The sequence below is a fragment of the Lygodium microphyllum genome, chromosome 9 (assembly GCF_053477565.2).
Source record: "Lygodium microphyllum isolate KBCC chromosome 9, Lygodium_microphyllum_v1.1.10, whole genome shotgun sequence".
Taxonomy (NCBI): Eukaryota; Viridiplantae; Streptophyta; class Polypodiopsida; order Schizaeales; family Lygodiaceae; genus Lygodium; species Lygodium microphyllum.
In genome coordinates this window covers 125211612-125283700 of record NC_141143.1, presented here as the reverse complement: position 1 = coordinate 125283700, position 72089 = coordinate 125211612, and the positions used below count along the sequence as shown (strand labels likewise).

Below are 72089 nucleotides of genomic sequence, written 5' to 3'. Positions count from 1 at the left end.
ATATTATGTTTTGAGAGGTGTAGGAAGTTTGACATGTCCTTAAATCTATTCAAGTATGTATTTGAAATTGAGAGGGGAGTATTGTCGGGCCATAAATTGTCCTTAAATCTATTCAAGTATGTCCTTAAATTGAGAGGGGAGTATTGTCAGGCCATAAATCTATTCAAGTTTGGACCTATATACTATGCTAGTAGAAGACTCAGCATTGCTCAAATGAATTATTTGGTTATGGAGAGAGAAGCATTGAGAATGATGTACTCCTTGCAAAAGTTCAAGCATTATCTGTTGGGAAATCAAGTTATCTCTCATGTTGATTATCAAGCCTTACTATTCTTGATTAACAAACCTCGGTTTGATAGGAAGACTTACAAGACAGATGCTATTGCTATAAGAATTTGATTACAAGGTGGTTCATACTCTTGTCTTGGCAAAGAGCATGTAGTCTCACAGATTACTTGACCATATTGGAGAATGATGACATTGAGGCTAGCATACTGGATTAATTGCTTGATGTTGAGTTATTTGAGGTGCAAATTGTAGATCCAAACTCCTATTATGATCAATTACTTCATTTCTTGGTGGAGGGAGTTATGCATGTACATTGATCAAAGGAGAATGTTGGCATTAAAGAGTAGATTTTATTAGGTTATCTTGAATACATTGTATCGATAAGGAGTGGATAATATCATCAAGAGATGTGTGACTGAGCATGAACAACCAGCAATACTTTATGAAGCTCATGTTGGTCTTTCAGGTGATCATTTTTCAAGAGAGATTACAGGAAGAGAAATATTGTAGCCTGGATTATGGTGACCAATTATCTTGAAAAATGCTCGCTGATATGCAAAGGAATGCTTGGAGTGTTTGAAGGAGGATCAGCCTTTCGATAGAGGTAGAATGCAAGATCACCCAATGTTGCCATTGGAACCCTTTAAAAAATGGATTATAGATTTGGTTGGACAAATAAAACCTATAGCTCAAAGAACATGGAATAGATATATATCTTGGTGTGCACAAACTACTATACAAAATGGGTGGAAGCATAGGCTCTAATAGATAATAAGGCAATTAGTTTTGCTAAGTTCATGTATTTAAACATCATTACTAGATTTGGATGTCCAATAGAGCTCCTTAGCAATAGGGGAAACATTTCTTGAATTGGGTTATTCAAGAACTAACTATCAAGCATATGATCTTGCATAAGAAGTCAACTCCATACCATCTGTAGGAAAATGGACAAGTTGAAAGCTCTAATAAGATTCTACTCTATATATTGAAGAAGATAGTAGAAGACAATAGGAAGGATTGGGATATGAAATTAGAGTTAGCACTTTGGGCATTTAGGACAACATTTAAGGTTACTACAAGACTTACTGCTTTCAGGTTAGTCTTTGGGTTAGAAGTTGTTGTACCAATGGAATTTATGGTCATTGGCCTTAGGATTGTAGTGAACATAAGTTGGATCCTAAAAAATCAGTTTAACATCGGCTAGAACAATTCCTGAAGTTGGAAGAGGAGTGGGTCTTGCCTACTTATATCTTAGGAGTGACACACTCAAGATGACAAGCATGGGTAAATAGGCATGTCAAAAGGAAGATCTTTCAAGAAGGAGACGGATGGTTGTTTATAACTTAAGACTCGGTAAATTTCCCAAAAAGATGAAATTGTGGTATGCTAGACCATTTATTATTTTCACGGATCTTGGTCAAGGTGCTTTTTTGTCTTTACAAGACCTGAAAGGGAATATTTTGAAGCTTGTAGTAAATGGGTTTAGACTTCAAAGAATGGTGCAACCTTATTGTAGTCCAATTAATTTGATAATGCCTAACTGGGGGATATATTTTGCAAAGGAACAACTTATGGTGTGAAATGTCACAAAGGTATGAGTTTGATATGACATATGGCACAAATGAGTTGAATAAAGAGTTCAGCTTTGACTTTCAAAAGGCAATGGAGCAAACAAGCTTGCATTCTTCTTCTTCACCATCACTATCACAAGTTTTGGTTGCAATAGGTGCCATGATGCATACACGAAGAACTTTAGCCCAAAATCTTGCAATGATAAAGCACTCAAGGAGTGAGTGCTTTGTCATCAGCCCAAAAGCTTGCAATGACAAAGCACTCAAGGAGTGAGGTTGATGATGATGAATGTGTTGAATGTCAAGCTAATTATTGGCTCAGAACAGAGTCAAAAGAGGGGGAGACAACACTAGGAAATGCAAAAATTTTACAGAGTGCCACAAATATGGTAACACCGTTTGTAGATTCTACACTTGTGCTTGATATTCTTGAGCCTATAAACTATGAATGGTTGAGAAATTTTAGATTTTTGGCATATACTTAGTTACCATGGGATAAAGTGGGTAGCTAATGTGCATGCTTCTATTGACTTATATGTCATGAGGTAGACGAATGGAAGATTGTAGGTAAAATCGAGCTGACAATAGCTATTGTGGGTCGTGTATTTTCTCTTTCTCTTAATTCCAACCCAATAAGTTGGAAGTGCTCGGATGATCAAATGCATTAGGCCTTTGGAGATCCAACCAGTCTAAGGAATGTCTATGTGCTAAAACTATTGGATGCCATGAGGAAAATGCAGGTTAGATGGTTTGTGGAGAAATTTATGTTGTTCATTAAAACTAACTGTATCACCAAGAGACATACGTGATTATTTGGTATGTGGAACATGTTGCTATGCCTAATTGGGCCATACTGCTATGAGTATGCACGGTCCATGTATCCTCACTTGACACATGAGTATTCATTGATGGCTAATTATCATGGTTTGTAGGATGATGCAATTGGTAAGGATACCAAGTATGATGGCCAAGAGCAAGTTCAACATATTGATGCAAAGGGTGTTATGTTTGATGGTGATCATGAGAAGCAGGCTATTTATAGAGATCTACTATAGGTCACCTATGATGAGCTGCATGCTAGGAAGGTTGCTTGTGAATGTGGAAAGAATGTAGCTATGGATATTATGAAAGATTGCAAGTTGCATGCTGGTAAACGAGTTGGGAAACTTCATGTTAAAAAGAAGGGCAAAATTGGAAAGATCACATTGGGTAATATGCATGGATAGGACAGGATACCATACAAAAGGGTAGTTCCCACGAGACTAAACTTCATGCCAAATGCCATGCTAGGGATGTTCATATGGGTTCTCATGTGGATCATGTACCTTCTACTTCTATGTCTTTTATGGTTGATGGTTTGATACTTAATAGCATGACATATGTGCTTGACATTATGTAGAAGGTTATGAGTAATCTTTGGTAGTGTGACTAAGAAGGTACTACGAGAATGACATTGGTAAAAAATCTATAAGATCAACTTGTTGAGTAGTAGTAGAAACCAGATACTTTGTCACTACAATTAAAGTTGAAACTGAAAGGTGAGAAGGATCGAGGCTTGCACTCGAGAGCTATGGCGGGAGAGCAAGAGCAAGAAAGAGAGAGGCAAGAAATGGGAACTCCAACAGTCATAATGTGTGATTGGGCCTTCCTTTATTCAAACTGTCACTAAAAGAATAAAGAATAAAGTGATGGTGACAAGCGCTCACCACCTGCAATGTGCAGTGGCGGTGACTGTCAGTGTAGTAATACACGGGTGGCTAGGCGGAGGCGCCTTTACCCCCAACAACCTCCCACTTAAAGGCGAATCTGCCCTAGTTGAGGAGTGAAAAGAAAAAGAAAAAAGACAGTACAACATGTACACATGTACAACAGGATGAGGAAAGTTGTCATCTCATCCCACGCCCATCAACCTCCTGAGGAAGGCAAAGCGCTCTGTAGAGAGGCTTTTTTTTAGTAGATCTACAGGATTTTGGTCAGTTGAGATCTTGACAAGATCAACAGACTTGTCCTCAACAACCCCACGTATGAAGTGATACCTCATCTCAATGTGTTTCGTCTTCGCATGGAAGACTGGATTCTTGGCGATTCTTAGCTAACTGAATAGCACTCATAGAATCCGAATGCAGTGTAGGGATAGCATCAATACCAAGGTCAGCAACCAAATGACCCAACCAAATGGCCTCCTTGCAAGCCTCAGTGGCTGCAACATACTCGGCCTCTATAGTAGAAAGGGCCATGCATTTCTGCACCCTGGACATCCAAGAAACATCACCTCCAACATATGTGAATACACAGGCGGAAGTGGACTTCCTACTATCTGCATGTCCTGCGTAATCAGAGTCAGTGTACCCCACAACTCCTGTATCCTGGCGCAGATCATAGGGAATCTTGGCCATCTCGGCCCTCTGCTCATCTATCTGCGGACAATCAACCTGTGATACCTTCATATAAGAAGGCAATGGACAGCCAATAGGCTTTATGTCTTGCATGTGGAAGCGCTCAAGGACTTTATGAATGTACTCCCTCTATGACAAGTAGAGGAGTCCCTGATGCCTGTCGCATCTAATGCGCATACCAAGTATGTGAGCGACTTGTCCCAAATCTTTCATCTCAAAGCTCTTCTTGAGCTGAGCCTTAAGAGCATCTAGCTCATCATGAGCTTTCCCTGCTATCAGCATATCATCCACATAGAGTACCAAAATCAATAAAGAACCATCACGGGCTTTCTTCGTGTAAAGACACGAATCCATAGCACTCCTTCTATAGCCCTGTGACTGCATAAAGGCACCAAACTTATGATACCACTCTCTAGGTGCCTGCTTCAAGCCATAAAGACTTTTCTTCAATTTGCACACTAGGTGCTCCTTGCCAGGTTCTGCAAAGCCCTTAGGCTGCTCCATATAAATCTCATCATGCAAGTCCCCATGTAAGAAAGCCGTCTTAACATCCATCTGGTATACATCCAAGTCAAGTTGAGCAATCAAAGCCAAGACTAAGTGCAGGGTGGTCATCTTAACCACATGAGAAAAGACCTCATCAAAGTCCACACCATGCTCCTGCTTAAAACCCTTTGCTACCAATCTAGCCTTGTATGCCGGCTTAGGGTGTCCAGGGGTACTTTTCAGCTTGTACACCCACTTGCATGGCAAAGCCTTCTTGCCCTTAGGCAAGGAAACCAAATCCCAAGTCTCATTCTTATGCAAGGAGTCTATCTCAGACTTCATAGCCCTCTCCTAGGAATGACTATCACCCCTGCGCATAGCCTCATCATAAGTGAAAGGCTCTCTTGCATCTGTAACCAAGACATAATGCATCGAGGACTAAAATCTATCAGGTGGACGTTTGTCTCTAGTAGACCGTCTCACGGCAGGCTCTGCTGCCTGCCCAGTTGCCTGTCCAACACCCTGACCATGAGCATCTGCTACGCAGCTATAGGCTGTCCAATTGGCTGTGTGGGAGCTCTCGGCTCCTCCTGAAATATGACCCTGCGGATCTCAACAACTCTCTCAGGCTACCTATGCATCTTGTCTTCATGGAAGACTACATCATGACTGCGGATGACTTTCTGCTCCTGCGAATCCCAGAGACAGTAACCCATCTCGCCTGCATCCCCTTAACCAAGGAAAATGCATTTGACACTCTTAAGATCCAGCTTACTTCTCTTGTCCCTGAGCACATGGCAAAATGCCTCACATCCAAAGACACGAATATGCGCATAAGAGGGAGGTTTTCTAGTCCATACCTCCTCAGCAACCTAGAAATCCAAACCACTAGAAGGTGATCTGTTTATGATATGCACAACTGTACTAACTGCCTCAGCCCAAAGCTCTATGGTAAGCCTGCATGGCTAAGCATACTACGTACACGCTCTTGTTGGATGGTTCTATTCATCCGCTCAGCCAAACCATTCAGGGGGGGTGTAGGGGGCAGTCAACTGACACTTAATACCCCTCTCATCACATAACTGCTCAAAAGCACGTGAGACATACTCACCCCCATTATCTGTCCTTAGGCATTTTAGCCTATACCCAGACTAGTTCTCAACCAATGCAAGCCATCTCTGAAACACATCCAAGACATCGGATTTCAGCTTAATGGGATAAGCCCAAACTTTCTGTGAAAAATCATCTATGAAAGTAATAAAATACTTGGCACCACCCATAGACTGACAAGGCATGGGCCCACAGACATCGGAATGTACCAATACCAAGGGCTCACTCATGCGTGGCCGGCATCATGCAGGCATAACATAGGCATATGACAGTCGATAAGCATGAATCCAATACCCAAACATGTCATACAAGTGAGTAGGCACACCCCCAGTCAACGGGGCAAAGTGTTCCTGCCACTACCAAGACTTGACACAAGGAGGTGTCATCTCACAAAGAGAGGGACCCAAAACAAAGAGTCAACTCATAAGCATCAGAGGAACCAAGACATATGAACCATGCATCATCCTGAAGGGTAAAATATCCCAAATAGTCTCAAAAGCTCAAAGAGCATAGACCGCCTGCTCAATGGCTGTCAAGCATCCAAAGACGCTCCCATTGGCACAAAAGCCATAAATATCAAGCAACAAAGCTTGAACAAAGCATGTACAAGCACCAGTGACAAGTGTCCAAGATCAAGCATCAATGGTACATCCCGGACATGTAGGCGGTAGAGCATCCGTATGTAGCATCCATAAGCATGTAAGACATCGAGTACATCCCAAGATACAACTCTAGCAAGCCAATAAATAGCTCAAGTAAGCTCTGGGAATCCAAGGTCAAGCCAAGATCGAGATCCAGTAGCAATAGGCTCCAAACAATGTAACTAGCATGTAGTAATGGCATAGGCTAAGCATGTCAAGACCGGTCAGACATAAGCAACATACATGCCATAAGTACATCCAAGACGGAGCATCCTAATGCTTTGCAAATCAAGCTCAAGCTCAACCAACGATCCCAAATCAAAACCAAGCTCTATGTCGAGCCCCAAGTGTCAATACATCACCATATATGCCCAAAACATAGCCTGAAAAGCATAGACATACGCATACACAAGTAAAATGACTTCAGTCCAACTGTGTATAGCAGTGATTTATTGTTCAAAATTGAGAATTTCAGCACCAAAATCAGCTCCAAATGGTTGCCAAACAATAGGCATACATTCCCCTAACATCCGGGCATCAAACGGGACCAACCGGGCATCAAATGACAATGCCAAACAAGCTGTAGCATCAAATGTTAGTGTCACTGATGCCAGGAGGCATATTCCACGGTGGATTCCGTGAGGTTTTACGGTGGATTCCGTAAACTTAGATGACCGGGGCTCATACGCAAAGAGGATTCTTTGTGCGAGAAGTTGATGGGGACGCCTGTCCTTTTCGGGCGTTTCATTAATTTAGTGTGTACATGGGTGATTCCATAGCGGGTGATTCTGCAAAATGCATATTAAATTAATAAACGTTTATGAGTTTAGAGTGCGCACTCGTAATAAATTAAGGTTAGGATTTATTTCTAACCAGTTGATTTATTTATGTAGCTGAAGACTGCTAGGTATTCACTTTTGTCGGTTTAATTGTGTTATTTTACTAACGATTGTGAATGCTTCAGTTGATGTGTAGAGATAGCAGCAGTGGCGGAGGAAAGCATTGGAGTCTAGCGGGTTTTCGATCTTTGGACTATATTTTGATAGGCGCCACGCCTATATTTTGTTATGTCTATAGAGACATCGATTATTTATTTTGTATGCGCTTATGCGCCTGGATATGTTATTTCTATTTGGACATTGAGATTGAGCGTGCCAGACTCTTTGGGCACCGTCCATTAGCTTTATTTTCCTATTTTTGGTAGAAAGCAAACTCAAAAGCTAAAAGCTTGTCATATTTTTGTAATTGGGCTATTTTTGAGCAAAAAGATTGGAAATATATATTAAATACATGCTTTGTGAAGCGCTCACACAAGGCATGGGGGAGATTCAACCCAATTTGTCTCTTGTCTCATGTCGTGCTTGTTTTTACATTGGTTTTTGTGCTAAAAAGTAGAGTGCTTTGTTCTTGGGGACCTTTGGGAATTCACTACGTGAGCTACCTGCGTCCGATCTGCGCACCAGTGGTATCAGAGCGGAGCAGAGATCAAGGGCTTCCAATCGCTACCAATCTCAGGCGAAGGCGGAGCTCCAGGAACAAACGGCCTCTACAGTCAATCTCGTCGCGAACCGTCGATACAGGCAGACTTCTGGCGATCAAGAACCCCTGTTTCCACTCTCAGATCGCGAAGGACCACTCTCTGTCGGCGGAGGACCACTCCCTCAACTCCATCATCAAGTCGTGATAAAACAGTGAGAAAGCTCTAATCTTCTTCATTAAAAAGCTTAATTACAAAGCTTAAGAACTTAAGAGAAGCTTGATAAGCTTCAAAACGACAAATCGATCAGCAAGGGACACCTCCGAAAATTGCGCGCAGTGAAAACGGCCCCCCCCCCCACGATCAGAAAAAACGGCGGCCTTCTTCTTATTATTAAGCTTAAGCTTAATAAATTAAGCTTAAGTCATCAAGCTATTCTCAAGTCAGACAAGGCAGAGAAGTCTGTAAACTCCGGGTCCTGCGCATCAGAAGTCAAGTTTCGCAAGTCGACACTAATCAAGTCCTGCAAGTTCTGCAAGTCGGCTAAGTTCAGCAAGTTCACAACCCTGCAAGTCTGTTAAGTCTACAACTCTGCAAGTCAGACTAAATCAGAACTGATTAACGCTCGAAACTCCTAGAAGACTTGTTCGTTTGCAAAAACTCAGAACTGGAAAGTTGTTCGCAGCAAGCTGTTTTACCTATCTACAAGTTCGTTGAAGTACTTTCAGCAAACGGAGACAGAAATATTTCAGAATTTCTGAAAATTGAAGAAGAAAATACCCAAAAATATATAGCCTTGTAACCCCAAATTTGAGCTACACTCATCCCGCTAACTGATTTTGAGTGAGAAAGGTTTGTTGAGTTTTACAGGATGACTACCCCACATATGGATGACCCTATGGCTGAAGACGACCTACCCGAGCCTACCATGGAACAAAAGCTGGATCTTATCATGTTACAATTGGACGAAGAGCGAAGAGCTAGGCAAGCCTTGCAAGCGCAATTGACAAAGCTACAAGGAGCGTCCACTGATAAAGAAGAACCACAAGCTGAAGATTTGATTCGCCGTACCATCGACGCCACTCTTGAAGCACAAACCATTCGCAAGGAATCCAAGATAAGTAAACGAAGTTTCAAGTTTCGCACTTTCAATGGCATAAGAGAAGGAAAGACTGTTTTATCATTCATTAGCCAGTTTGATGACTATTTCCATGAGGAAACTTATCCTGAGAAAGATAAAATCAAGTGTGTTACTAATCATCTGATAGATAGAGCATCACTTTGGTGGACTGTCGTCCGCAAGAGCATTGAATGTCCTGCTACATGGGAAGATTTCAAGAAGAAGTTCATGCAAAATTTTCTACCACCGCAATTTCATGAGAAGGCAATCAAGCAATGGGATTTACTGCAACAACGCGACCGTGAGCCTATACCACAGTATACAGAGCGTTTTTGGAATGCACTTCTACAGCTACGCATGCTTGAAGACGTACCAGAGACGACACATAAGCGGAAGTACATGTCTGGACTTCTTGGACATTACTACGCTGAGGTGAATATGTTCAAGCCTGCTACCCTTGAAGATGCCATCTCCTTAGCTCACGACACTGAAGATAAGTTACGTGGAAGAGATCGACGACCACAGCCATTCCAAGCAAACGGTAATTATGGATCTAAACAATTCAATTCAAATTTCAGAAGGTTTAATCCAGGTCGTTTCTCATCACCATCTTTCCGCAAGAATTGGCCTAAACCACCTGCATTACCATCCACTGTCAATCCAAATCCTAAGCCTATCCAACAAGCAAATCCAAACATACCCAGACTCCCAGCCATTGCAAATAATGTGACCAAAGCCAAGCCCATTGTATGCTACAAGTGTCACCAGCCAGGCCATCTCGCAGCAAATTGTCATTCAAAGAAGCCATCAGCACATATCAACTACCTTGGAGCTATGGACGAAGACGAGCATGAGGATATGCCGGATTTCACTGAAGAAGAAGATGATCCTACTACTACTTCCGACACTTTACCAGGTATGCCTACTTTACATTCATTGTTGACTATGAAATGTATGGTGCATGGAAAAGAAAGAACTATATTGCATGATGACGGTAGTACGCATGATTTTATTTCAGCAAAATTGGTAAAGGAATTGAAATTGCATACAGTACCTACGCATTATCGCATAAAAGCTGCATTTTTAGGCACTAGGTACAATGGCATACAAGAAGTTCAAGATTTAGAAATTCAAATTGGTCCATATATTGAAAGAAGAAATTTCTTAGTTGTCCCATTACAGTCTAGCGACATTATTCTAGGAATGCCATGGAGACACCAGCATAATCCAAATATAGATTATTCCACACACACAATGAATATTAATTTTCAAGGAAAATCTATTACATTATTTGGTATGCATGCATCTCATATCTTTCCACTGCTTTCGCATACCCAAGCAAAACGTGCACTACGCAAGAACACTAAATCATATCTCATTTGGGTGAATGAATTGCACGCAAAAGAAACTCATATGCACCCTAGGCATAAGGAATTTCTTGCATATTTTAAGGACTGTTTTGCAGAAGACCTACCACCAGGTTTACCTCCATCACGTCCAGAAGACCATAAGATTGATCTAATACCTGGCACACAACCACCTTGCAAAGCCCCATATAGGCACAATCAAATAGAGCAAAAAGAAATCCAGAGTCAAGTAGAAGAATTACTAAATAGAGGTTTAATTCGACCTAGCAGTTCTCCATTCGGTGCACCTGTGCTCTTAGTCAAGAAAAAGAATAATACTTATCGGATGTGTATTGACTACCGAGCATTAAATAAGATCACTGTAAAGAATAGATATCCTATACCTAGAGTTGATGACCTTATGGACAAACTGCAAGGATCTTCTATATTTAGTAAAATTGACCTTAAATCTGGATATCATCAGGTGAGGTTAGATAGATCCGACATATTTAAGACTGCATTCAGGACACAGTTTGGCCATTACGAATTCTTAGTTATGCCATTTGGATTAACTAATGCACCTGCCACTTTCAGTAGAATGATGAACCGTATTTTTCTAAAATATCAATATTGTGTGATTGTTTTCTTTGATGATATTTTAGTGTTCAGTCAAAGTGAAAAAGAGCATTATGAGCATTTATCATTAGTTTTTCAATTACTGAAAGAAAATCAATTGTTTGCAAATCCTGACAAGAGTGAATTCTTTAAGACAGAAATAGAATATCTAGGTCATATTGTATCAGAAGAAGGAATAAAAGTTGATCCTAAGAAAATTGACGCAATATTGCATTGGCCTATTCCTAAAAATGTACATGAATTACGCTCATTCCTTGGTCTTGCTAGTTTCTATAGGAAGTTTGTACGTAATTTCTCATTACTTGCTTTATCACTGACCAAACTTCTTAAGAAAGGCATTGTTTATCAATGGACTGAAAATCAGCAGAAATCCTTTGATTTACTTAAACGTGCATTGACCAATGCCCCTGTCCTACAATTGCCTGACTTTAATAGACCATTCTTTCTAGTTGTGACCGATGCTAGCGGATCAGGAATAGGAGCCGTGCTAATGCAAGATAACCATCCAATAGCATATTCTAGTTCTAAGCTGAAACCCTCTGAGCTCAAATATTCCACTTATGACAAGGAACTCTTAGAAGTTGTCCAAGCATTAAAACAATGGAAGCATTATTTAATGGGTTCAGAATTCATGATTAAGACTGACCAGCAAAGCATTAGACATCTACTTAGCCAACCCCAAATTTCTAACCGCCATATCAAATGGGCTTCATTCATTCAAAGTTTCCATCCTATCATTCAATACCAACCTGGAAAAGAAAATGTAGTTGCTGATGCATTAAGTAGAAGACCTGCAATTCATAACATTTCTATCATATCTTTTGATTCTTTGATTGCTATGAAAGATACATATCACCAGGATATTACTTTTCATTCTGATTGGCAAAAATTAGTTCAAAATAATTTCATTCCTGTTGATTCATTGTCATATAATGATGGATTTATGTTCTTTGAAAAGAGACTGTGTGTTACTATTCCATTCCGATCTTTTGTTTTGAATGAAATTCATTGTCCCCCATATCAAGGTCATAGAGGTATCATTTCTACATTACGCATGTTAACTGAAGATTTTTATTGGCCGCATATGGATGCAGATGTATCTAATTTTGTTTCTGAATGTCTGATTTGTCAAAGAATAAGAGACATCATGGTAAACAGTATGGGTTATTAATGCATTTATCTATTCCATCTAAACCTTGGGAACATATATCTATGGATTTCATTACTGGTTTACCAAATACTAAATCTAACCATGACATGATTTGGACAATTGTAGATAGATTTAGTAAGCAAGCATATTTCATTGCATGTAAGAAAACTTTAACAGCATCACAAGCAGCACAGTTATTTTTGAAAACTATTTTTACTAACCATGGATTGCCGAAAGTGATTATTTCAGATAGAGATTCTAGATTTTGTAATAATTTCTGGATTACACTGTTTGCAAATCTAGGCACAAAGATTGATTTCTCATCTGCATTTCATCCAGAAACAAATGGACAAACAGAAGCCACAAATAGCACTATTCTAGATCTTTTACGTGCATACACTATCTCTAAACCTCAGACATGGGATACTCATTTGCATTTATTACAGTTTGCTTACAATAATACACCGCACACATCTACAAAGAAAGCACCTTTTGAAGTTATTTATGGACATAGATTATCTACACCTGTTGCATCTTTGTCTAATAGAATACAAAGTGCCGATGATATTGCTGTTATGCATAATACTATTTTTGATGAAGTCAAGGATATGATTGCTAAAGCCCAACAATCATATACCAAACAAGCCAACAAGAAAAGACAAGCCATGAATTTCAAAATTGATGATTATGTTTGGCTTAGAATAGAGAAACGTAGACTGCAAAGTGTAGATAGACATCCAGTTGTCAAATTAGCCCCTAGATTCTACGGACCATTTAGAATCATTCATAAAATTAATGACAATGCATTCAAGTTAGAATTGCCATCTCATTGGAAAATTCATAATACCTTTCATATTAGTTTATTGAGACCATTTAGAGGACAATTACCTATCCACCCTGTATATGAAAACCCACCTTTATTAGAAGAAGAGACTGAAATCCTTGAACCAGAAGCCATCATAGATACTGACTACATGACCACTAGAACTGGCCGAAGGTATTCTAGATATCTAGTGAAATTTAAGAACCATCCTGTAGAAGAAGCACAATGGATGCACGCTAGAGACTTAAATGCTTTCCCCACTCTGTTAGCTCCACATTGAGCTAATAGCAATTGAGGTCAATTGCTATCCCACCCCGGGGGTATGATGCCAGGAGGCATATTCCACGGTGGATTCCGTGAGGTTTTACGGTGGATTCCGTAAACTTAGATGACCGGGGCTCATACGCAAAGAGGATTCTTTGTGCGAGAAGTTGATGGGGACGCCTGTCCTTTTCGGGCGTTTCATTAATTTAGTGTGTACATGGGTGATTCCATAGCGGGTGATTCTGCAAAATGCATATTAAATTAATAAACGTTTATGAGTTTAGAGTGCGCACTCGTAATAAATTAAGGTTAGGATTTATTTCTAACCAGTTGATTTATTTATGTAGCTGAAGACTGCTAGGTATTCACTTTTGTCGGTTTAATTGTGTTATTTTACTAACGATTGTGAATGCTTCAGTTGATGTGTAGAGATAGCAGCAGTGGCGGAGGAAAGCATTGGAGTCTAGCGGGTTTTCGATCTTTGGACTATATTTTGATAGGCGCCACGCCTATATTTTGTTATGTCTATAGAGACATCGATTATTTATTTTGTATGCGCTTATGCGCCTGGATATGTTATTTCTATTTGGACATTGAGATTGAGCGTGCCAGACTCTTTGGGCACCGTCCATTAGCTTTATTTTCCTATTTTTGGTAGAAAGCAAACTCAAAAGCTAAAAGCTTGTCATATTTTTGTAATTGGGCTATTTTTGAGCAAAAAGATTGGAAATATATATTAAATACATGCTTTGTGAAGCGCTCACACAAGGCATGGGGGAGATTCAACCCAATTTGTCTCTTGTCTCATGTCGTGCTTGTTTTTACATTGGTTTTTGTGCTAAAAAGTAGAGTGCTTTGTTCTTGGGGACCTTTGGGAATTCACTACGTGAGCTACCTGCGTCCGATCTGCGCACCAGTGGTATCAGAGCGGAGCAGAGATCAAGGGCTTCCAATCGCTACCAATCTCAGGCGAAGGCGGAGCTCCAGGAACAAACGGCCTCTACAGTCAATCTCGTCGCGAACCGTCGATACAGGCAGACTTCTGGCGATCAAGAACCCCTGTTTCCACTCTCAGATCGCGAAGGACCACTCTCTGTCGGCGGAGGACCACTCCCTCAACTCCATCATCAAGTCGTGATAAAACAGTGAGAAAGCTCTAATCTTCTTCATTAAAAAGCTTAATTACAAAGCTTAAGAACTTAAGAGAAGCTTGATAAGCTTCAAAACGACAAATCGATCAGCAAGGGACACCTCCGAAAATTGCGCGCAGTGAAAACGGCCCCCCCCCCCACGATCAGAAAAAACGGCGGCCTTCTTCTTATTATTAAGCTTAAGCTTAATAAATTAAGCTTAAGTCATCAAGCTATTCTCAAGTCAGACAAGGCAGAGAAGTCTGTAAACTCCGGGTCCTGCGCATCAGAAGTCAAGTTTCGCAAGTCGACACTAATCAAGTCCTGCAAGTTCTGCAAGTCGGCTAAGTTCAGCAAGTTCACAACCCTGCAAGTCTGTTAAGTCTACAACTCTGCAAGTCAGACTAAATCAGAACTGATTAACGCTCGAAACTCCTAGAAGACTTGTTCGTTTGCAAAAACTCAGAACTGGAAAGTTGTTCGCAGCAAGCTGTTTTACCTATCTACAAGTTCGTTGAAGTACTTTCAGCAAACGGAGACAGAAATATTTCAGAATTTCTGAAAATTGAAGAAGAAAATACCCAAAAATATATAGCCTTGTAACCCCAAATTTGAGCTACACTCATCCCGCTAACTGATTTTGAGTGAGAAAGGTTTGTTGAGTTTTACAGGATGACTACCCCACATATGGATGACCCTATGGCTGAAGACGACCTACCCGAGCCTACCATGGAACAAAAGCTGGATCTTATCATGTTACAATTGGACGAAGAGCGAAGAGCTAGGCAAGCCTTGCAAGCGCAATTGACAAAGCTACAAGGAGCGTCCACTGATAAAGAAGAACCACAAGCTGAAGATTTGATTCGCCGTACCATCGACGCCACTCTTGAAGCACAAACCATTCGCAAGGAATCCAAGATAAGTAAACGAAGTTTCAAGTTTCGCACTTTCAATGGCATAAGAGAAGGAAAGACTGTTTTATCATTCATTAGCCAGTTTGATGACTATTTCCATGAGGAAACTTATCCTGAGAAAGATAAAATCAAGTGTGTTACTAATCATCTGATAGATAGAGCATCACTTTGGTGGACTGTCGTCCGCAAGAGCATTGAATGTCCTGCTACATGGGAAGATTTCAAGAAGAAGTTCATGCAAAATTTTCTACCACCGCAATTTCATGAGAAGGCAATCAAGCAATGGGATTTACTGCAACAACGCGACCGTGAGCCTATACCACAGTATACAGAGCGTTTTTGGAATGCACTTCTACAGCTACGCATGCTTGAAGACGTACCAGAGACGACACATAAGCGGAAGTACATGTCTGGACTTCTTGGACATTACTACGCTGAGGTGAATATGTTCAAGCCTGCTACCCTTGAAGATGCCATCTCCTTAGCTCACGACACTGAAGATAAGTTACGTGGAAGAGATCGACGACCACAGCCATTCCAAGCAAACGGTAATTATGGATCTAAACAATTCAATTCAAATTTCAGAAGGTTTAATCCAGGTCGTTTCTCATCACCATCTTTCCGCAAGAATTGGCCTAAACCACCTGCATTACCATCCACTGTCAATCCAAATCCTAAGCCTATCCAACAAGCAAATCCAAACATACCCAGACTCCCAGCCATTGCAAATAATGTGACCAAAGCCAAGCCCATTGTATGCTACAAGTGTCACCAGCCAGGCCATCTCGCAGCAAATTGTCATTCAAAGAAGCCATCAGCACATATCAACTACCTTGGAGCTATGGACGAAGACGAGCATGAGGATATGCCGGATTTCACTGAAGAAGAAGATGATCCTACTACTACTTCCGACACTTTACCAGGTATGCCTACTTTACATTCATTGTTGACTATGAAATGTATGGTGCATGGAAAAGAAAGAACTATATTGCATGATGACGGTAGTACGCATGATTTTATTTCAGCAAAATTGGTAAAGGAATTGAAATTGCATACAGTACCTACGCATTATCGCATAAAAGCTGCATTTTTAGGCACTAGGTACAATGGCATACAAGAAGTTCAAGATTTAGAAATTCAAATTGGTCCATATATTGAAAGAAGAAATTTCTTAGTTGTCCCATTACAGTCTAGCGACATTATTCTAGGAATGCCATGGAGACACCAGCATAATCCAAATATAGATTATTCCACACACACAATGAATATTAATTTTCAAGGAAAATCTATTACATTATTTGGTATGCATGCATCTCATATCTTTCCACTGCTTTCGCATACCCAAGCAAAACGTGCACTACGCAAGAACACTAAATCATATCTCATTTGGGTGAATGAATTGCACGCAAAAGAAACTCATATGCACCCTAGGCATAAGGAATTTCTTGCATATTTTAAGGACTGTTTTGCAGAAGACCTACCACCAGGTTTACCTCCATCACGTCCAGAAGACCATAAGATTGATCTAATACCTGGCACACAACCACCTTGCAAAGCCCCATATAGGCACAATCAAATAGAGCAAAAAGAAATCCAGAGTCAAGTAGAAGAATTACTAAATAGAGGTTTAATTCGACCTAGCAGTTCTCCATTCGGTGCACCTGTGCTCTTAGTCAAGAAAAAGAATAATACTTATCGGATGTGTATTGACTACCGAGCATTAAATAAGATCACTGTAAAGAATAGATATCCTATACCTAGAGTTGATGACCTTATGGACAAACTGCAAGGATCTTCTATATTTAGTAAAATTGACCTTAAATCTGGATATCATCAGGTGAGGTTAGATAGATCCGACATATTTAAGACTGCATTCAGGACACAGTTTGGCCATTACGAATTCTTAGTTATGCCATTTGGATTAACTAATGCACCTGCCACTTTCAGTAGAATGATGAACCGTATTTTTCTAAAATATCAATATTGTGTGATTGTTTTCTTTGATGATATTTTAGTGTTCAGTCAAAGTGAAAAAGAGCATTATGAGCATTTATCATTAGTTTTTCAATTACTGAAAGAAAATCAATTGTTTGCAAATCCTGACAAGAGTGAATTCTTTAAGACAGAAATAGAATATCTAGGTCATATTGTATCAGAAGAAGGAATAAAAGTTGATCCTAAGAAAATTGACGCAATATTGCATTGGCCTATTCCTAAAAATGTACATGAATTACGCTCATTCCTTGGTCTTGCTAGTTTCTATAGGAAGTTTGTACGTAATTTCTCATTACTTGCTTTATCACTGACCAAACTTCTTAAGAAAGGCATTGTTTATCAATGGACTGAAAATCAGCAGAAATCCTTTGATTTACTTAAACGTGCATTGACCAATGCCCCTGTCCTACAATTGCCTGACTTTAATAGACCATTCTTTCTAGTTGTGACCGATGCTAGCGGATCAGGAATAGGAGCCGTGCTAATGCAAGATAACCATCCAATAGCATATTCTAGTTCTAAGCTGAAACCCTCTGAGCTCAAATATTCCACTTATGACAAGGAACTCTTAGAAGTTGTCCAAGCATTAAAACAATGGAAGCATTATTTAATGGGTTCAGAATTCATGATTAAGACTGACCAGCAAAGCATTAGACATCTACTTAGCCAACCCCAAATTTCTAACCGCCATATCAAATGGGCTTCATTCATTCAAAGTTTCCATCCTATCATTCAATACCAACCTGGAAAAGAAAATGTAGTTGCTGATGCATTAAGTAGAAGACCTGCAATTCATAACATTTCTATCATATCTTTTGATTCTTTGATTGCTATGAAAGATACATATCACCAGGATATTACTTTTCATTCTGATTGGCAAAAATTAGTTCAAAATAATTTCATTCCTGTTGATTCATTGTCATATAATGATGGATTTATGTTCTTTGAAAAGAGACTGTGTGTTACTATTCCATTCCGATCTTTTGTTTTGAATGAAATTCATTGTCCCCCATATCAAGGTCATAGAGGTATCATTTCTACATTACGCATGTTAACTGAAGATTTTTATTGGCCGCATATGGATGCAGATGTATCTAATTTTGTTTCTGAATGTCTGATTTGTCAAAGAATAAGAGACATCATGGTAAACAGTATGGGTTATTAATGCATTTATCTATTCCATCTAAACCTTGGGAACATATATCTATGGATTTCATTACTGGTTTACCAAATACTAAATCTAACCATGACATGATTTGGACAATTGTAGATAGATTTAGTAAGCAAGCATATTTCATTGCATGTAAGAAAACTTTAACAGCATCACAAGCAGCACAGTTATTTTTGAAAACTATTTTTACTAACCATGGATTGCCGAAAGTGATTATTTCAGATAGAGATTCTAGATTTTGTAATAATTTCTGGATTACACTGTTTGCAAATCTAGGCACAAAGATTGATTTCTCATCTGCATTTCATCCAGAAACAAATGGACAAACAGAAGCCACAAATAGCACTATTCTAGATCTTTTACGTGCATACACTATCTCTAAACCTCAGACATGGGATACTCATTTGCATTTATTACAGTTTGCTTACAATAATACACCGCACACATCTACAAAGAAAGCACCTTTTGAAGTTATTTATGGACATAGATTATCTACACCTGTTGCATCTTTGTCTAATAGAATACAAAGTGCCGATGATATTGCTGTTATGCATAATACTATTTTTGATGAAGTCAAGGATATGATTGCTAAAGCCCAACAATCATATACCAAACAAGCCAACAAGAAAAGACAAGCCATGAATTTCAAAATTGATGATTATGTTTGGCTTAGAATAGAGAAACGTAGACTGCAAAGTGTAGATAGACATCCAGTTGTCAAATTAGCCCCTAGATTCTACGGACCATTTAGAATCATTCATAAAATTAATGACAATGCATTCAAGTTAGAATTGCCATCTCATTGGAAAATTCATAATACCTTTCATATTAGTTTATTGAGACCATTTAGAGGACAATTACCTATCCACCCTGTATATGAAAACCCACCTTTATTAGAAGAAGAGACTGAAATCCTTGAACCAGAAGCCATCATAGATACTGACTACATGACCACTAGAACTGGCCGAAGGTATTCTAGATATCTAGTGAAATTTAAGAACCATCCTGTAGAAGAAGCACAATGGATGCACGCTAGAGACTTAAATGCTTTCCCCACTCTGTTAGCTCCACATTGAGCTAATAGCAATTGAGGTCAATTGCTATCCCACCCCGGGGGTATGATGCCAGGAGGCATATTCCACGGTGGATTCCGTGAGGTTTTACGGTGGATTCCGTAAACTTAGATGACCGGGGCTCATACGCAAAGAGGATTCTTTGTGCGAGAAGTTGATGGGGACGCCTGTCCTTTTCGGGCGTTTCATTAATTTAGTGTGTACATGGGTGATTCCATAGCGGGTGATTCTGCAAAATGCATATTAAATTAATAAACGTTTATGAGTTTAGAGTGCGCACTCGTAATAAATTAAGGTTAGGATTTATTTCTAACCAGTTGATTTATTTATGTAGCTGAAGACTGCTAGGTATTCACTTTTGTCGGTTTAATTGTGTTATTTTACTAACGATTGTGAATGCTTCAGTTGATGTGTAGAGATAGCAGCAGTGGCGGAGGAAAGCATTGGAGTCTAGCGGGTTTTCGATCTTTGGACTATATTTTGATAGGCGCCACGCCTATATTTTGTTATGTCTATAGAGACATCGATTATTTATTTTGTATGCGCTTATGCGCCTGGATATGTTATTTCTATTTGGACATTGAGATTGAGCGTGCCAGACTCTTTGGGCACCGTCCATTAGCTTTATTTTCCTATTTTTGGTAGAAAGCAAACTCAAAAGCTAAAAGCTTGTCATATTTTTGTAATTGGGCTATTTTTGAGCAAAAAGATTGGAAATATATATTAAATACATGCTTTGTGAAGCGCTCACACAAGGCATGGGGGAGATTCAACCCAATTTGTCTCTTGTCTCATGTCGTGCTTGTTTTTACATTGGTTTTTGTGCTAAAAAGTAGAGTGCTTTGTTCTTGGGGACCTTTGGGAATTCACTACGTGAGCTACCTGCGTCCGATCTGCGCACCAGTCACACTGTCATAAACTGCATGTGGACTGTTATGACAGTCCCAAAACAGTGTTAAATCAGTCCAAATGCTATGCCAACACATCAACCATCAAAACCAAGCATCAAAGCATGTTCATATGCCCGAAATGGAGCCTGTCCGAGTGCCAGTGGAGGGGGAGAGCTACTGTTGTGACTGTCAATGCTGAAGACACATATGGGAGGGCTGTGTGATTTTGTCAATTGTAAATGCTGGTCTTGGGGCTGCAAAAAATGGTGGCCAAGCTTCGGAGGGGTCCGGTTAAAGCCAAAGAAGGCCTCAAACAAGCTCCAGGAAGGGGAGAGCAGTCCACATATGAAATGAGAGCTGGGAGTGTAATGGCTGCCCTATTTCAAAAGGGCTGAAAACTGAGGTAAACCCTATAAAGAGTGAAGCAATACCTCTGTGTGAATGCCTTGAGGATGCCCAAAGGGGTCGGGAAGGTGCTCGAGAAGTCGGGGAGTGACGAGAGCTTGAAGGAGTTGGATATGGCTGCCGGGAAGGAGACCCAATGCGAGTGGGGAGTCGATGGGAAGCTGAGAATGCCACGAACCAAGCTCAAGAGTCGAGAAGCCGAGCTCTGATACTGGTTGAAAGGTGAGAAGGATCAAGGCTTGCACTCAAGAGCTATGGTAGGAGAGCAAGAGCAAGAAAGAGAGAGGCAAGAAATGGGAACTCCAACAGTCACAACGTGTGACCGGGCCTTCCTTTATTCAAACTGTCACTAAAATAATAAAGAATAAAGTGACGATGACGGGCGCCCGCCACCTGCAATGTGCAGTGGCGGTGACTATCAGTGTAGTAATACACGGGCGACTAGGCGGAGGTGCCTTTACCCCCAACAGAAATAAGAAAAGTATGATTCTTTGAAGTCTAAGTATGAAGAATGGGTATCAAAATTGCAACATACCATAACAAAAGACAAAATGTTTGTAGCATTGTTTGAAAATGGACAAATGAGTTGAGAACCAAATGCATGGCTGAAATGTAGGGCTTTATGGATAAGTATGTTACCTTGTAGGTTGATCATAAATTGTTTTTGGAAAGATTTCAGCCTTTATAGGTGGTTGAGCAATAAATCTTGAGAAATGTTGAAGTAGATATTGATGTTGATGTTGTCGTAGTATTGAGATCTGAGCTTCATGATATGAGAGATGTGTTGCTTGCTAATGTTAAGAATGCTTGAGAAATGGTTGCTAATAGGTTTATTGGAGTTATCTCAAGGCCGTATGAAATGCTTAGGGATTCATGTGTCTCATCAGTGTGGATGATGCTTTGATCCATGAGAAGGCAACTTTGGCTTATAAAGTACGCATTAGAGAGTAGATGCTTAGAATTGAACACAAAGATGGATAGTGCATTGAATTCTAAAAGAAATAGTGATGATTACATTGCTTATTTGTTGTAGTAGAAGGAATTTAAGCATGCTAATGGAGAGGATATGTTGAAGGAGCTGCTTCATGAAGTCCACGAGGAGCTGAAATGCACGGAGTAGGACTCTTTGTTGGTGATCAATGATGATCAAATGGCTGCTTATGTTTCATCATGTTTAGCTATTATCCCATACATACCTAGACATGTCATTTAGTTCTATTTGCAATTGTACTTTTTTGTTCCTATTATTCCATTATTACATAGCTACTAGTTTCATGTGATTGACACTTAGGATCGATTATGCAACTACACAAGAGGGCTTTGAGTATCCTAGAGGGGCTCATTGTTGCTTAGTGTGGCTTTCTAAGAAGTGTAAGGCCTCTCGCAACGTATAATTGTGTTCTCTGGGTTAGTTCTACATTGATGGGTTCAAGTCTTAACTGTCCTCGTCATCCATCGGGCTATGCCAGGTGTTGAGGCTTGAATTACACCTTAGTACTTTAGTATGCATGTAGTTGCTTAGTCTATCATATGTAAAGCAACCTTCAAATGTCACGAGATGACATGTGAAGGATGGCAACTATCCTAATGTGCCCCTTTTTGTATATATCTTCAACTAAAATGAAAGATCTTCTGGATAGTGCCATGTGGGGGTTGCTAATGGGGCTGATTTTACATTCCTGTCCTTGTATCCCGAATTTCTAATCCCATTAACTATGATTTCTCAATTCAAGTAATAATTGAGTAGTATTTTTCAGGATAGTGTATTGATGTACATGATTATGCTATATACTTCATGTCTATATAGGGTTACTAAAAACTATGTGCTATTTATGGTTGTTTTTATTATTTAGGAAGTTGTAGATAGTGATGTGGGCATTTTAGGTAGATTGTTATTTGTATTGATCATGATAGGCCATTGCAAGGAGGATGGAGAATCACTGTATGAGCTAGATGCAACCTAATGTAAGGCTATGACAACTAGACATGTTGAGGTGGATGTACTGCAACTAAGTGTGTAGCCTCACATTCATTATGATAGATATTTGGGACAATAAAATGCTTAGGCTAAGTAGGTATTGGGATGATCAGTGATTGTCTCTAGACCTCCACATGGATATAATCCATCTCTTGATTATCTCATGGTAATGGATTGTGGAGAGCCATCGTGTTATGAGGATGCTATGTTTAGGGATGATAATCATAAGTGGAAAAAGACTATGCAATCAAATATGGGTTCGTTAACTTGAGAATTGATTCTGTTGGTGAAAATATAAGCATAAATTACCATGCAAATGGATTTATAAGTTGAAAATGTCACCATCAGATGCATTACCTAAGTATAAGATAAGATTGGTAGCCAAGGGCTTTAAGCATGTGAAGGGGATAGACTTTGATAATATCTTCTCACTAGTAGTCAAGATGACCACTCTTTGTATAGTGCTTGCATTGGTTGCTAAGGAGGACATGAAGCTTGTCCAAATGTATGTAAAGACAACTTTCTTACACGGGGACTTGCATGATGATATCTACATGTAATAGTTAGACGGGTTTGTTGTATTGGATAGAGAACAATTATAAGCTTCACAAAAGTGTATGTCGACTAAAGTAGGCTCCAAGGGAGCGATACTATAAGTTTGATATATGAAGCTTCTCCAAATGTATGTAAAGACAACTTTCTTACACGGGAACTTGCATGATGATATCTACATGTAATAGTTAGAAGGGTTTGTTGTATTGGATAGATAACAATTATAAGCTTCACAAAAGTGTATGTCGACTAAAGTAGACTCCAAGGGAGAGATACTATAAGTTTGATATTTTTATGAGGTCTCAAGGATATATATAGAGTGTAACATATTGCTTTCTTTACACGAAGAAGGCTAATGATGGTAGTTTTAGGATGGATAATATGCTTATTATTGGGAAATCTATCTTGGTTGTGGATGCACTAAAGAAAAGGTTGCATGAAACCTTTGATATGAAGGATTTAGAGAATGCAGGACATATCATTGGCACACAAGAATTATACGAGATAAATACAAGGACAATCTCTATTTGTCTCAAAAGGAGTTATGGCTATTTTAGCCAAGAGGACAAATACAAGAACAATGAGGCTAGAACACATGTGGTTATTAACATTGACCTCAATCGACTTTTTGTTTAAGACCACTTGACACTTTTTATGATATCAAAACAATGAGAAATGTCTTTTAGAAATAGCCAATTGTTAAAATGGGATGCTGCTTTTGTAGTTTGTGCTCTCTCCTCTATAATGTATATATCACTTGAGTCTTCTCTCTTCTCCTTCTCCCTTACACTCTTGATCCTCTCTTCCCTTTCTCATTAAGTCCATGCTATAATAACAGGTGAGGAGAACCTTTCCTTCAACATCATGCATTGCCTCTATGCTTCCCACATCTCCATTTATCCTAGCTAAGGGTTGATAGATTTCTCTTAGAAGAATTGGAGTATTTGGATAGGTAAAAGCTAACTAAGATCTTGCTTTTGGAAGCATTGAAGTATTTGGATAGATAAGAGGTTACAATTTGTTGGCATCGAAGTCTTATATGAGTTAGGAGAGAGTAGACTTAAGGTCACAACCTTGTAGATGATGCAAACAGTTAAGGTGACAACGTAAACACATGTGCATAATCCACCAATATCATAGCCATGGAGGATCATAAGTGAGGTTTGAGTAGTGTTAGAGACAGTTGAGCTCTCTTCGTGATTAGTTTGATAGCTGAGCTTGTTATCAGTGGTGGGTAGAGCATTCTTCATCGCTCAATGTTGGTCTCATTACTCCTTGTTGATAGAGTGTGAGGTGGAATTGTTCGAGTCCATCTCATATCTCTCATTTCTCTTCGCTCTTTCCCCATTTCTTTTATAGTGGAGAAACCTTTGCAACAAAGTGGCAAGTGTCGAGGCTTGACAACTTTTGATGTTCTCAGCCATGCTTGAATGATTAAGCATATGTTGTCACACGGGGTTTTCAAAGGTTTGTTGGACCTTATGCTAGAGATTTTCCACAGCCAAATGAACCCTGTAGCAGCAAACTCAAGCAACACCAATGGAGGGGGATATCATGGTAACCATCTAAAACTTTGTCAAAGGAGAGGAGCCATTGTGTGCAAGGGCTCTTATATGTGGGTTGGGGACCTCTCCTCATAGAAATTGCACTTAAAACATCTCCATACCGCGTGGCTTTCTCGCTCATTTTTGTCTCGGGATTGAGCCAACTTGGGCGATAGAGGTTCCCTCATGGTTCTTTTCTCCCTTTCAACCATCTCTGGTTTCTGTCATTGCCTCTCTTTTCTCTCTTCTCTGATCATTTCTGTGGGCTTGTAGATCTATGTCGGCACAGTGGGTTCATCCTACCGATGCATCCAAGAGCTATCGAGGGCCTTGATCCATAAAAATCCTATCTGCGTGTCTCCCCTGTTTCTTCCCCTTTCCCAATACCTCGGCTTTCTCTCAATCTGCGACTCCAAAGGCAGCCCCTTCTGCCCCTTTCTCACAAATAATCGACCTCACTTTATGCCATTGCCAGGCCCCTCTCATCGTTAATATCGGGCATCATCATCGTCCTAGATCTAATAATCCCCCTTCTTATCTCTCTCTCTCTCTCTCTCTATCCGAAGGAAGACCTATCCTCACAAGGGAACTTGTCAGCCTATTGACCTTTCAATGAGAGACAGCGCGTCCTCGCGCAATGATCCATCTATGGGCTGCAGGACCGATGATCGCTAACCAAAGGAATGGGAACATGCTCTTCATCCTCATCTGAGAATGCCGGGCCTAACACACAGGAATTCTCATTCCGGTAACTCGTCTTCGTCCGCCCTCGGATCTATCGGTAGGAAGGCGCGATCAAGTTCACCTCAACATGGCATTGATCCATCTCAACTGCACAAGGTATGCTCCTTTGTCTTGGGGTGGTTGTGTTTATTCGATCGTCACTCGATTATCCGATTGTTGATCAAGTTCAGATCTTGTTTTCTTCGACGTGTTCGGAACATAGAGTATAATGAAAATTTTCAACAGTATGTTGGTCATTGTTAGGACGTTCGTGCTAATAAGCGTGCATCACCTCTCCTCTGTAGCAGATCAACCTTTATTGTGTTAGATATAGTTCAACTTTTTCCTCTTTAGTCTGCTTTGCATCCTATTGTGTGCAAATGGTTTTGTAGGCAGTGTAGAAACAGCTATTACCCTCATACTTAGCATCATAGTTGTTGAGCGTGTGGCAGTAGTCTTCTAACCATCACTTGTGTGGCCATTGCGGATGCTACGCCAAGTTTGCTATTGAAAGCTTGAAATGCTTCGAGCTTGGTTATGTTTGATAGTAGGTTGAATGGACGTTAGAAATACCATTGCAAGCTTTACTTCATTACTGGCGAGGGTTTTGACTTAATACTGCTCTTTGATGCTTCGTATACTTTAATGGGATTCACTATCCTATGCTCCTTGGACGTTGAAAGTTTGCGTGAGGGTTCTTCTGTAAAACATTAGTAAAGCGAAGGCTCGAGAGTGAACTGTCCCTGCAAACTGAGGGGCTGTACAACAGCTTTCTTTTCTTCACAGCTCTGATGTATCAACCTTGGACATTCCTGGTCTTTCATACCTTGAATCTTGTTTATTGCTTTAAGTGTTTTCAGAGGAGGTTGAAGTTATTGGCATGTAATATCAATCTTACAGAAAATACATGGAAGTCTTTTGATAGTTGGAGCTTAGTACTGTAGACCAGATCAAAGCCAGATACTCTGCTTTTGATGCTGATCATGTGTTGATTCTTTAGGTGGAGTTCTGCATTTGCTTCATCCTGTGAGATGTGCTTGTTTGGTGTGTGAGTTTGCCTCTTCAGGATCACCCTGGCTTTCATAGTGGTCTGTTATGTTAGATTGTCTATAGTTCAGAGCATCAGGGTTGTCATTGAGCTAGGTCCGCTATGTCAGTTTTGCTTGTACTTCATGAACATTGTGGCTGTCATTGTGCCTGATGGGTCTTATCTCATTATGTAAGCCAACTTAAGGCATTGTGACATTTGTTTGCCATGCAGAGACTTTATGGGAAACTCTTCAATGGGTTGTTGCCTGCTGTTGTCTCAGCCTGGCTGTGTATTGGTTAAATTCTTATAGTTCATATGAAGTATCTGATGTATTCTCAATTATTGAATGCACAGTTCTGGGATGATCTTAGTCTTCCTTCAAGGCGCGATTTGTTACGGATTGATAAGCATACCTTGTTTGAGCAAGTTCGCAAGAATATGTACTGCTCCCGCTGCAATGGTCTTCTCCTTGAAGGGTTCTCTCAGATTATTGTCCATGGCAAGAACCTACAAGGAGGTTCTTCATACTATGCTAGAGGTAATGCTGGAGACAACAGGGAAGCTTCTGACATGAGAGAGAACATGGCAGCCAGTGATGCAAGAGACCCATCAGTACATCCTTGGGGAGGATTGACTGCAACTCGAGATAGTATGTTGACGCTATTGGAATGCTTCTTCAATGGCCAATCGCTTGAGGTGCTTCAAAATGTACGTAAAATTGCATACGCTTTTACCCCCTCCAAATTGTCCTTTTTTACTTCAGTTTTGAGTTTTGGAGGCATGCGGTTACTTCCATTAATGCATCATCTCCAGGTTTTTGATTGTGCACGTACCAGAGAATGGGAGCGTGAGCTCCTATATCCAGATGCATGTGGTGGTGGAGGCCGTGGCTGGATCAGCCAAGGAAATGGTAGTACAAGTTTTAGTAGAGGCTATAGCCTAAAGGAGACTTGTGCACTTCACACTGCCAGACTCTCTTGTGATGCTCTAGTCGATTTTTGGTCTGCATTGGGGGATGAAACAAGGAGATCTCTGCTTCGGATGAAAGAAGAAGACTTCATTGCAAGGCTCATGTACAGGTAAAGTTTAAGAATTAGCCTTGTCATAGTGCTTGTTGATTCGTGGTTTGTGCCACCTCTTATTTATTCGTGAGACTGACAGGTGAGTGCTGTGTTATAGCAGGTTTGACAGTAAGAGATTCTGTAGAGATTGTCGGCGGAATGTTTTAAGGGAGTTCAAGGAGCTTAAGGAGTTGAAACGTACTCGAAAAGAACCGAGGTGTACAAGATGGTTCTGCACTGCTGACACTGCATTCCGCTATGAGGTGCTTGCCTTTGACTGTTGGTTACCATCTGGAAACTAGTAAATGCAGAACGCTGTTTACATTATATATCTTTTTGCAATGGTAAAGGTAGTACTGGAGTAGCTTGTTTTATATTGATGCTGCTCAGCGACACTTTTATGCTTCTTTTCAAAAGAAAGTTGTATTGTGCTGTGCCCACTATTGCATGGACTTCAGAATTTTGTAGCTTTAGCAGGTGTATGCCAGATCTATTGGCCATTCTAAGGCCTTCGGTCATTATACTTATAGAAAAGGGGTCAAGAAAGAAGTCAAGAACTGAAAGTGATTAATCTCCGTGTTAGATGAGATGTTAAGGCTCTTTACTGTGAAATGAATTAGTGGGCCACGACTTTAATTGGAACTTCTGGTGGAGACTTGTGTCAGTTTTCAAATGTGTGACAGTCTTTATGTGCCATTGTATGGGCAAGCAGCTGAAGGTAAGAGACTTTTTAGGTAACTTATCATACAAAGTGATCTTCACTTTATACAGTGATCTTTGTCCTTTAATTGTGATATTATCTGGCTGTTATATCAACTCAAAATTGTATAAATTTGACCATTTGCCGTTCTACTACATGCCCTTGTGCTCCTTGACCGCGTAACTGCCATGTTGTGTTGTTGCAGTCATGATTCTGCCCACGCATTGCATTTTTCATTTAGTCAGCATGTGGCACAACTTCTTATTGTGCACACACACCTTTACCATATAATGATCTTCAATTGAAAGAATGCTGAACTGGGTTTCAACCAATAGCTAAGCATCCATTGGCAAGCTGGTTTGTGTTTTGTGATACTTATGGGGCACCTTGTTACCCATGATGTTTTGTGAAGAGGGGATCTCTTTGATAGGTTGGATAGACTAAGATTGGGCAGGTGACATAAACTTGTGCGGATCCACTACATTTCTTTGATAGTTGCTTTACCTTGTGTTCAGGTGCCATTCGTTGGAGCAGCAACAACCCATTGCTTTTTTCCACACGAAGTATAAAACTGTTGCTTTACCATGGTTTCAAGTGCCATTTTTTGGAGCAGCAAGCGACAACCTATTGTTGCTCTTTCTTCCACAGAGACGAAGTATAAAGCCTCTTGTGCAATTGCCCATGATGCTATTTGGTTGAGGATGCATTAATGTCAATTTTACTCTCCTTAAAACAAGCCTCGAAGCAATTAATGTTGGTTGCCAAGGATAAATGGCATTGCCTTTGAACAATAGGACATGTGCCCTAAAGTCTTTTAAAATTAGGATATGATGTGGGCATCCTCCATCCTATCCTAGTTATTCATCATTGAACCTTGAGCCTACAACCATTGACTAACTTGACTGTTGCCCATACCCATGTAGAGCTGCTACGTTGCATTTCAGCAGTTATTGTGAAGAAATGCTCTAAACATACAAAACACAAAACCAATCATACGACAAAGTAGAGACTAATAAACACAGAACACAGTAAGCGTTGGGGTTAGGGTAATTGGAACATAGTGAACACAATGAATAATGAAATGAATAAATATTGAATATACAGTGCTCATGGAGCAAACACATTATGGAGTGAATACTGAACCTCGAACTCTCGTATCTTTGGGATCAAGGTAAAGATTGTGAGTTGTAGAGGGTGTCGTACTTTGAACGGATCCTGAATCATAGCAAAGGCAGCCTTTGTTTGTCAAACATAAGCAAATAGAGCTAGGGAGGGTTGGATTTGATACACACAACAATATAGAAGAGAGAAAGACAAAAACGCAGGTACTTGAGGAGAGAAAAACTAGGCGACAGTTGTTAGATACAAGTGTAGTAAACACAACTTGGGGAGAAGAGAGAACGTTAGGGCAGCATCTCCAGATCAATGGCGGCAGCAGCAGCTGATGACGTCAGTAGCGGACATAGCAATCTGTTTGAAGGTGACAACTCCAGGGTACCAAGTGATGGTTGTGGACAGGTGGTGACAATGGCAGAATGAAGGCGAAGGTTAGAATGAGGCACTAGATGGTAGCAGAAGTTTGGGGGAAACTTTGATCACGATGTTCTCCCATGAATGGGGTGTAGGCAGCAGAGATACGGCTCTTGAAACCTGTAAAAACGAGATTGAGGGAGAGTGTTGGGCTGCATGCCTGTTTAGAGAAAGTTTGGGGTACCCAAATTAGGGGTTTTAAACAGCCCCAAGACTTGCTTAATTAATGAAAAATACAAATTTGGTGCTTGGTTTGAGAGAGTTTTAGTGGTCCCCCAAAATCCTAATTTTTGGGGCACTGTTCAGTATCTATAAATAGATGGCCTGCCCACTATTTAGCGTGGTCCTTTGGTGTAGATTTCTCACACCATTGTGTAGATTTCAGCCATAAGCCATCTGCCATCTATTGTCTAGCCATCATCGGCTGCAGCCCATCACTATGTAGTTAGGGTTAGGGTAACTTAGAGACAGTGAATAGAATGAATAATAAAGCGAATGACTAATGAATATACAGTGCTCATGTAGCAAACACGCTATGTAGTGAATATTGAACCTCAACTCTTGTACCTTTGGGATTAAGGCAAAGGTTATGAGTTGAAGAGTGTGTTGTACTCCGAACGGATCTCGAAACGTAGCAAGGCAGCCTTTGTGTATCGAACATTGGCAAATGCAACCAAGGATGGCTCGACCTAATGTAGACGGTAATGTTGGAGAGATAAACACTAAAATCACAGGTATCAGAGGTGAGAGAAAATTGAGCGATAGCTAGAGATGGCAAACGCAACAGTGTGATGGTGGGCAATAGTGTAGATGACCTTGTGGAGGAGAGAGAAGATCAAACATAGGCAGTCAGTGCAAGGCGACAACACTTGTATGATGGGGACAGCTCTAGATACCCCTTGATGATTGCAAACATAGCTTGGATGATGACGCCAATATCTAGGGATGGACCCTTGGCATCAAACACAAGTTTGGCAGTGATGGAGCAGTAGGCGACAATTGGATGTGGATGATTGAGGTTAGAATCAGGCGCCTGATGGTAGTAGAGAGCAATGTAAGACTCTGACTGCGGTGTCCTCCGCAAACAAGGTGTGGGCAACAGGGATATGACACGTAAAATGTGCAAAAATGAGATTGAGAGAGAGTGATAGATTGCATGCCTATTTATAGAAAATTTGGGGCATCAAAATTAGGGTTTTGCATGTGAGACATAACTCTCTAGGATCACGTTTTTTTAAAAAAATAAGATGGTTTTTTCATTAACTAAGCGTACTTTGTAGTTGTTTAAGTTAGGCTAATGCATTTTTAGCTCAACACCTCCCCTTAGGCTAAAATTGAGTCATGAGAAATAAGCCCTCTGTCTAGTTTCTATGCTTTACGACTCCATTCTGTGTGAGGGAGTTGCTAGAGGTGAGCTGGTGTGGAATGCTGTGCTCCTATAGAAACTCAAAAAACTCATGGAAGGTAAACTCGTCACCAGAATCACTCCTCATAGTACCCACACGACGGCTAGTCTAGTTATGGACTAGTGGCATCCAAGCATTGAAATAAGTGAAAGTATCAAACTTGTGCTTTAGGAAGTACACCCACATGTATCTAGAGAACTCATCTACTATCAAAAAGTATAGCTTTACAAACCTTTCGAGATAGTTTTAGGCGCGGAAAGCCCTCAACCATCCCTTGACACGACTACTCGTAAAGAGAGTTGTAGCTAAGATGTCCTAAGCGAAAATGGTGAAGACGCTCAGAGTATGTGGGCTCCTGTGTGGTGACTAAGCCTCAAAGTGATAGAACTCTGAATCATTGTTGGTTGGCTTAGTAAAAAAGTGTCTCACGTGGTAAAGGCCATTAGGTTGTGCCTTGCTGTGAGTAATCACTAAACGAGTTTGAGAATCTAGGACTTGGAGTGTGGTTGTGGTGAAAAAAACTTCTTGCCCTAATTGGCAAAGTTGTTGAATGGACAAGAAGTTCACCCTAAGTTAGGGGATATGATAGACATCATCTAGCGAAACAAGATCTGGACCTAGGTCAATGGGAAAATTGGCGCGACGTTGGGCATGAATCTTGATTGAGAAGTTGTTTTCTATGTGAACACTCCTAGTTGTAGGGGCTCGAAAAGTGAAAATGTCCGCTATAGGAGTCATGTGATGGGTAGCTCCATTGTCCACAAGCCAAATAGGTGCAGAAGTGTTTGGTTGCGACGAGTGGGCCTTTGTAGATACCTCAGTAGGAGGCAACTCGCAAATGTGAATGAGACTCGTATTCAATGTCTCTAAGGGGATGATATGGGCCCTTGTAGACTAGTTAGATAAACCCTCTGGAGTTGAGTAGTTCATTGACTGTGATGACTGACTAGTACCAGTGTGGGTTTGGCCTCCCCACTAACCCTATTGAGGGTTGCAACCACCTTGCTTCCCTTGCTAGGAGTTGCGTGATTAGGGTGCAGGGGTTTGATTCTTGGATTTTGGCTATGTGTCTCTTGCCTTAGATCGACACTCGTCGTTTAAATGACCAACCTTTTGACAATGTTGACAATATCTATTCTTCTTAGGTACATTTTGCCATCTAGGTTTAAGACTAGATTGAGTGGTTCCTTGGGATTTACTAGCATTGTTTTGATTTGGATTTTGATTTTGATTCGAGTTTTGTTTGCCCTTGCGTTGTTGCCTCCTTTGAGAAGATGCAACTAGAGTCTCCTCTAGTGAGGATGTGTATAAAATTAATCGAACAATTGTGCGTAACGCAACAATTGACACTCAAACTCTTAAAATGTGGGCATTTGAGGCAGTGAAATCACTTATTGCACAAAACAGAAATATTTTCTTGGTAGCTTGTTAAGGAACAGGGTAACCTGATTGGCAGAGGACTTAAGAGCCCTAGTGGTTAAGAACTCAGCGAGAAGATGCCGATATTGAGCCAACTTGACTTTCAAGTTATCATTGTCTGTGATTTTGAAATTTTGAAGCTCATGATCCAAATTGATGTGATAGGTCCTATCCCAAGCCGCATAGTGGTCAGTCAAGTGTGTCCAACACTTGGATGCTAAGTTGACATGTTGAAGCTGAGATTGAAACTCAGGCAATAAGCCCTGTATAAGCTCGACAATAGCGAAGGCATTACGAGCCTTCCATGAGTAAATGACCTCATATGGAAGAAGGGTGGGATCAGGTTGAGGTTCCAATCCTTGCGCTAAATCCCATAGGTTTTGAGAGTCTAAGACATGCCTCATCATATTTGACCAAGTGGTGTAATTTGACTCGTTGAAACGAGTCTTATCATTAAAAGCATGCTTGGCAGATGAGAAGCTAGAACCATGAGGTGTCTGGGAACATGGATAGATGGGATAAGATGGTGGTGGTAGTGGTGGATAAGGAGGAGAGGGGAAAGGTGGATATGTAGAAATAGATTGCTGATGTCCAATGAGTGCCAATTGCTACGGAGGTACCGAAACAAACATAGGTCCATATGATACAGTAGGTGTATGTGGAGGCATTGGAACACGATAGCCTTGTCCAAATGTCGATTGGGGCACAACATAATGACCGGATGGTACATTAGGTAATGCCATAGAGGCAAATTGGGATACCAAATGAGTCACACTCAAGTATGGCTTGGATGCACTTTTCAAGGGATAACTTGAAAGTGTGTGTGTGGGAGGTCAAGCCTACGTCACAGGTACACCGCTGGGAAACGGATATGTAGAGGTCCTAAAGGCTGTGCCTAAATGTGTAGAACCCCCTGGTGTGGTGTGTGTAGGATAATGTGGTGTACTTAGTGGAAGCAAAAAGAAAGGTTTAGCGGAAGATGAGGGAGGGATGGTTGGGAGCCCAAATGGATTTGTGATGGATGTTGTTATGGGAAACATGGTTGGTTCATTTTGTCCATTAAATGCATGAGATGAATATGCGCCTACTCCAAATTGACCATGAGAAATAAAATCATTTGAAGAAAAGGAAGGGATAGAATATTTACAAGTTATTCTTTCAGCTTCTTATCTAGTTTTGATTTCATAAAGAAATACATGTCTTTCTCATCAGGCAGAAACCAAAGGTAGCTTTGAAGAGTGCCTTCTTGGTGAGCATCCCTCGATCCAATAGAAAATATAGAAGTAGTTGGCATAGAATCTGATATAATAGTATTCATATCCGACATTGGAGAAAAGATGTACTGTGGAAGTGATGTGTAATTCGAGCTAGGTTCCACTTGCGGATGGCTAGTTCATAGTGGAGATTCCGAAGGTCTTGCAAGTTCATTGGTTTTGTGCACCGAATCTAAAGGAGAAAACTTAGGCTTACCTTCAACCTCTGGCTGAGCCCTATGCATAAGGATAAGATCATACTCAACAGCAAAAATCTGATATGGTATATGGACTCCATGGTAGTCCGCCGCCTATGTCAGAGATTGGTTAGAAGCAAGTTGGGAGGCCCATTCTTGATCATTTCTGTCCATGTTTGGTTGTGGAGAGTGGAGCGGTGTTTTGAATGTGTTCGAAGTCATTTGACCCTTTTGTTGTTCATGCTTTTGTGGATGAACTTTCTGATCAAAGGCCAAGGTTTCTCAGAGAGTACCTAGCTCTGATACCATGTGAAGAAATGCTCTAAACATAGAAAACACAAAACCAATTGTACGACAAAGTAGAGAGTGACAAACACAGAACATAGTTAGGGTTAGGGTTAGGGTTAGGATAACTCAGAGACTGTGAATAATGAAATGAATAAATATTGAATATACAATGCTCATGCAGCAAACACACTGTGTAGTGAATATTGAATCTCGAACTCTCGAATCTCTGGCATCAAGATAGAGGTTATGAGCTATAGAGTGTGTCGTACTCTGAATGGATCCCGAATCATAGCAAAGGCAGCTTTCGTGTGTCGAACACTAGCAACATAGCTAAGGATTCAGGAAGGCTAGATTTGATGCAGACATAAGTGCAAGAGAGAAAGACTAAAAACGAAGGTACCTGAGGTGAGAGAAAAGCCGAGTGATAGCTGTTAGATGCAAACACAACAGATAGAGAAGAGAGAAAGTCAGGGTGGCAGCCTAAAACAATAAACGTAGCCTAGGGAGGAGAGAGAATGTCAAGGCAGCAGCTCTAGATGATGGCAACAGCAGCATATGATGGCGTTAGCAGCAAACACAGCAATTTGTTTGTAGGCGATGTGTAGGCAATAGTTCTGGGGTACCAGACGACAGTTGCGGGCAGGTGGTGACAGTAGTAGAACGAAGGCGAAGGCTGGAATCAGGTGCCAGATGGTAGTAGAAGGCATATGATGTCCTCTGCAAATGGGGTGTGGGCAGTAGAGATACGGCTCCTAAAACCTGCAAAAACGAGATTGAGGGAGAGTGGTGGGTTGCATGCCTATTTATATAAAGTTTGGGGCACCCAAATTAGGGTTTTGCATGTGGGATATAGTAACTTTGTAGATTGTGCTTCTTTTTAAAACAAGATGATTTCTTCATTAATTAAGCATGTTTTGGGGCTGTTTAAGTCAAGCTAATGCATACAATTACCATCATCAGCTAGCTGTGCCACCCTGCTTGTAGGACATCGCTATCAGCTAGAGATGTCATTCAATTGTTGCTCAGCTCATTGTCAATATCAAGAAGCCGTTTCTTGCTAGTCACCATCACCTTGACCTGCTGTACCAGTATTTTCAGCCAGATCAGGCTGCATTTCTGCACATGTCAGACTGCCAGCTGATGCCATTAGTCACCATCATTTCATCATGTGTGCTGCTGCCATCGTGGAGCATTTTTTTTGGTTGATCAAAACCGAGTTGATAAAGATGCAACGACAAGCGTATTAGCCATGGCAACAAGGAATGAGCAGGTTTTATGTCTTAGGGAAGATTAGATTTGGCAAGGTTATACTAGGAGTTTCCTGTTTCCTAAGATAGTGTGCTAGGGTTTTTTCTATCAACTAGCAGGCTTTTACCTTGTGATGCAAGATGTATAAGGAGTTTTATTCTTGATACAAAAGCTAGGGTTGATGCAGAGTCTCAGGCTGGATATTTTCACATTGAGGATTGGTGTATTATCACAAACTTGGTTTTGATAGCATGAAGGTTCAATAAGCTGGAATATGTAGTCTTGTGGTTATTTGAGACTCAAAGTAGGATATTTTAGCCAAATCATCGCCTGTGCAACATCGTGCATTCATGGGGATGAGGAGATGAGGTTAGAGGTTGAGATGCATTGCTCTTGATAAATAAAGGCTGGGATAGTGATGTGAATTGGTCTTAGCTTTTTTTGCTTTTGAGCCGTAAAGATGTAATCTTTATTTATGAATGCTTTTATTAATGCTTTTTAGGTGTTGAAGCAAAAAGTATTCATGTTGAGGCCAAAATGAATCCATGGTGGCAGCATTTAAGGGTCATTTTGAGGATGGAAGCGTTTATCAAATCTTTGCAACTTGTTGTGAAGGTGCAGAGAGGACATGAAGTGGCCATGAAAGAAGACAAACGAGTTGGTGTGTAGGTCGAGTCATTGTGATGAGGAGGAGAGGAGTTCAGATTGAAGCTAAGGTGGTGGATGTGAAGGTGTAGGTAATAGACAAGCGGAGAAGGACGTCATCATCATGGATGCGATTGAGGTGGTGTAAGTGAAGGCATCGGTAAAAGACAAGCAGAGGAGAACGCTGTCATCATAGAGGCGAGCGAGGTGGTGGAAGTGCAGACTAAGCAATAGACAAGTGGAGGGCACTGTTATTGGTTGTGAAGAAGACAAAAGAGCATAGGAGAAGGCCGATCGAGAAGTGAAGGCTGTTTGAGAGTTGGCAAGGGAAAGCTTCAATTCTAAAGTCTTTTCGATCATCTCTTCAATTAGTTGGATTTGTGAGAGACTCTACTTGCCCAACTTTCTTAGTGGTGTTGCACTGGATTGTGATACTGATGTTGCCTATGTGCGAGCCATGGATAGAGAATATAGTGCTCTTTGATATTGACTATGTACATAAAGGTGCTATTATTTTTAAGGATGATTGTTTCTTTGCGTTCAAAGTTCTTGAAATTTTACACGTCCTTGATGTCTTTCCTTATAGTGTCAAGGTCATTAAATTCATATTTGAATGAGGTGTACAATAACCACGCCCTTTTACACTTTTCTTCACTTTGTTGTGGCCTAAAATTAAACTTCTATAGTGTCTCAAGCTTTGTTGGCTTGTATCACTTTTGCTTGAATGAGCATGTAATCTTTCAAGTCATTAGTAGTAGCTATTGTGTGGTGCCTCATGGTTTGGGTTTGAGTGATTGTCTCTTGGGAGGGGACTGCCTTTGGGTTTTGCTCTGGGTGCTATTCTTTTTGGTTCTCACATTGTTTACAGCTTGATTCTTGCATTTTGCTGTCAAGAGATATCCAAGACATCAAGCTCACCTTGAGGATTGTGTTTCGTTCCCTCTATTGTTGCCACGAAATCATTGTTGGAAAATGACAACCAGCTATGGAGGAGAGAAAGAGAGACAATGAGAGTGTGCTGAAGCAAAAGAGTAGAGTGTACTTACTGAACTGAAAGAATGAGAATGAAATGTAGAAGATAGGTCTAAGATAGACCTAGCTCTAACTCAACTAGAGTTTCTATACAGGATCGAGAGCCCACTTACGTGAAGGAGGCTTTGCAGTAGTCTAATCATTGGCGGAAGGCTATGGAAGCCGAGTTGGAGGCTATGAAATGTCTAAGATAGGTCTCCCTCAAATACCGAAGAATCCTCAAGGCAGCCTGCCAATGCACTTGTTTGGGATCACTCATGAACCTGGCCAAAAGACCCACAGCAAAACAAAGATAGGTCACATCTCATGAACCTGGCCAAAAGACCCTTTTGTTGTTTTTTTGCATTTTGGTTGACTTTTTCCTTTGCCTTTGAACTTGGAAAGCATGGCCACATCTCTTGAATGCAATGCAACATTCTTCCGAGTCTATTTCTCTTGCAACAAGAGGCCTTCCAACTCCACAAATGTAAGGGGCTGCTGCCCCTCCCTCAAAGACAACATCAAAGAGGTGTGGAAATCGAGATATGACTTTGGAAGAGAGTTCAGTGTGATGTTTACCAATTCAGCATCTTGAATGATTTCATCTACTTTGAGTAGATGCTCGTGCAAATCGTGTATGTGAAGAAGGTGACCTATCATGCTATTACCCTCATCCATGTTCACATTGGCCAACTCTCTATGGAGATAAGATATTTTGGCCTCATTACGTGCTACAAACATATGCTCAAGTATATCCCATGCTGATTTTGTGGCCTTACAAGATCGGATGTGTGGAATGATTGATCTTTTCCTTGACAAGGCAATCAAAGAAAGTATCTATGCATCTTTTGAGTCACATTGGGGTGTGTGCCAATAGCCAATAACAGTTGGAATCTACCTTGTGCATTCTTGTAGCACCAACAGCCTATCCTCTAGCGTTACGTTGAGGTGTTTGAAGTGCAAGATCTCTGGTTGCTGCAAATCACTTGTAACATAGTCCCACAAGTCCTTTGCTACAAGAAGGTTATGGACCATAAAACTCCACAATGGGTAGTTTGATCCATCAAGTTTGTCCTCTTGAGTGAGGACACCAAGGATGTTGCTTTGACAATTAGTCCTTTGACGTGCCATGCTATTACTAATGGACAAAAATTTGCAACCAAATACTTCTCTATTGAAGTATAGATCGTACTTCTCAAGAGTACCAAAAATTCCCTTGGGACTATGTAACGAGTACCAAACTGTCACACAAATGCCATAGTGTGCCCAATTTGACCCAAATCAGCACACTCAGCCAAGAAATAACAGCAATGCATTGTTGTACCAAACTTGCCTTGTAATGTATGCCCTAAAAAGTATAAATTACAGCAACTTAATGCAAATTCTTACCAAAATTTACTGAATTTCCAAAAATTTTCTGCTCAATTTGATTGTAATAGCAATTAAATGTTACCGTATCACTTGGTTGCTGCCTTTGAATGCATGTCGAGCAAAAGCCCTAAATTTCTTCCTAAAATTTCAAAGAAATTGAAGAAATTTATATCAAAATTTTTACGAGAATTTCAAAGAAATTGTGAAATTTCTTCGAATTGGCTGTCAATTTGAACTCTGGGAGCAAAAATTGACAAAAGCCCCAAATTTTGGGTGGCACAAGCTGAGATTCGGAAAGAGATGCCGAAATTTCAAAAAAGCTCCAAATCTGAAAATTAGGGTTTTTTGCACTTTTTAGGGTTTGCAGAAAATCACAGGCAGGGTTGAGAATATGGTGGGTAGAGGTGAGTAAGTAAGGGGCAGAGCTGAAAACAGCAGAGCAGCTCCTCCAAAACAGTAGCTCTTCGGGCTCTATGTGGGTTGCGTATGGGATTTTGCATAGGGCTGTGCACAGGCTGAAAACAACAACAGCTGGTTCTTCTCTTCCTCGGGTTGAGAGCTGGTTGAGAGTAGTAGGACCTTAGACGGCAGGGCGGCACCGGTTGATGGTGGCTGAATGGAATCTGTGCGTAGAACTTCCTCTGATACCAAATGTTGAAAAATGACAGCTAGCTATGGAGAGAAAATAGACAATGAGAGTGTGCTGAAGCAAAAGAGTAGAGTGTACTTGCTGAATTGAAAGAATGAGAATGAAAGGTAGAAGATAGGTCTAAGATAGACCTAGCTCTAACTCAACTAGAGTTAATTGACTCTAACTATAACTCTAAAAGTGGTGACACAACTTATAACTTTAGTTGTGTTCACGCTAAGAATTGAAAAAGAATTAAAGACTAAAACATTGGGCACTGCCCATAAAATTGGCAAATTCTAACAATCATAGAAGTCTTGTTGGATTGTTGTTGCTACATTTCGGGATACATCACAAGTACGACACACTCTCGAAGCTATTCTTGGCTTCCTTGACACCACTTTCATCTCAACTCATCCCAATCCTTGAGAGATAAAGATCCTCTTTGTCAGAGAGGGCAAGAAAGGTTGTGGAATTGGCAATACTCTGAAGTTCCACATTATTTATTTTCATTGCATCATCTTGGTACCATTATCTTTTTCTCCCTCCCACCCTCCCTTACAGGTTTGACACATTTATGCTATGGCTTCTCCAAAGATGGAAGTATGGACCATTGGGTGCTCCTATTATGGGAAGAATGGTCATTCAACCACATATTGTCATCGCCCTTTGCTCACTACCCCATCAGAGTATATGGATCTACCTCTTGGCACTCCTTGTGCCACCTTGTTGGTTTGGGGGATAGAGCTATTAGGGTTTTATGCTCAAGGCAATATGATGCATACAATGTGCACTAAGCCCTCACAAACAAAAGGAGGCTTTAAGACCTCACGAGGCGATAGTATACCCAATTTCAGCACAAAAATCCCCTCCTAAAGTCTCCAAAAGTATACATTAAGGCTAGGTAAAACTCTTCTTGTGGAAGGTGTCCTACAAACATCTAAAATCAAGCTTGAACCACATGAACTTGGCAAGTAACTTAAAGAAGACTTAAGTTCCATTGAGCATATAAGCCACTTGTTAAATCTCCATGTCCATTCACCAAACTAACTTAACTCATGTAGACAACCCAACAAGTGTTAGTAGGCGTGTAAGTGAACTCCCTATAAAGATGGACTCTTTCATTGTTTCATCCATTGGACATGATACCACATGACATCCACCACTCTAAACTTGCACATCCTTCCAAAATGTGCCACACAAAATCTCGGAGTTAGTGCTTTTCAGTCGGTGCTTTTCATCAACCATGATTATTCACTCCTTGCTCTCAAAAACTTGTCAATCAAAATAACTTGTATAAAACTGCTCCAAAGAATCGCCTATGACACCATAGCGATGGACTGGTGTATATGGAAGTATGAGAGCGAGAGAGAGTGTGAGAATGCAATGATAGGAGAGTTCTAGGTAGGCAGGAGAGTGGGTTTTTCCTCTCGTATTGGCACTGCTCAGAAAAAGGACCCATTAGTGCCGGCCCCCCAAACTGGGGCTGCAGAAAGTGACATACAATGCTTACATAAACTGGCTCCGAGGAGCCTGGTTAGAACACTGAGGTGCTGCCACAAATTCCCCTGAGGGGGCCCGGTTAGAACCACTCAGGGGCTGCCTTGAACCACCCTAGAACCACCAAGGTGGTGCCTCTAAACATCCGAGAGTCCTGCTTTTAGAACCGGCATAGCTGTCACTGTTTGGAACTGCCCAAGAGGCATGTGTAACTGCCGCCCTTGATCTGTACGGGCTGGATCAAAACCACCCTCATGGGCTGAACTGCAATGTGCACCATCCTTGGGGTTGAGCTGTACCAGGCTGCTCCTTGGTCCTAGCTGCCATAGGTATTGGCTTTCTGAAGTTATCTCTAGACCAAGCCAATTCGGCCACCTTACCGAGTGTTGGCTCTCCGACCTTCAGACAGGGCCAATTGCTCTTTAACCCAACTCCCTTGTTGTTCAACCACAACCAACCAGCCATAGTCCACCAGTCTCCCAACCATGAGGCCACTGAGGGTGGTGCCAGTGCTCAGAGTGGTAGCTCTCCAAGAGATCTCAGGGCAGCCTGTGTTTAGGGTTCAACAGCTTGCAATTGTATGCACAGTAAAAATGGCTTATAAAGGATGATACAAAGTTCAAAGAATTGAAAAGTTTCTTGCTTTCCTTTTGTTAGCATTTATGGGTAACTATAATGCGCAAAGTTTTCCCTTGCATCCTCAAATGTAATAAAGAATTTGATTATGCTTCATTATGTCAGCTGATTAACTGGGTCCCTTCTGTGTTTCAGGTTACAAACTCTTCTGTTTTGGTCAATTGGAGGGAGTGCTTTGAAGGCGATGTTGGTAACATCTATCAACACTTTGAGTGGGCTTTGGGGTCAGCTGAGGGTACTTCTGATATCCTGGAATTTGAGGATGTTGGATTTTCAGAAGGTGCTAGGGTTGATGGTCTTGACCTATCACATGTTTCTGCATTCTACATCACACTCCGGGCTTGGAAGCATGATGGACGTTGTACAGAGATCTCTGTCAAGGCGCATGCTTTGAAGGGACAACAATGTGTTCATCGTCGTCTCATAGTCGGTGATGGCTATGTGGCAATAACAAAAGGGGAGAGCATCAAAAGATTTTTCGAGCATGCTGAGGAAGCTGAAGAGGAAGAGGTGAGTGGACAGTATTTTCTTGCTCGGCTGAGTCATCTTGATGTCATGTCTGAATTTGGTTCTGATAAAGGATCCTCTCTCTTTCTTTCTCTTGGGGTTTTGGGAATGTAAAGGCAGTCCTTTCCAGCAAGAACATTTTGACCTTATTGATTGCAACAGTAAATGTGGGTAGTACCAATTAAACATGACCATTTGATGCTGTGATTTGACTGTTGTCCAGGATGATGATGGCATGGATAAAGATGGAAGTGAAACTGAGAGTGAAGGGTCTCGTTTTCAGAAACATGCTAAAAGTCCTGAGCTGGCACGAGAGTTCCTTCTGGATGCAGCCACTGTAATTTTCAAAGAACAGGTATGAAGACTGACTTCGGAAACTTAAAAAGAAAAATTGAAGGCTTCGAATCGATCCTTTGTTTTGTAATCCTGTCTAAAGCTAAAACAGAAAAAGGGGCCTCAGTGGTTTGAGCCCCATACTCTACCTGGTGCCATCCCACCCAAAAAGAAAAGAAAAGAAAAGAAAGAGAGAGAAAAAAAGGATAACTATTCACACGGCCTCAGTTTTGGATCAGTGCCACAGTTGCTATCCAGGAGAACATCTCTTTTACTTGGTGCATGCATGAGTGGTGCAGCAGCATCACATAGTTTGCATAGGACTCCATGCATTGCAAGATGGTAGTTAATACATTTAGCAAGAGTCGGTGAGCTGATTATGAACATTGATGTGGAATTCAGCTATGTTCATCAAATGGCATGCATGGGAGTTTGTTGTGGCTGCATATATGATAGGATAGTTAGACATAGTTGGAACTTGGTGCCAACTATCCTATCAAATATCATTTCAGCTTTAGTTGTGATCGTATCTTTGTAGCAAATCATAATGTTCATCGAATGGCATGCATGGGAGTTGGTTGTGGCTGCAGATCTGGAGTAATGTGGGCCTGTGAGCTGGGGTATGGGTATTCAGAGCACAAGACACATAAGTGCTTTAAATCAGTGATGTTTCAGTTAATGCTTCTAGGGGCTTTGAAGGCAAGATTCACAATGTTTTAGGGATGACTGTCTTTCCAGTTGGCCTTGTGAGACATTTCAAAGGCAAGATTCACAATGATTTAGGGATGTTGTCTTTCCAGTTGCCCTTATAGTGTCTTGAGGATGCTTTCTCCTTGTTGGCTGATCTTCAAGGAAATGCAGCACCCTTTTGGGCACATTGTAAATAAGAGAAAAAAGAACATACATGGGATGAATCATTGAGATAAACAACTAATGTACTATATTAGAGTGAAGGTTTCCGAAGGTTACAAGGCAGATTGTTGGAACTATGTGCCAACTATCCTATCAGATATGATATGGTTAGTTCTAAAAAGAGTTGTAATGCATTTTCTCAACGCAAGGCTCACACTATTTTGTCAGAACTTACATTTTGGACAATATTTGTCTCTGTTTTCAAAAAGGGATAAGCTGTACATTTTAAATAATAGACAATATTTGTTTCTGTTTCTGAAAAGGGATAACCTGTGCAATGTTCTACTATGTCATAATCATACAAGGCATGGAATACATGAAACACTCAGGACCCAAGGGGTCACATTATGACTGAACCAGTTTTTCTAGTGTCAGGATGAATGTTCTTGTCATTGTCTTCTCCTAACTCTGCCTTGTCAATAATTCCAGGAACCACTAAACTCCTAATTTTGTGTTCGTCCACCAAAGCTAGCACTTGCTACGTCAGAGACTGTGTCTAGACAAACAGTTCATTCTCCAACTGCAATTCCAGTCACCTTTCTTGCCCTTCAGGCTTTAAATGCCTGGTTTTATAAAACAGATCAGTTCCATAACTGTTTCACAACATATATAAACCAGACATCTGGAAAAGTTAAGCCTAACTTTGCCATATCAACCTCAATTATTGGCACATCACATGGCTATCATTAAAAGAACATCAGTTAAGTCTGCATTGGGTTTTGGCAAACCATAATCTCACTCGCATCCATCGTGCTTCCTATGCTTCAAGAAATCAGAAGGCTGGTGTACAAAAGGGCGGTGTATGGTACAAAATTGTAAGAACAATAATAACCAAAATAGAATTTGTAAAGCAAAAAATAAGACACAGGTGACACTTTGTTAATCCTCATACAAAATCAATTGCCTTGTCTGCCTAATGTGCTTAGTGGCTCCCCTACTCTCCATCAGAGGGCCACTACCCAAGTGATGAGTCTGCAAAATCAATTACCTTATAAAGTGTTTTCTTCGTTACATGCAATGTATTGAATCTGTATCATTTTGGGCAAGGGGAAACAAACTATTTTTCTTTTCCTTGAACATTGGCTGCACTTATGTAAGACACCGGAAAGTGCCAAAAAATGAAGTATTTGATTGGAAGTGTTAACAAGGGGTCACCAAATAGTTCTTTTTCAGTTTGTAAAGGGCCTTGTGGATTATAGACTGGATGGCTGTGTGACAAGGTTGTACAGGCAGTGCATGCCTTTTGTTAGGTCCTTGAGTTGATTGCAGTTGAATTAACTATATGCTGCTGCAATATCAATTAAAGGCACAGTGCTAGGCTAAACAAATATATAACTGTTATGAGCTGCCAAAACCTAAGACCTGTCTTGATTCCTCCAGGTTTTGAAGTTTGAAGATGTTCAAGCTGTTGTGTGTTTACGATCTTGGGTGTTGGGCTATGGTTATGGGCTAAGGAGGCACTGTTGGTTTCTTTTACCTGTTAGAATTATAGTGAGGAAGAGGATCCTGCATTTGAGACATTGATGTAATTTTGGCAGGTGGAAAAAGCCTTTAGGGAAGGAACAGCCAGACAAAACGCACATACAACTTTTGTTTGCCTTGCCCTCAGCCTACTGGAAGAGCGCATATATGTTGCTTGTAAAGAAATTAGCACCCTGGAAAAACAGGTATACATTTAAAAGAAACTATCTCCTGATTACTGATTATAGAAACAGCTGTACTGATGCTAAAATTTTTTACTGCTGCACTGGAGCATAGATGCTATATATTTGACCATCTGTTTTGTTTCCAGAACAAGCTTCTTGAGGAGGAAGAACATGAGAAAAGGGAAGAGGAACAAAGGAGGGAAAGAAAAAGACTCAAAGAAAAGGAAAAGAAGATGAGGAGAAAAGAAAAACTGAAAGGCAAACAAAAAGACAAGGAAAAAGTTCATGAAGACACAGATCTTTCATGTAATCCAGTCTCTGAGTGTAATAATGGAGCTGTTAACTTACTTGGTGAACATGACAGCCTTGAAGCAAAAGAGACTTGCATAAACGATGCTACGAGTGCTGATTCAGCAGCTCAATTGTCTTCAACTGATAGGATGGTTGCAGAGTCCTCTTGTGAGACTACTGACTTTAATGGCAGAGAGTTGCTCCATTGTGGTCCCTCTGTACAAATGGATGGCTGTGATGATGGCTCTATACATGATAATGATGGTGCGTTTATTGCAGAACAAACAAAGGAAGCAAGAAAAAGGTCAAAAATCAGAACAGGTCCCATCATAGAAACTGTCTCTCGCCGCTTAGTAAGGAGGAGGGCTGTCATGGCTCTTGAATCAGGTGTCAGTGCAAGGGGTTTCTTCAAGCTAACCTGTGAACCACCGCCAAGGGAGATGGCAGAAAAGGCAATACCGAAGCACAACAAAGTTTCAAGCAACCATGATAGAAATACTCACTCAAGTTGGCCAGAGCGCTGGAACCCACGACAATTTAAAAAGCAAAGTCCACAAGAGCACGTATCTCCTTGTTCCAGAAACTCCTCTTGTGTCACTGGTAAACACAATGATGGTAAGGATTCAGTCATGTTCAAAAGACCTGAAAGGAAAGCAGCAGTGGCTGTTGGTTATAAACAAGTATATGGAGCAGGCAAATCGAACCCTGGTACTGTTCAGTTCAACTGGCAAGTTATAAAATCTAGGGTATCAGTGTCACACAATGGTGTGAAAAGAGGCGATCAATCTCCTGATAAGGAGGTCTTGTCTGAAAGTCCCAGTTCTAAACAATGCTGTCTCCCTGCTGCAGCTGTTTCTTCCAGTCATGATCATGTTAAGCCTCCATTGGCCGGGCTGAAGAGAGATCACTCTACAACTCTAGGAAGTGATTTGACTGATTCCAGCCTTGTTGAACATCAAGCATGCAACTCAGAGTGTTCTGGTACTTTCTCTACAGCAGAGGATCTGAATAATGAGTTGGAACCTTCTAGATGTGACACAGAGGCTTCAAACTCTTCTGAAAGTCCACCTGCAGAGCTGGAAGTTTTCACTCTTGAGAAACCACTGCGTAGATTAGCCGCAGGGTGCCTGACTGAAACAATTGATGAAGATTCAAGCCCATCTTCAGGAGCATCTTGTGTTACTGATACGAGTGATGGTCTAACCTCTGACAGCATGATCACTGAAGGCTCGTGTTTGGAGGGAGGCTTTACCTCACAAAGCACTCTGAGATCTGAGTTCTCTGCTTTTGTTCCTAATGAGCTTCAAGAACCTTGTTACAATGTTGATGGATTTACACACAATACAAATGTCCTTTCTGGTCAAGCTGGTGAGTATTATGCATTTGCTACGGGAAGTTTCCCTCATCCCGATCTTTACTCATATTCATGCACCTCAAGCGTCTTGGCGTACTCGAATGGACTGCCGTGTGGTTACATGCATAATCCAGTAGAGGCTAATCCAGAAGGTGCAGTCATGACTGTTGAGCAACAGATTTGTCAAGTTGACACTTCCATGCAGCTCCCTGTGATAACTGGCCCAGTACTTCCTGCTTATCAAGCAGAGCATTATGGATACCCGTGGATCCAAGGGCCATGTGAAGCAGTCCCACACCCAGATCTCCTGCCGTTGTCCCACCCTAGCAGCTTGGTCCTACATAATAGTCCTGCTGGATTTTCCTCATCTCACGGAGGGCTTTCTAGTACATATCTTTCGATGCCACCTCCATTTCAACCTATGCATCAAGTGTTGAATTTTTCATGCTTACCTGTATTTACGCCTGAAGCAACACCGATGCAGTGGAGAGAGGATCAACTTGTTTTTGGAAATCAACAGGAGGTTGCATCAGGGCATGATTCAAGATATGATTGCTATCAAGATGAAAGCTGTGATAAGGAGCAGATGTCTACTACTACAAACTTGCTTGATGCAAAAGTAAATGATGGATTCTCTTTCTTTCATTTTGGGGCCCTCCCCAGAAGTGAAGTGGACCCTAAAGACTCTAGTGAAATATTGAATGAAAAAGCATCGAGTGAAAATCTTAGGATCATGAAGACATCTTGTAGGTCTAAGCTACAGGAAGGAATACCAAAGCTTGAGATACCTGTGGATGAGTACAGTCTGTTTGCAGCAACTCCTAGAAAAAGATTCAGTTTTTTCTAGGATAAACCTCAAGCAAGTTGACAGCTTGCTACTGTAGTCCTACACAATGCTATCTAAAATCATGGCTCTATGGGTGAGGGGCCTGCACATTTGTTGAAGTTACTCTTTTGGCTGGCTAATTGGCTTAGAAGCAATGTCATTATTAATAAATAAGTTATAATTTTCATGGCAGCAAAATTTTGGATTGCTATTGTTTCTGTTGTATGGAGCTGTTTCCAAGTCAGATCTGGGGTTTTGGCATGGACGATGGTTGCAGTAGCATTTGTTGAAGTTACTCTTTTATCTGACTAATTTACTTAGAAGCAATGTCGTTACTGTTAATAAAGAGTTTCAGTTTTTGTGGCTACCAAAAAATTGGATTGCTATTGTTTCTGCTTTCTTGAGGTGTTTCCAAGTCTAACCTGATGTTTAGGTGTGGCAGACGGCTGCTTCTGCTGCATACTGGTATTGGCACTTTATGAGAAACAAGAAATGCAAAGAATTGATACCAGTAGTCATTCGTGCTAGGAGGATGAAATGAACTCTGCTATCAAAAGCAATTTCACATGTTTCTTTTGATGATACTCATGAAGACTGCTGAGAAAGGCTGTTGTCACAGATTCATAACATCTGAGGAGTTAGATAACAGAAGAAGATTCAATTGTTTGAGGTTAGTTGGTACAGTTAGAACTACAATCTTCTCAATCTTGGCGAGGACTATTGCTATCCCTTGTGTAAAGACAATGTGGCCCAAAAGAACTTCTGAAGAGACTCTAAAGATGCATTTGCCGGGATTGAGGGAGATCCTATACTCGGCATCAATCAAAGCTCTGATCTAGGTTTCCCTAATGCTCACGGATTAGGATGTAGACAGAAATTATCTGGGTATACCTCAATGAAATCATGCATATGATTTTGAAATGCGGCCATCATCACTCTTTGAAAGATAGCAGTTACAAAGCCCAAAAACGTCACTCTATGAGCATAGGTTCAATGGAGAATGTGTAGCTGACTATATAGTTGTCCATCTGGTGGTGTTTTGCTCTTTGCTTGCTGTGATGAGATCACTACAGTGCCTAGTTATTGTTGCTGGTTTTGGTTGATGTTAATTAGGGTTTGCCATATAGCAATCTATTGGAATTTCATGAAGTTGTGATGCTCAATCACTTTGGACAAACAGTTTTTGACCTTTTATAGGTTTGTTCCCATCTTAATCTTGTAAGACCAACAATGATTTGATTGCTTGTTTACATTTTTGAGAAAGTCCAGAACCTTCCATTATTGGAATGTTTATTTTTTTAGTTTAATGTTTGTTTATGGTAGTTGTATGCATGCATGTAATGTGATATCTAGGGTGAGATCCTTAAAATTGTAAACTCTCAAGGAATTTTCTTTGAAAGAGGTCTTGGTTGATCTATACAAGTCTTTTGTTTTATTCTAATTTCACCTCTACTTGTACTTCATTGATGGTAGTGTTTGGGGATTCACTAATGCTATGGATATTGATCCCAATGTATGCATAAAAAAGACCATCAATTAGTTTAATAAATATGAACTATGATGGTAACAAGGGACACATTAGCTTATTGGGTTATGGACGGGGGTGTAAGTGTGTAGGGCACAGGGGAGTGGATGACACACAAAGCCAACTAGGCTTGTGACAAGAGGAGTCCATAGACTTGCGTTCTTGATGGAAGGCTTGTTGATGGAGAAAAAGAAAAGCAAGAAGATAGAGAAAAAAAAGCAAGAAGATGACGTAGAGCTTCACCTTTTCTCAATCCCTTGCTCAACACATCTCACACATTGTCACTTTCAATAATGTAGACAAGACGATAGAATAGAAGTAATTGGAGAGTTTCAATAGATGAATTGATGGAGCTTCTATTGCATAGATATACCAAAATGATAAATATAATCGAGATTTTTCACCCTTATATAGACTACCATTAGGTTTAGGGTTAAGCTTAGACCCCTTCTTTAGGATGGTGCCCCATTTGTGTTTTAGGATTTGCATTCCTTTAGCGTTTCGGGGTTTTCACAACTATGAATTAGGGTTTGCATTCTCTCTTGTACCCACTTTGTGAGATTTAGGTTGGTCAATCCTTAAAGCATGCTTGTCCCTTAACCTAATTGGACCTAGCCTATGGTATTTTGATTATAGGTATATGTGTGCAACCCATATAACAATTGCAAATGTGACATACTATTGCAAGAGATGCTACAATGTGCATGGGTGTAAAGTGTCTTGTTCGCGGCACATCTTCCTAGACGCAAGGTGACAAACCTTATTGTTAATGAGTTGTGCACCTAAATGTATGACATGAATATGTTCTCGAGTGCAACCTAGTGGGCATGTATAAGTGGGTTTGAAATTTAGTGACGTGTGTACAAGTGGATTAGCTTAGTGTGCATGAGTTGAATCAAGATTATGCATGAGAACTTGACTCACATGCACGAGTCTTTTTAACAGTGCATGTGGCCACGTTTAGTGTCAAGGTAGTATATATATGGGTGTGAGGATGATGATGTGTGAGTTGTGCAATGATTATTGGGTGACCTGCGGTGGATGAGCATGAGAGGATTTGGGATACAATGCACGAGCCATGCAACACATGCATGAGAAAAGCTAGAAGGTCACCAACAAGTGCTGAGCGTGTGTAACATGCACATGTATAAGTGACCAATATGTCTAACTCATCAAGAAAGCCCATAACCAAATGTGAAGTTGGATGAAATATTTTTGGGATTCATGTTTTGAGTGTTATGTAAAGTTGGATTGTTATTTGTTCGGTTGGATGCCCTTGCCATTTCAGTGAATGGTCGACCCTTATTTGCTATGAACTCCTTGATTAGACATATTCAAGAACCTCTCATTGGGACAACAATTGAAGCTTTCCTAAAAGGTGTTTCCAAGCAAATGACTTGATAAGAGTATAAATATGGTTAAATGAATTTGGCAGTTGCACACTAGTATCTTATGAGGCAATCTAGTTGGATTTGATTCACTTGTTTACACGTCTATTTTATCAGGTAATCTAGTTGGATTTGTAGAGAATTGTGGCAAATTGGAGAATTGTCACTTCAATAATCTAAAGGTAGTTGTACTGGTTTCTTGTCTTGTTAAACAAAAGGAATCATATTCTTGTACTAAAAAGGTTGTCCCTCATTAGAATATGTTGGATATGACTCAGAAAATGAAAACATGAATTATGTGCCATCCCCAAAAATAGAGATGATGATACAACCTAAGGTAGATGAATGTATATGTAGATAATGAGGATGGAAATTATGGTTTCATTCCTCTTCCAAAATTATAGATAATGTTACACGCTAAGTGATAGTTCATATTTCCGATTGAGCTAATAAAAAAGATGGAGAGATGCTCAAATAACACATAGTTGGATAGTTCATATTTGTGATTAGTTGACATCTAATTTGACCACAAACATAGCAAAAATCACATCTTCTGCTACTTCATGTGCTCTTACATTTTCCTTCGTATCCGCTTACCTTAAACTCCAAGCCTCAAACTTGTTCAAGAACCTTCTTACCCTATGATGTCTTTGCCTACAATGAGTCCATCACATGTATTTTCATATGGGGCTAAGAATTAGAAAGTAAAAGGATCCTTTCTTTTTAACCAATTTTCCTTCATGATAGAACAAAGCAAAACCTCCTAGCTTCATTTATATGAACGCTTTTTGTAATATTAGTTAAAGGACAAAACGAATGTATTGCCTATGTTTGAGGTTCACGTATCTACTTCTTTGCATAAATTTCCTTGATCATCACATGATTACCCCTATAAGTTAGAAAGTCTATTGAACTAGCCCTAGTGTTTTTCTCTAGAATGAAAGAAGATCGAAACTCCCTTATGATCAATCTTGTTGAAAGCTTAGCGTTGGATAAAATGGAATAACTATTTCTCAAGTTTCATGGAAAGAAGAATGAGGATGCTCAAACGTTCCTCAAAATAATAGAATTAGGTTGCATTATCCAAAAAATTATTAAACATGCATTGAAACTTCGAATCTTGAAACAACAACTCTTGGATGAGGGTGGAAATTGGATAGAAGCCTATGAGAGGCAGTTGGACCAAAGAAACCCTCATGCTTAGTTGGAATATGAAGCAATAGAACAAGCCTTTTTAGACTGATTTTGAGAAATTGGAACCCCACAAGATCTTTGGAAAAAGATTGAGTTGTGCCATAGAAAGGAAGACCAATATGTTGAGTTTTTTGCCCTAGACTTTGAAAGAATTTGTTGGGGTTTAAAGGCTGCTAGCCCCTACATTTACTTGTATACATGCCTACACACCTCTACACTACTGCAGGTGGTGGTTGCTCGTCTCACTGTCACCTTATTCTTTATTCTTTCTATGACAATAGAATAAGGAAAGGCAGGTCACACATTGTGATTGTTAGAGTTTCCATACACCGTCTTGCTCTCTCTTGTTTGAAACTCTATAGCTCTTGCTTCTCTCTTTGTTTCCTTTTGTGCTTCCACTCTTGCTTTGCCTTTTAATTGGTATTAGTGTAGGCGTTTAAGGAGCTTCATCTACATTATATTTAGTTTGAAAGAGAGCTTGACTTGAAACTTTCATGGCAGCCACATACCAAGGCTATAATCGAATTGACAACAAGAGTTTGTGTAGGTAAAACTACACCCCCACTTGAAGTGGGTTGATTGATTGGAAGAAGGGAAATACTAAGACTTCCTCTTCCACTCAAAGGGCTGCTTATGACACTTAGGTTATTAGAACCACTGCCACTTATGTGTAGTGGGCTCCTCCTTTGAGGAGAATAGCGCCTTAGAATCTCCAATCGCAGTCTAGCCCTCTCAGCACATTCCTCTTTTTGTATTTCAGCTTGATACTTCTTGTCAGAGGACATAAATTGACTATTTGGTCCTGATGGGACCTAAAATGGGTCGGCACTAGCTAAGGCACTAGCCAGACCTCATGCACTCAACAGACAACCCCACCACATGGCCTCACGGACCAGGAGCGTCTGTTGAGGGATACACTATCCTAAACACTAATCACTGTGCGTTTATAGTTTGTAATCCAACGAATGTTCCCTTCCCCGTCTCCTCAGAGGGAGATTATACATACATCAACAATGAATGCCACATATCACAGACACAAGGGCACCCCACTAGCTAATTACTGTGGCCCTACTACAACTCTCCTACATCTTGGGGAGGATTGGCCCCTCCATGCACTGCTTCCACACATATACATATTCAAAACAAACTCCCCTCTTAGTGTCAATATATTTAACGTTCCAGGAATGTGCTTATCCTCACTTATCCATCCCCTTTTGACCCACACTCTAAACCTACAGCCGGGTTGCTCACTCTCTCTACGTGGGTCAAGTCCTAAATAAACCAAGTGCTATGCATCTAGGAGCTTGTAATTAATGCCATTTAATGATGCTTGATGCAAATGTGTATATGGTTAAGTACTCAAATAATTGAAAAATAGTCTTGTGCATTGTGCAAATCCATTCTTTTCATGCTTCCATACACTAACGCATAATTGCTGCGAGAGAGAAGACATCGAGCCTTACACTTGTGCTGTACTTTCCTTTATTTAACTTAACGTCATCTTATATGAATAATGCAGGAAATACATCAGATCTTATAACATATTTCAACGGCTCAAACTCCCCTCTCTCTCTACCGTTTAAAGTTTTGCTTGCGGTGATAGGTAAAAGGGTAATTTCATGTGTATTTCACACAAAATAAGCAGTAAATACTCACAAAAACATACAAATGGGGATAAAGTAAGGCAAACCCTCATGCTTTATTCTCATTATACACTCACAGACACATCCATAAATTTCCATAATTTTTCTCGTTCGTTTCCTATATTTTTCCCTTTTAAAGAGCATTTTTCTCAATTTTTCTTATTTTTTCATATTTATTATCAATAAAAATAAAAGAAAATTAACATTACTTTAGAGCTGTGGCTCTTGAGTCCTTAAATAGCAACAATGTAGATTTTATTGGTGTTTTGTTTCATGCTTGTCCGATTTTAAGCAAAAAACCCCATTTTTACTCTAAAAACCATGCTTTTCGGATTTTTTCCATTTATTTCCCACACTTTAAGTGTATATTTTCTGAGTTTTTTATTATGAAAGAATAAAAACAATAGCAAATAACATGTCCATCAATTTTTAGTCTATATGAACATTGCTAACCTCATCAAATGCGAGTTTGCAAACTAGGGCCCGTTTGATGCTTAGCTCGCCTCCACACTACAATCTTCAGCCCACCTTTGATTGGGAAGCAATCCGGTACCATACCGGACGAGCATTCATCAACCGGGCTTCATTCTTCTTCACACGCAAGAACTGCTCCTTGCAGGAGAGAGAGGGAGGAGAAAGAAAGACTAGAATTTGATCTCCACAACCAGGCAGCCATTTGAGGAGTAGATTGGAGTGATAGGACACGTAGATCAAGAGTATCTCAGGCATGTAATCGGTTGGGGGGGTTGTTTACATCCCCCATATCCCACATCAATCATTGGAGAGAATGGCGCCTTCCTTCACGCTCGCCTGAAAAAAACGGCGCCCCCCCTTCCCCCCCTTCCCCCCGCCCCCCTCCTCCCCATGAAAATTCGTTTTTTTGATTGGGCCCCCTTTAGAGAGCCCCCAAAGGTCATGCCTTTTGGATCTCAATAAAGTCCTTTCACACTTGACTTTGATCTTGGCCTCCCAAGCACTCCCTTTTCCGCGTCTGATGACAGATGATTTTTGATGTCGAGAAGTGCTTAAAAATAGCCAAAAATTACGAATATCAGGGGAAAAATAGACTTCGTCGAAAGCGGCAGTTGCAATCAGTACGATTTTAAGCGGCAATTCCCTAAAGCGCTAGTGCTTATTTTCATGGAAATCAAACGGTGGCGGATGGCCGAGCTGGAGTTTTCCTAGATGCAAAATGACGTCAAGAATCCAACGCTCGGATCTCCATTTCGAGATCGTTTGATCCCCCATTTAATTTTCGCAAGGTTCGGGGTTGTGAAGTAACTACTGGATCTAAAAGCCAGGAAGTGCGTGATGGGGTCCAACTTTGTAGATTTCGACGTCACGAAACCACCCGTCCAGATGGATCTCGATTCCGATGTTGTTTGCCCCCTCAAAACTGAAAAATTCACTTTTGTGCAGTGTAAAACCCGTCATGAACCGGTTCTTTTGTGCTTTAAAGCTTAAAGCTCTAATTAAGAGCTTAAAAGCTCAAGAATGAAACGCCATTGGAGGGGGGGGGGGGGGGGGGGGGAGCGTCAGTTTTTCAGCGTCCCATTTTTCCTCTATTTTTCATCATTTTCTGATCGGGAAAATGGAGAGGAACCCTCCTGGCTGTGGGATAAAGATTCTCTGCGCCTTCGATCGCTCCAGACCATGCGAGGAATGATGCACTGAGCAAAGAGATAAAAAACCAGTCTTTCTTTCTCCTCCCTCTCTCTCCTGCATAGAGACAATTAATGTGTAAGAAATCAAGAAGAAGAGGGGCTGAAGGATGCTTGTCCGATTGTGATTGGATTACTTCAAGATGAAGAGGAGGCTGAGGAAAGAGGCTAAGCACTGAAGAATGGTTGCTGATCGATCAATGGGCTTCCCAAAATAATTATTAAAAAACCCGCAACACACAAGACACGCGGTATGCTCCAATTTTATGAAGAAATTTGCTTGCTTTTGTTGTTTCATGGTCCAAATGTTGTTCATATGCAATGAATTTTTGTTTGAACCTTGTTTGCATCATGTTTGAGGGCTGTAACTACAAAAATGCAGAACCCATAATGATTTAGAGCCGTTATTAATTCTTTAAAACTCGCAAAATGTCATTTTTCAATGAAAATTAGTGGTTTTTTCGATTTTGAGTTGGGAAAAAGGAGTGAAAATGGGATAAAATCAAAGAATATATTAAGTTTTAGTCAAAATAATAAGCCAACACAAATAAATCAGAAAATACCGATTTTCTATGAATAATAAATAGAAAAAATAGTGAAAAATAGAGAAAATTGGGGTTTTCATGCTAAAAAATATGGAAAAATAAGATTTATGTGCGTGAATGTTTGGCGAGGTTAAAGAATGAGGTCAAGCCTCAGTTTGGCCTCGTCCTTTGTGTTATAGTATGTGTTTATTATTTTTTGCATACAAAAATGTCACAAAACAACTATTTACACCTATGCAATGCAGCAACACCTAAACGGTGAGGGGGGGAGGAAGTTTGTGCGACGATCTAATTGCTGAAAAGATACGAATTCTGATTTTCCTCTTTGTGCATAGCATTTAGGGATCGTTCCATAATTAAATATAGGCGACTAGTAGCGTGGAAGTTCTGGTGCTAGTCCCTAAAGCAGTGCAGCACGTAACGCCTAGTTAAAATTCATGAAAGGGCTATTTTCCGCACCTCACATGGTTGGTTTTTTTAATCATAAAATGGTTGTGCACAATCGTCGTATACCTTGCATTAAGCATGCCACGTGGTATCTCCTGGAATGCATTGCAATTGATTGATAAACTTTGACCAACGCTGAGAGGACAGGAAACCTAAGTCGTTGATTAGACGGGTACTTCCGTTGGGGAAAGTTTTGTGAGAAAAATCAAAATCTCTTGGAACGCTAAATCATGAAAGAGTGGAGTTTGTGCGTTATGTTTTATATGTTGGAGCAACGCATCTTGGGGCCAATCCTCGAGGTGTAGGAGCAGCGCAGTGGAGCCGCGGCAATCAGTCGAGAGGTACTTCCTTATGTGTGTATTACGAGGCATTATGCCTATATGTTATGGGATCTCCCTCTGAGGAGAAGGGAAGGTGAACGTTGGACTACATATTGGATACAAATGCAAAATCATCATAAGCATTTAGTGCAAAGTGAGTTTTAGACGCTCCTGGCCCGCGAGGCCGTGTGGTGGGGTTGTCTATCATATGCATGAGGTCCGGCTAGTGCCATAGCCAGTGTCGGTCCATTTTAGGTCCCATCAGTGGTGCGTCTGTCGGGAGCTGCCAACAAGTGGTGGTTCTTGAATCTAGGGTTTTTAGGGACCAAATAGTTGGTTTATGTCCTTTGACAAGGACTGTCAAGCTGAAATACAAAAAGCAGAACGTGTTGAGAGGGCTAGACGGCGGTTGGAGATTGTAAGATGCTATTCTCCTCAAAGGAGCAGCCCGTTACGCATAAGTGGCAGTGGTTCTAGTAACCTAGGTGTTACGAGTAGCTCTTCGAGTGCAAGTGGAAGTCTTGATATTTTCCTATTTCCAGTTAATCAACCCACAACAAGTGGGGGTGTAGTGTTGCCTACACAAACTCATGTTGTCAATTCGGTGGTAGCCATGGCACAATCTATTGCAACTCCAACAGGTATACCGGATCTACCAGCATTAGGAGCACCGTTGCCCATTTTCCATAGGTTAGTAGCAGAAGAAGATGGAGAACTCCACATGAAGGAGTTTCAAATGCTTATGTTCAACTATCGAATCCAAGACAATTCTTTACAGCTTTCCGTAGGGAGTTTGCCCCTGAGAAGGGTGGATAATATTGGTTGCGTGTTCTGAATGTAACACGCCAAGAGCCAAATGAGAATGTCGAGGCATATGCCAAGAAACTAAAGCAAGTTCTTCGCAAACTTAACGCTTATATTCCTATTCCAGCGGCTGCATAGTTGCAATATTTCCTACATGGATTGGATTTTAATATCCAGGTGTAGCTAAGTAGTGTTGCTTTGGCTGATATTGACATTGCCATTACCCAAGCAGAAGGAGTAGAGTCGCGCTTGCAAGCGGCTTATGTAGCAAGGATAAATTGGAATGGTAATTATTTGACCTTGACCAATGGGAGTCAAGGGGACCCCATGTTAAATACGAGTGGCAGAGGGAGTATTATGTCGAATTTGCCTATGTTACCAGCTCCTCCTAGCATGACTATGTCTACGGCTAGTTAGACGGCCTCGCTAAATAGTGGTGGAAACCAAAGAATGAATCCTAATGTTGTCCCAGTTGGTCAACGGCCGATTCCTAATCAAGTGGTTAGGCCCATGGGACGACAGACTGACGATCGCGGCTATGAGTTGAGTGCTTCTAATGTCCTTGGTGAAGTTAAGGTCATGATGAAGCACTACACCGATATGATCTCTGAACAGTATCGACAAATAGATGTGGATGTCAATTTTCTTAAGAAGCAATAGAATTTGATAGGGAGCCGATGCCTTGAAGAGGGTGGCCCCTCAAGATTCAGCTGTAAGTGGTGTGGGGACCAACATTTCCCTAGGAATTGCCCGAATGTCAAATGTGATATTTGCAGGAAGTCTAGCCACTTAGCTGCTACTTGTTGGAGTAAGATCAGTTCTCTCTAACAAGGGAGTAAACAATCGAGTCCAGTTAACCATTGCACACAAGGGAATAATCTCCAGCAAGATGATGGACCAAGGCAAATACTGCAAAGAGGAAAGGTTGTTGTAGAGGAGTTACCTCATGGCAGTGGAGTTAGCCTTATTGAGGCTGTACGTGTCAATGATGCTGAAACTTCTAATCTATGAGCTGTAACAAGAGGTCAAAAGATTAAAGAGGGTGACAAAGGAATTGTAAAACCTGTTGAGGGAAGCCCTAAGCAAGATACTAGGAAAAAGCGAGTCCTAAATCTTGATAAGGAAGGTGGACCGTTAAGACCTATTGGTAGTAAAGTCGATCTCGAGGGGGATGAAGGATTACCAAGAAAGAAGGTAAAGACTAAAAAAGAGGCACTAAAGCCGATGGAAATACCAAAGGAGAGAATGGTTTGGCGCGAGAAGAGAACTTTGGTTAATTACCACGACTTTGATCTAGCAAGTTTCCTTTGCGAAGTCAAACCAGACATAAATCTCCTACAATTGATTAAACTTTCTCCAGGAGTACGCAAGGAATTAAAGAAAATCCTGCATATAGGGTATATAGTAGAACCTTTGGGCATAGCTAGAGTGGGGGAAGATTGGTTCGATCATGATGAGGGAATTGCCCTAGGGTTCCAGCATATGTGGATGGAATATTAGTGGAGCACGCTATCGTGGACACTGGATCCTCCGTCAATATCATAAGTTCAGACTTGATGGAGAGGTTAGGTCTAGAGATCCAAAAAGACGGCTCCACACTTCTTAGGATGGTTGATGATAGTCTAAGACAACCAGAAGGTTGCATTACTAAGGTCCACGATACAGTTGTGAGTGCGGAATGCTATCTGGACTTTAGGGTGATAAGGTTTGCAGGACGTTTTAGCTATCGAGTTTTGCTAGGCAGGCCATGGAATCTACGAACAGACTGTCAAGTCGATATACCCATTGGTCGAGTGATTCTAGGTCGAGGTGCCCATCGTGTAATAGTGGATGCTTACCTTGAGTCCCCTCAGAGTGAGAGAGCTCCACTATCCTCCACTGAACTAGAAACAGTAGATGATCCATCTGGTAGTGAGATGTCATTGAGCGATGGATCTAAGGAAGGGTCCACTATAGAGGATATTTATCTGATAACCTTGAATGAGCCCATAGAGCCTCATGATCGAATAAGAGACACAGACGTTATTGAGTTGGATCTTAGTACGCTAAATGATTCACGGCCAATTAAATTAGGGTCCATGCTCAGTTCAGAAGGAAGAGAGAATTATGTATCCTCAATTCAAGAGTTCCGTGATATGTTTGCTTGGAGCTATGACAAACTTTGGGTATTCCTCCTAGTCTTGCTGTGCATACTATTCCTGTAAAGGAAGGTACCCACTCTGTACGTCAAAAAGTAAGGCGTATGCCTTTTGAATTAAGGGATGGGTTGTACGAGGAACTATAGAAGTTGCGGAAAGCGCGTTTGATCTTCCCTGTTCAGCATACTGAATGGTGCTCACCAATTGTGATCAGGAAGAAGAAGAATAATCAAATTCGTCTTTGTGTAGATTTTAGAGAGTTGAATAAGCAGACTGTTAAAGATTACTACCCGTTATTTTTTATTGACCAAATTTTGGATCAACTAGTGGGTAGGAAAATCTATTCATTTATGGACTACTTTGCAGGGTATAACCAAATGGCGATTGTTGAGCAAGACAAGTTAAAAACGAAGTTTATTACAGTCTTCGATACCTTTGCGTACCATGTGATGGCATTTGGGTTGTGTAATGCACCTGATTCGTGACAAAGAATAGCCGACAAGACCTTTGGTGACATCTCCCCAGAGGAGCTGAAAGTATTCATTGACGATTTGGGGGCAACCATCGTAAGGGATAGACAGTTGATCATTTTGCACAAGTGTTTTGAGCATTATAGACAATTTTGCATAGCTCTTAACCCACGGAAGTGCGTTTTCGGAGTTTCTTAAGGGATCTTGTTAGGCCATGTGGTTAGTTCCATAGTAGGGATTGCGATTGATCTTGAAAAGATCAAGGTCATAGTCGCCATGAGTCCATCACATACTCCAAAGGAAGTGCATAGCTTTCTGTCATCAGTAGGGTATTATCAGAGGTTTATCAATGCCTTGGTAGAAAGAACGTTGCCGATGACCAACCTATTATCCTTTAACTGACAGTTTACATGGAGTGGTGCTTGCAAAGTATATTTTGATGATGTGAAGCAAGAGCTTACCAAAGCACCTGTTTTAAAAGCACCAAAAAGGGGCGAAATGTTCTATATATTTTCAGCAGCAACCATGTATAGTATCAGCTGGTGTTTGGCCCGAATTTGGGAGGAAAAGTGGTACCATCCGCCGATAGCTTTTGCTAGTCAGAAGTTGGCCATATCGGAAATTAACTACACCTATATGGAGAAGTTGTGCCTTGCGATGGTATTTGCGACCAAAAAGTTCAGGCATTACATTCTTTATGAGAGGGTGCCTTTTTATACGAAGACGGAAGGGCTTTGATTGTTGTTGAATAAGTTATAGCCGCCTGACCGTTTAGCAAAGTGGTTAATCACTTTGCAGGAATTTGATTATGAGATTAAGAGCAAGCTGCCAAAGCTTCAGGGCATTGTAGAGTGTCTTGTGGATTTCAAAGAACCAAAAGAGGTCGTGGTTGAAGGAAGTGACATGGAAACATCGTTTAAGATTGATACGACATCTATTCCCTCCTGGTATGCTGCTATAACGCACTATCTTTCTACGGGAGAGACTGGAGCTACTTTATCAAAATCCGAGAAGAGGAAGATTAAACAGTAGGCATTAAAATTTTCCTTGATTGCAGGAACATTATATTGGCAGGGTGTTGAGGATATCTATCGCCGATGTGTGATGCTTGACGAGGTTCCCTTTATGCTGGGCGGTTAACGGCACAGAAAGCTTTAAGAGCTGGATATTGATGGCCGTCCATCTTCCAAGACCCCTTTGAGTACGTCAAGAGATGTGATACATGTCAAAGACATGATAGGCGAGAGAATATGAAGTGTCCACTTACGCCGATTATGGCTACCCTTCCATTTGAGAAGTGGGACATTGACTTTGTGGGTCCTATCACCGCGTCATCTACTACTCATAAGAGATATATTATAGTAGCAATTGAATATTTTACAAAGTGGTCAGAAGCACAGGCGATGAGGTAGGACAATGCAAAAGAGACAGCCAGTTTTTTACTTGAGCAAATCATCTGCTGATTTGGTCCACCAAAGGAAATAGTATCGGACCGTAGAACTCACTTTTTAAATAAGTGATTAAAAGTTTGACCGAAGCATGGAAAATCAAGCATAACAAGACGACCCCCTATAATCCGCAAGTTGGTGGACAAGTCGAAAGTACTAATAAGCAGCTTGTGGGTATCCTATCCAAGATAGTCTCTGAAAAGAAACGGGTCTGGGATACAAAATTATACGTGGCGGTTTGGGCGTATAATACGATGTTTAAACGAGCAAGTGGCCACACCCTATTCAAATTAGTTTATGGGGAGGAGTGTGTTTTACCCTTAGAAATTGAGTTGTTGACCATAAGAATCGCAATCAATCATTCTTTGGGTAATGAAGATGCTCTATTTGAGCAGTTTACGACTATAGCCCACTTGGACGAGCTCAAATTGCAGAGTTTGTTGCATCATGAGGTAGCTAAACGCCGGATGAAATGGTTGCATGATCTGAAAGCAAAGAAACATACTTTTAAAAAGGGACAATTAGTTTTATATTACGATGTGCGTAGGGAGCTATTTCCAAGAAAGTTGGAACCTCGATGGGATGGCCCTTACAAGATAGTTTGGATAGGTTAAAATAAGTCCACAATTCTATTAGCTGATCTATAAGGAGTGGAATTTAAGAATAAGGTTAATCTTAATAAGATTAAACCTTATTATTTCTAAGTATGCTAACGTAAAAAAATGCATTGCAGGTCCATGCTGGGGTTGGTTTGAGACCTGCAAGAGAGCTTAAATTGGTTGATAGGGTGGTTAATTCCTTATTTGGAGCATCCATATCTCGAGCAAAGATATCATAAGGGGAGGCTTATTTGGTGGAGCAAGGGATATAAAGTGATTGAGCAAGAAGACGGTACCTTTGTGTGGAAAATTAAAGTTTTTTGCCATCACTGCTTACAAATATTGACAAGCATCCCTGTTGAGTTTAATGAAGAAGGTGTGATGGAGCCGTCAGTTCATCCTCTAAATATGTTGAACTTTGACTATCATAATTATGAATAGGGAAGTTCTTGATGACTGGCTATGTAAACCCATTATCGATGTATACATTGTACTTTGATGGAGCATCCAAGGGGCCCTAATAGAAAAGGAAGTGTTGGAGTAGTTATCCGAGATCCCCGATGTAGAGTTACAATGAAATTAGCTGCTTATCTCGGGATAAGATTTACTAACAACATGGCCAAGTATAAAGCTCTGATTATGGGATTGAATATTACTAAGAAAGGTGGTATTAGGTGGTTGTTAATAAAAGGGGATTCCCAGCTAATCTTAAATCAACTCAATGGGACATATACAGTCTAGAATCCTCAGTATGTATCATCAAACTGCTATAACCCTACTTGATGAATTTGAGAGCATATCTCTTCAGCTGATTCCACGTTATTGGAATCAGTTTGTTGATTCCTTAGCTAATTTTGCTTATAAAGAGGACCTCGTTTTCAAATGTGGTCCTAGTCCGAATGTTGCTATTGATACTGAGACAGGACCTGGTCGCTTGTGGGGGAATGTTATTAGACCACACGTTATATGGCAGGCGATGGTTATTATGGGTAATGCAAAGAGTAGCCGAGACCCATCTACCGTTGTTATCTTGGACCCATAGGTTGATCCGACGACATTTACCTTTTTCCAAGGAGGGATCTCTATGAGCTAGTTTGTTTATTTCATTAGGCCAAGAGGGCTAGTAGCTTTAAGTAGTTAATGTTTGATTTCTTTAGGCCAAGAGGGCCAATTGTTTTCGGGTTTTAATAATCTATCTCTTTAGGCCAAGCGGGACAGTTAGTTTGCAGTGAAATGTGCTATTTCTTTAGGCCAAGAGGGCCCTATTTCTATTTGGTGCAGGTATGTTTAATACTTTGTTGTTTTAGTGATTGCACCATACATGTTGACGAAGTCGCTAAAGGGAGGCATTGCTGTAAAGGAGCTTCTTGTGGCCATTCCAAGTGGTTTCATCCCCTTTTCGAGTTTTTTCCCTTAAGCAATTAATGATATATGTGCGGGTGAGGGTTACTTTCTTTTGTTTGTTGGGGACCGGCACTTGAGGCATGAAGTCCCAAGTTTAGGCTGTGTATGTCTGGGGAAGGTCTGAGTAGTCCTTGCCTCCTGCAAGGCATTGTCAGGCATTGAAAGACCTATTTTAGATGAGAGTTCTAGTGACCTTGTTCCGTTGGCCTACTAGGCGGCCGTTCTAGGAGTTCCTATTAGTTGTGAGGCAGTTAGAGAAGCCTACTAAAATAATGATGGAAAGAGACAAAACTGTAAAGATCTGAAAGACAATATATGAACATACAGAGGTGTGTAAAAAGGGGTTTGACCCCTATAAAAATAGAAAAGAAAAGAAAGAAAAATCCTTGAGCTGTTGTTTATTGCCTTGCGAGGGCTTGGTAGATTCCTGGGGATGAGACAAGAACTGGGGACGATGGCTTACCCTTCCTTGGGGTGACATCTTGCCATAACAGACGAAAATAAAAGAAGGTTGGAGCGAAAATAAAAGTGAGCGTTAAAAAAGGATTAAGTGTCGCCTCGCGAGGGCTTGGTAGGTTTTTGGGTACTGAGACAGGACCTGAGGCCGATGCCCTATTCTCCTTGGGTCACTACGCTCAGCTCCCTCCTTTTTACACGCCCGAATATGGACAATCAGATGCTAAAAGGGAAAAACTGTGCTAAAAAAGATAATACCTTTTGATCAGGCTATAGGAGTCCTTGCCTAGTAGGAGCTCCTGGTTGAGTTGTCCTTACTTAGGAAGGTAGGTCAGACCACCACTTAGGGTGACCTATTTGATAGTTCTTTTTAGCTTGGCTATGTTGGAGTAGTCGGTTAGTGACTAGCTTTGGGTCTTCTATCAGATTATGCTAGGTCTGCTTCTCGTGGATTTCATGCCTTGGTTTTGTCAGGGGGTAGGGTATGAGCTGTGATGTGTTGTGTTGTGTATTTTTTGTATCATCTTGATGCTCCTTTTTGTTGTTTATGTGCAAATCTATTCGTGGGATTCGACGGGTTGAGTCGCCCTATCCCATGGTCGCCAATGATAGATCATTTTTGATGCCGAGAAGTGCCTAAAAATAGCAAAAAATTATGAATATCAGGGAAAAAATAGACTTCGTCGAAGGCCGCGGTTGCAATCAGTACGATTTTAAGCAGCAAGTCACTAAGCCGCTAGTGCTTATTTTCATGGAAATCAAATGGTGGCGGATGGCCGAGCTGGATAGATGCAAAATGACGTCGGGAATCCAACGCAAGTCTCGGATTTCCATTCTGAGGTTGTTTGATCCCCCATTTAATCCCCACAAGGTTCAGGGTTATGAAGTAGCTACTGGATCTAAAAGTCGGGAAGAGCATGACGGACCCCAACTTTGTAGATTTCGATATCACGAAACCACCCATCCAGACGGATCTCGATTCCGATGTCGTTTGCCCCCTCAAAACTAAAAAATCCACTTCCGCACAGTGTGAAACCCAAGTCATGAACCGATTCTTTTGTGTTTTAAAGCTTAAAGCTCTAATTAAGAGCTTAAATGCTCAGGAATGAAATGCCATTGGGGGGGAAGGGTGTCTGTTTTTCGGCGCCCCATTTTTCCTCTATTTTTCATCATTTTTTGATCGCGAAAATGGAGAGGAACCCTCCTGGCTGTGGGGTGAAGATTCTCTGCGCCTCCGATTGCTCCAGACCATGCGAGAAATGTGTTGGGATAAAAGGCCTCTGGGACTATCCGTGTATACTATGACCACCCATTCTTTATTCATATATAATATGATAGTGCAATAAGGCTATTAGTTCAGTTGGACAGTACCTACATTGTGTGTGCTCTTCTCTCCCGCATCTTCCTCTTCTCCTTCTCCATTGCCATTGCATCCCCTTCAACTGGTATCAGAGTGGGTCTTCAAGAGCTCATCCCATCCTTCCACACGAGGTATGAGATCTTCATTCTCACTCTATTTTCAACTCAACAGGGTTTTCACAGGTTGTGGGCAGCCATAGCTCACACCTCTTGGAGCTTCCTTCACCTGAATCTTGCTTCTAGCCTATCAAGGCTTGCTCAGGCTTGGTGTAGGCCTTCTTTGGCCCCCATTTGTGCCCCCTTTGGACCCCATTGTTGACACGTGGGACAACAGACCCCCCCAGCCAACTCACTTTTTTTTGCGCCTGTTTCAAAATCTGGCCCAAAAATCACTCTTTTTGTCATATCTCGGGCATTCGAAACCCGATTTAGGCAAGGTAAGAGTCTAAGTTGGGATTTTGGTATACTTCGGACGCGATGATGATGTTGGATTTGCCAAATTCTGATGACAGAATATATTGTAGCAGATTTTAGGTCTGAGATAGCATGTATTTGTATGCTGATGGATTATGTGATGCTTCTACTGATGTCTATTGATACCGGATCACTTGTGGATGTTATGCCTCTTATGTGAGCCGCATTTGGAGATGATTTACCTCAGCCATTGAATGTTTTGAATAATCCCAGATCTATCCAAAATAGGGCAACCACCTGTTACTTCAATTTTATGCTTACAGGTCTTGGCATTTGATGCCCGATTATGCCCAGTTGGTGCCTATACATATGGGAATGTATGCCTATGGTTTGCCTATGGATTTGAGCTTGGATTGAGCACTGATTTTCTCAGTTTACAGAGGTTATATGCTGCTGGAAACTTTAGGGCTGAAGCTATTTATGCTACAGTTGGGTTATGCGTATTGGTTATTTGGTGCTCCAGGCTACTCGATATGATGTCATGATGTATTTGGACTATGCCACATGTCTTGTTTATGCTCCAGAATGCTTTTGAGCCGAGATTAGAGCTCGATTTGGGTTTGAAAGTCACTTCTTTGTAGCTGGCATTTCATCCATGACATGGTTTATGCCTAGGCTACCTAGTACGGGTTATGATGTCTTGGTGAATGCTTTATGCTTTGGCTGTGGATGGTAGTTGTTTGAGCTCGTCTCGACATTCATTTGAGTATTCCCTTGAGCAGTTGGACATTGAATTGGCTTTTTCCGTTGTGACTTGGCTTTTTCAGTTACGACTTGACTTTTTCCATTACGACCTTAGATGCTATATGGGATTTGAAATTGGGGTTTTTAGGCTAAAAAAATATAGAAAAATAAGATTTATGTGCGTGAATGTTTGGCGAGGTTAAAGCATGAGGTCAATCCTTAGTTTGGCCTCGTCCTTTGTATTATAGTATGTGTTTATTATTTTTTGCATACAAAATGACACAAAACAACTATTTACACCTATGCAACGCAGCAACACCTAAACGGTGAGGGGGGAGGAAGTTTGTGCAACGATCTAATTGCTAAAAAGATACAAATTCTGATTTCCCTCTTTGTGCATAGTATTTAGGGATCGTTCCATAATTAAATATAGGCGACTAGTAGCACGAAAGTTTCGGTGCTAGTCCTTAAAGCAGCACAGCACGTAACGCCTAGTTAAAATTCATGAAAGGGCTGTTTTTCGCACCTCACATGGCTGGTTTTTTTAATCATAAAATGGTTGTGCACAATCATCATACACCTTGCATCAAGCATGCCACGTGGTATCTCCTAGAATGCATTGCAATTGATTGATAAACTTTGACCAATGCTGAGAGGACATGAAACCTAAGTCATTGGTTAGATGGGTGCTTCCATTGGGGAAAGTTTTGTGAGAAAAATCAAAATCTCCTGGAATGCTGAATTATGAAAGAGTGGAGTTTGTGCGTTATGTTTTGTATGTTGAAGCGACGCATCTTAGGGCCAACCTTGAGGTATAGGAGAGTCGCAGTGGAGCCGCAGCAATTAGCCGAGAGGTGCTTCCTTATGTGTATATTACGAGGCATTATACCTATATGTTATGGGATCTCCCTCTTAGGAGAAGGAAAGGTGAACGTTGGACTACATATTGGATACAAATGCAAAATCGTCATAAGCATTTAGTGCAAAGTGAGTTTTAGACACTCTTGGCCTGCGAGGCCGTGTAGTGGGGTTGTTGTCTTATGCATGAGGTCCGGCTAGTGCCATAGCCAGTGTTGGCCCATTTTAGGTCCCATCATTCGGTATCCGAATTACGATTCGAAAAAATTATGGGCATTTGTCTTAAAGTCCTCCACTGCTAGGCATCTCCCAAGGTCTCGTCTGACACACCAAAAAATTATGAAAATTCATCAATTGTCGTCAAGGTGGGTCTTTTAAGCCTTTTTCGGGCATTGTCGCTTAAAATCGTATTGATTGCCAGCGCCACCTTCGATGAAGTCTATTTTTTCCCTAAAATACGAAATTTTTGGCTATTTTTAAGCACTTCTCGGCATCAAAAATCATCTGTGAGGTCCCTAAAAACCCTAAATTTGGAGCTACCACTTATCGGCGGCTGTCGGCAACAAATGCACCACTGATGGGACCTAAAATGGGATGGCACTTGCTATGGCACTAGCCGGGCCTCATGCACACAACAGAGAACCCCACTACATGGCCTCACGCTAGGAGCATTTGAGACTCACCTCTACACTAAATACTAATGTTGATTTTGTGTTTGTATTAAGTTATAGTCCAATGTTTACCATCCCTTCTCCTCAGAGGGAGATCCCATCACATATAGGCATAATACCTCGTAGCACAAACATAGGGAAGCACCTCTCGACCGACTATCGCAACTCCACTGCGACTCTCGTACACCTCGGGGATTGGCTCTAAGATGCGTCGCTCCAACATAAAGTACATACGATACAAGCTCCACTCTTTCATTTTGAATGTATTCCAGGAGATACCATGTGTCCTTACCAAACAATTCCCAAAAACAATTGACTAGCCTATAGCTTAGGACATCTTCACACTCTCAAGCATAGGTCATCATAACGGAAAACAGGTGCTATGCATCCAATTCTTTGTATTCCGATACTATGGTTGATATGCAAATGAAAAATTGGATGATCCTAATGTGCTCAAACATAATTTTCAATCAGAAATGTATTATGCACAACCAGGCTTTCCAATGCTCATTTACTAACTCGTTGCAACGATGTAAGGATATCACCGAGATGACACTCATGCTACTATCCTCTTAATTAAAATACGACAAACCCTATATCATGATATGCATTAGCAAAATTAGCAATAAATAGCACCCAAATCACATCATTCAAACGCCCTACCCTCTACTTAGGTAGTGCTTTCGTTGCATAGATGTAGGGTTTATTTTGTCATATTTTGATGTATGAAAAGCGATAAATCACAAAATTTGACAAAGAGATAGGGAAAACTGAGGCTAAACCTCATGCTCCGCCACTACCATACATTAACAAATACTCATTATATTTTTTCTTATTTTTATGAAGTGCATTTCTATTTTTCTCTTATTTTCTTATTTTTATGCCTTTATTTATCAATAATCACTGTTATTTTTTGATTTTTCTTATACCAATCATTTCATCATACTTAAATTCAATTTTTTTTTTATTTTTTCCCATAGGAACACATTTCACCCACCCGAAACGACAAAACCATCACTTTACCTTAAAAAACCGCATTTTGGGCTTTACGGGATTTAAATAGCGCATGTAAATCATTATGAAATCAGAATTTTTTGATAGTAGCAATTAAAAATGATGGAACCAACACTCAAATGATTTTTCATCACATAAGAACATCATTTCCATCATAAAAAATAGTCATACTGTGTTTCTACGAAACCCGAGATGCATTAAATGACTGCGTGACTAGAGGACGGAGCCTCCAGTGCTCTCAATTCCATGTTGCACATTAAGCTTCAACATCTCCATTAATCTCCATCATCATTTGCTTCAATCTCCTTCCTGATTTTTCCTTCAAGGTAATGCGTATGAATAGCCCATAGACGAGAGATAGAGGGAGGAGAGAGAAAGACTAATTTCTATTCTCCATGTCTAGTCAGCCATCGGAGGAGTGGAGAGTGGTGATGGAGAGTGAAAATGTCAATTATCGGGTTGATGAGATCAGATAGTATGGGTGTATGGAGGTGCCATAGCGTCCCCCCCCCCCCCCCCAAAAAAAAAAATCATCATCTACAAACGTCGCCTCCATCTTCTTTTTCCTTCAGTGAAAAAATAGTTGCCCCCCTCCCAATCATCAAATTTTGAGCCCCCAAGGGTCACTCTCTTGTTTCTCATTTTGGGCCCTCTTCACATCTCCCTCTTCACATCGAATTTGGCCAGTTGCTCGGTCTTTGGCCGGGGCCTTTGGTCGTCTGGTGTCCAATTCACACTCCGAAAAATCTTACGGGTTCATCTCAAAGTCCCCCACTACTTGGCATCTCCCGAGATCCAATCTGACATCATGGAAATTTATGAAAATTCCCCAATCGTCACTCGGTGGGTCTTTAAAACACTTTTGGAGCCTATCGGCTGCTTGCTACTTAAAATCGACTCGATCGCCTATGGCCCTTCGACGAAGTCTATTTTTCCCTTGAAATTTGGATTTTTGGCAAATTTTTAGCATGTTTTCTGGGCAAAATCCACCGCTCAATGAATAATCCATACGCAACTAAGTACAATTAACTTCCCTTGACACATGCACTTTGCTAACTCCATCTTCCGAATATGTGAGAAGAGGCTTATCCCTTGCCATGACCTATTCTCGTACAACATAGTATAGAGCCTAATGTATCTCATTCGAGAATCAAAGCAAGCATCTACCAATTTAGAAATACATCACTTATGACCAGAATTGCAGTTGGATTGATAGTGATACCTTTGCTCAAAGCTTCGTTGTTGCTGGTTGTAGGATTGCCATCTACATGCGACATTCTTCGTTTGGAGGCCATTGTCCACAAGTAGACTCAAGAGATTAAGAAGGAAGAATAGATTCAAGATGAGAGAGTGTAAGAGAAGATGGCTTAGTTGAAGACCGAGATAGGGGAGAATTGAGCTAACTCTCTTCCTCGCAGCCTTTTAGAAAAACTCCTCTCTTTCTCTCTCTCTCTCTCTCTCTCTCTTTCAAGCTTCTTCTCGCAATCTCTTGGAGGGGTATCCCTCTACCTCTCTCTCTCATAGCCTCTCAGGGTCTCCTTGTTGTTCCTTGTGCCTCCTCATGCCTCATATTTATAATGAATTAGAGAAGAGGGGATATGGCTGAGAACAAGAGTTCTTGGTGAAGGGACTCTTGAAAAAATCAATGATCTCATACTTAACTCATAAATATGATGGTTCTATTGGCTCCAAAATGGTGGCAAATCTCCAAGTCATTTGCTTAGAAAACTTTCAGATCACCCCTTCTTTCTCTCCCTGTTCAAAGTGTTGTCTACTGCCTGTAGACTGCGATCGTAGCACACGCGAATTCGCCAATCTCTCTCTTTTTTTTTGTAAAATCTCCAAAATTAACTAAAATATCACTTGTCTTTTCTTTTAAATGACATATAGTTCTAGAAATCTCCATATATTTTTAGGATAATATCTAAAATATCTAGACTATGCTAGTTTTGCCCAAAATCTAATATTTTTGGACCATCCATACTATACATATTAACACTAGTGATTAATATGGCTCATAACTCTCATTCATGTTGTAATTTCTGTGAAGGGTGGCTATGGTTAATTTGAGGAAAATATCAGATTTACGACTCTCAATTTTTTTAAATAAAATATTTTTAAGTTAATAAAAATAGTTAGTTATTAATGTTAGTTTTTTTTAACCTTAGTTAGTCTTTAGTTAGTAACCTTACTAACTTATTAATTGACTAACTAACTTTCGAACTAACCAACTAACTTTTAATTGCATGGAAATATTACAAGGACTCTCGTATCACTTGATGGTGATCCTTATATATGGTGAAGCCCCCATGGATTATGACCAAGTGAGGGAGGCCCCGCTCAATTGTGGAGGGCCCCTGTATCTAGTTGTGGAGGGCCTTTCAATTATGTAAGACCTCTATATCTCTTGGTGGTGACCCTTATGTGTGGTCAAGCCCACATGCGTCATGACTAAATGAGGGAGACCCCTCCCATTTGCAAAGAGTCCCCTTATTTCTTGGTGGTGAGCCTTGTGTGTGGTGAAGCTTGCATGGATCATGACCAAGGAAGGGAGGCTTCCTTTACTTGTGGAGAGCCCTTGTATTACTTGGTGGTGACTATCATGTGTGTGAGATTTTCATGGATTAGCACCAAGCAAGGGAGGTCCCTTCCACTTGTGAAGAGACTCTTATGTGCGATGAATCCATTGGAGAAAACTGTGAAGTTGAGTGATGATATTGGAGATGAGATAGAAGAACCTACTATGATCAAGAGGATAGTAGGAAGTTTGATTTAAATGGCTATCAGGAGGTGCATTATCACTTTTGCATGAGAGATTGGCTTGGTATATGTCGGCACACATGATTAGATAGCTAACATTTTCACAAGGGTATTGGGTGTAGAGAAGCTTTGAAAGTTTCAAAGCTTACTTGAAGTTGTAGAGATACACTTGAGCTTGAGGGGGAGTGTTGAGATAGCAAGCTTAACACGTGCAAACGTTGATGATGGACCACCTAGCTAGATGGGTCTGCACATCTACACTTAGCATGTCTATTGTCATTATGATCCTCACATAGCCACTAACTTATCACTTGTTATATTTAGTTTTTTGCACCTACCTATAGTTGGCATACTTATAGTGCCATTCTATTAGTATAGTCAGTTATGTACTGTTTGACTTAGTAGGCCACTTTTCTTTATATTGTATAAAAACTTTGTATACATTGTATTGTGTGAGGAAAAATAAGAAAAAAACCATCAAGAAAAATGATTTGGCCTCCATCTCTCTTCTTGTGTTCTTTAGTGAGCTTCCTCTTGTGTATATGGTGCGTGTTTGGTGCAGAAACTCAAGCAAGTCCCCATACCATGTGACTCTTAACATGATTAATAATTCTTTCACTAATACATGCCTTCCTAGCTTCTTACATTATCTCCCTTGGCATCCATTGTATAAATATTCCATATGGCAAGCACATACTAATCTAAGAAACCAAGGATGATATGCATTTCTAGAAATAAAGGTTTTAGCTCTT

The 72089-nt window shown here is 40.7% G+C and overlaps 1 protein-coding gene across 2 annotated transcripts; it reads left to right on the top strand.

Annotated features, from left to right (window-relative positions):
• Positions 1–25009: 25009 nt before the first annotated feature.
• On the top strand, positions 25010–47649 carry LOC148031545 (uncharacterized). Of its 2 annotated transcripts, XM_087685079.1 has the most exons (9): positions 25010–25149; positions 25234–25800; positions 27068–27421; positions 27527–27792; positions 27893–28037; positions 41742–42116; positions 42337–42468; positions 44897–45025; positions 45151–47649. In XM_087685079.1, exons 2-9 carry the CDS (start codon positions 25675–25677, stop codon positions 47494–47496), a joined length of 3873 nt encoding a protein of 1290 aa, XP_087541205.1. In that variant the 5' UTR covers positions 25010–25149; positions 25234–25674; the 3' UTR covers positions 47497–47649. The 2 variants fall into 2 exon arrangements, with proteins under 2 accessions (XP_087541205.1, XP_087541206.1); XM_087685080.1 differs by having other exon boundaries at positions 25078–25800; positions 27896–28037.
• The last annotated feature ends 24440 nt before the right edge of the window (positions 47650–72089 follow it).

Bases quoted from the DNA above. Each gene is read 5' to 3' on its own strand.
- LOC148031545 (XM_087685079.1), top strand. From the start codon at position 25,675: ATGCCGGGCCTAACACACAGGAATTCTCATTCCGGTAACTCGTCTTCG. The intron at 28,038-41,741 runs GTGCTTGCCTTT...TCTGTGTTTCAG, and splicing joins ACACTGCATTCCGCTATGAG to GTTACAAACTCTTCTGTTTT. The intron at 42,117-42,336 runs GTGAGTGGACAG...ACTGTTGTCCAG, and splicing joins AGGAAGCTGAAGAGGAAGAG to GATGATGATGGCATGGATAA.